General features: G+C 40.8%; 1 long non-coding RNA gene across 1 annotated transcript; it reads right to left on the bottom strand.

Moving 5' to 3' along the window:
• Nucleotides 1-51,182: 51,182 nt before the first annotated feature.
• Nucleotides 51,183-69,753, bottom strand: LOC310893969. Its single transcript, XR_014579439.1, has 2 exons — nucleotides 68,656-69,753; nucleotides 51,183-51,948 (listed from the first exon to the last, which is right to left on the bottom strand). It is a non-coding gene; the product is annotated as an uncharacterized lncRNA (long non-coding RNA).
• Between the last annotated feature and the right edge of the window lie 2,336 nt (nucleotides 69,754-72,089).

The raw sequence follows: 72,089 nt of genomic DNA, 5'->3' as shown, positions 1-72,089 counted from the left end.
ATTTTTTTTTCTTTTCAGGCTCCTGCTTGTGGTTGGCTAGAAATTGGTACCACAGAGGAAAAGGGAGAATACTACTATGATTTGTGAATCAAACAGAAATGTATGATAATCTATAAAATGGTAAGCCAGTTTCCTGTGGTAAAGATTAAATTGAAGAGTAATGGACATTTGCCTCTGCTGATGTTTAAATTCTTGTCAGTCAAGAGGTTGAGAGCTCAGAATTTATTCTGATTTGAGAAGACACTTTGGAAAGAGTAAAAAAATTGCCAAGAACAGAAAGAACAGTACTCAGCAGCTGCTTATGTAGCAAAGAGCAGATATTTGAAACAGCATGGGAACATAGGGTAGCCAATTAAGTTGCTTGACTTGGCATTTGTCAGGACAAAATAATGATGATCTCTGCCCTTAAGAAACTATGGAGGAACTTCTAATAGCTAAACCCCAAATTTACTTCTAGCAGCCAAGAGTCTCACCCAACAGAACATCTTGTATAATACAAATGCCCTCAGCTATTTACTGTGTCAGAAGCATATTGCTAGCTTAGTCTCACTGTCATCTTCCATGGTACCCTACTATCATGAAGCCATGCACAAAGGAGGACTATGGTTTATTATAAAATAAGGTCAGACATGGATGGGCTTTTCAGCTCTGTTTTTACACAGACTGAGCATGTTGAGCATTAGCAAAAAGGAAATTATACTAAGCAGCCTGAGGAGCTGCGATTGTGGTCTCCAAAACTTTGTGTCTGATCTACAGGAGTCCCTGCACCTTCAGGTTTATGCTGTGGCTCTGGCACCCTGCTCTGAGGACACTGTGCAGTTGCAAGTCTTCCGTTTCTGGGAGACAGGCTGCCAAGACCAGCAGTAAGCAGGTGTGGCACCACAGGAACCCACACATGCAGATCAATGTTGATCCAAATGTATCAAAACATATTGATTCATTGAAAAGGAAACATATTCAGAACTTTATTTTTATCCCAAACAAAATTACAACATCCCAACTTTTTTTTTTTAACTTTTTTTTTTATTCCCTCTCCCTTTTGGCACTGAAAAACAGGTCTTTCTTTCTTTTCTTCCTTCCTTCCTTCCTTCCTTCCTTCCTTCCTTCCTTCCTTCCTTCCTTCCTTCCTTCCTCCCTCCCTCCCTCCCTCCCTCCCTCCCTCCCTTCCTCCCTTCTCTTTCTTTCTTTCTTTCTTTTTCTTTCTTTCTTTCTTTCTCTCTTTCTTTCTCTCTTTCTCTCTTTCTCTTTCTTTCTCTCTTTCTTTCTCTTTCTTTCTTTCTTTCTTTCTTTCTTTCTTTCTTTCTTTCTTTCTTTCTCTCTTTCTCTCTTTCTTTCTCTCTTTCTTTCTTTCTTTCTTTCTTTCTTTCTTTCTTTCTCTTTCTTTCTTTCTCTTTCTTTCTTTCTCTTTCTTTCTTTCTTTCTTTCTTTCTTTCTTTTCTTTCTTTTTCTTTCTTTCTCTTTCCTTCCTTCCTTCCTTCCTTCCTTCCTTCCTTCCTTCCTTCCTTCCTCTCTCTCTCTTTCTTTCTTTCTTTCTCTCTCTCTCTCTCTCTCTCTCTTTCTCTCTTTCTCTCTTAAGAAATGTTCAGCTGCAAGTTGTTGGAGTTAAGGCAGGATTTACTTGGTGACATTATTTAACATGTGCTATGTGGGAGGCCAGACCAGATGATCATTAAAGTACTTTCTGGCTTTACAGTCTATGAAATTACTAACATGAGAACTGATCCCTTGAGCTTGACCACATTGCTAGTGGGTGAAATAACTCCTTAAGATGTGGACAGACCCCCTACAATCAGTAGAAGTCCTGCTGTATGGGATTCAGACTAAGTGAGGACATCTACCCTTAAGGAATGCAGGTTGCACTTGCTGCTCCCTAGCTGCACACAGCATCTTTACTAGTATTGAGGGGGTCAGGCACTTCTATGGGATAAAACAGCATCTTCACACACTCACAGGTTATTTATGGCTGCTGACATACAGGCATTAGCACTGAGCTGTGTTTTCACACCTCCAGGACTAGTTACATAACTTCAACTGCCAGATTCCTGTTGGCCATCTCAGCTTAAAAAATAAAGGCTAAAGGCTCTTCTGTGGGACAGAGTTCTTCACCCTTGGAAAGAGGTGGAAAGAATCTTAACCTTTGGATCATTGGACAAGGTAGACCCTTCCTCCTACATCTGCATCATGAACCTTAAGAGAAGTAGCCATTGTCAACTGCTCATTCTTCTCTTGTCTTTGGAGTCCCCTGTCTGAATTTATGTCAGTCTTCTTGGGAGACTTCTCTACCTATAAGAATCTTTTATTCTCCCAACCTTATTTTGAGTCATTCTGGTATGAGATTCCGTCCACCTCAGTCCTGACTAGTCATCTCCAAACTTGCCAAGCAGTGCACAGTGGGCAGCAGGGAGAGCACCTCTTCTAGAGGGGCATCAAGAAAACAGAAGAACTCGTTCTGAACAGGGGTCCCAAACTGCCTCTATGGCTGGGAAGTTGCCTTGACTTTAGAAATAGCTCTAGCTCATTTCTCAATACAGACCATATTTGAAGGGACATTGATTTTTTGCATATCTGTCTTGGGACTTCAGAAGTGTCTGCTACCATCCTAAGCAGTAGTGTTTTTTTTTGTCTGTTGGCATTCACACAGATTTTAGAAATAGTAAAAGGTTAAATAATTGTAAAGCAGAAGAAGGAGTTTGGGTCTGGGGTTAAATGAATAGTTGAAGACTGATACAAAATTTTACTAATTCAACATTTATTTTGAACTCTTTCAATATTTTCATTATTCCCACAGTTGTCTCCAGGACTGTGTGGTCAACTTCTAACTGCATCTACTGTCTCAGCAGGAACTCCTTGCAGTTCACAGAAGGGTCAGCTGAAGGGAGGAAGTGGGCAGTGATTTGGGCAACAAAGGCCCCAGTTTATTAACCGCTACAGGTGGCCAAAAGTATATAGCACACAGTGAAGCAGAGTCCTTCATCATGCAAGTAACAAAGATATTATCTTTTGATTTACATAAAGATTGCACTGTCAATAAAGAAGCACAACCTGAAGTTTACTGTGATTATACATCATGTACATGGACTGATATGAAGACACAGGCAAAAAGTTACTGAGAAATAAAATGAAGTAGTCAAAGATTTGTACGTTCTCCTATTTCTGACCTCTGTACACATGACCTATTTTTTGCCTTGAGACAACCATATCAAAGACATGGGAATTCTCATTGTGAGCATCCTTTGGAAACTGTGAAGTCTGTTTTCTGGCAATAATGCTGTCCAACTGTACTGGGGCTGTTTCTTTCTGAACATATTGAGCTGACTCAGTAAAGTGCAGGGCTTTAAAAATCCCTCCTACAGGGAGATCTGCAGCCACACAGCTTATCTACAGCTACAGGGAAATACTGGGGGAAAGTATCTGAGAACCATGTGCACAATCCAAACGATTCAGCACTGACCTTCTAGTGTAGTGTTTATTAGCTCTTAACTATTAGCATTTGCTCAGTGTGCTTCATTGGGTGAGACTGACATAATCCAACAGTATGGTGTGGCATCTGGATGATGTTATCACACATACTCTTGCATGCACAGTCACATTCATGTGCATATGCATGTACACACACACATGCATATGCATAGAGATATATGAGCACAGCATAAAATGGGCAACTAGAGACTTTTCTTTTCCTACCAGTATGGGTAACAAACTAGACAGGATGAACAGAATCAAAGCTTTTCTTTCCTCTCTTGTTGGAAAGAGCTATTCGCTTCCAGAACTATTAACAGTTTTTGGAAATCCACTGAAAGATGCAGGAGTACATATGAGTATCAAGAAAAATGTTTTCCTGGACCTGGAGGCTAACAACTGTACTGTCTGCTTTCTGAACAGGCTTTACAGGCAGCAACCTATTAACTTCCCAAACTGCTGTGGAAGAAGACCATATATGCTAGTATTTATTCCATAGCGAATAAACTAGTGATTACTGGTGGGCATGACCATATATCTTTGCGTATGGCACTTTGTCTCTCAAGACAGAACAGCATTATAACCTGGCATAGAGATTATAATCTACTGTACTGTCTTGCTTTTCACTTCCCTCATTTCAGGAAATGAAGTCCACATGGGAATATTGCAACTGAAGCTCGAAAGGACACCTACAGTAAATGTTGCTCTGCTCTTCCTATCATATGTTTCAACTCTCTGTTTTAATATACTATGCTGACTTTGAGCCACTGCTGGAAATGTTGAATGAGATGCTGGAGGGGCCGTTCGTATTTTTTTTTTTTAAACAAACAAAACAACAAAAAAAGTTCATCTATTAGCCAGGAAAAAAATATGGCAGAAAAATTCAGTTTTATCCTTAGCATAACTTTATGGCAGGATTTTCATCAAGAAGCTGGTGCCAGGATCACCAGCAGCAAGTGCTCGATGGAGAGGTAGAGACGTGTTGTGGCAGAACATCATGTGGAGAGGTTGAAAGAGAGGACTAGAAATAGAAAGAGAAGCTGGGACCGAAGGAAGCAGCTGGTGACTGTCTGGAAACTGAGATGAGGGAGAGACGAGGTGGAGATGAGGGAGCTGAAGTGTAGGGGGAAGTAGGAACAGGACAAGGTCAGGCTTGGAGGGTCATGGGTAAACTGGGAGGGGAGAAGAACATAAGTGCCTGAAATTGTTTGAGCCAATGCTTCCACGTCAGAAAAATGGTATTTGCTGCAGAGGCAGAAGTACAGCTGCACAGTGCTTGCCGCAAGTTGGATGTAGAGTCCTGAGCCCTGGCAGCCCCAGGTTGTTTTTGCACAGGGATGGGCAGCTCTGCACCACCATTCTGGAAATGAACAACACAGCCCTGAAGTAGGAGGGGTGATGGTGGCACCTCAGGGCAGAGCAGGACAAGGCAGGGAGACTCTGACCACTCTGAGCAGGGGGACCCTCCAACTGTCTCAGATGAGGTCCGGGCAAGATTTGTGGATCTTCTCCAGGACTCTGAAAATGTGGGCCTTGCTGAGCAGAAACCACCACCACAGACTTCAGTGTATGCTGACCAATCTAAAAATGACCAATCTAAATGTTTCACTCGAACACTCTGAAAAGGGGAAATTTTGATGTTTCCATATGGATTTACATTTTATATAAAGATTCAATTATTTTTGAATCAAAATCATTAATATATTGCATGAACAACAAAAACAAACAAACAAAACTAAAAACAAACAACCCCAACTTTTTTGACCCCTGTGATCCTTCTATATTTTCAGACCTGCCTTTGAAAGACAGAATCAGCCCTCCTGATGGTCCATGGAGGAGCTGTTACTGCTTCTTGCAAAGGAATTTCTGGGTTTTCAGTTTACTGTTTTAATAAACGAGGAAATTTATTTAAAAAGAATACATTAAAAGATCATTAACATTGTAAAACCAAATATTAAAGACAGACATGAAACTTAATTTCAGTCTTCTTGTGCATGTACACAATTATGATTAATTATAAACAGGACCATACAACATTTTTGTCAAGGATCTCCATCTCATGCAATACGCAGACTGATGCTGTTTTGGTGATGAAAGGGGGTTGTGTGATGAAAAAGACTGTTGTCTATCAGACCTTGCACAACCGTTGAAGACAAAACCTGCAAAATAAATAGGAAACTGTGTTAAAAAGAGAGAGAGGATGAGAGAGGATCATGCTATTGCTCAAGTGACTGAAAGCCATCCTGAGAGAACTGGAGTCCAGCAAGACTTCTGCCACACTTCTCCATGCATTTCTGCCACCTCCTCTGGTCTGCAGAGTGGTGAGCTGAGCCAGCAGGAGCTGTGCTTTGCAGATGGGAGGTGCCGTAAAAGCAAGCAAGAACTTATTTATTCCACTTCCACTTATTTATTGCCACTTGGCACTCGTGTTCATGGGGCATGTTCCACACAAAACCTACATGTAGACTCAGAGTTTTGCCTTTGTACGCAGGGCTGAGCGGCAATCAGTAATGCAGGGACCACACACTGAACAATGAGGATTAAATGCAAACACCAAAAACTTGTCAGTAACTGAACACCATGCTCTGAGTGGGGGGTATCTCTGGAGAGAATGTGATGTGATCTCATGACAAAGGACTGCAACATGTGCATATTATGCTGGTCACCTTAATTGGGGTATTTCCTAACTTTTGGTGCTGGTGTCCACAACATTTTAACATTTTCTATAATCAATTTAGCTTACAGTGGCAAATCAATGTAACTCATTTCTAAAGCATGTTAAGAATGTCCACATGTTCAGCTGAATCAGTGACAAATCATATGCCTTCATGTAGGGAGAGACCTGTGGATTAAATTCCGTATGGCTATGCACTTTGGTGAACAGTGAAATAGTAACGCAAGAGTTTATAATAGTTTCAATTCATTATTGTTTTAAACCAGTTTACTCTAAGCTGATGCAAATTTCTCGCAAACATGCCTCCTGGGAGGCTTTGTGGGAGATTTCCAAAGGCACAAATAGAAGCTCAAGCACTTAACTCTGTGCGAACCAGCAACACACAAGTTTCATAAATAGGCTGACCTTTTCTTGCTTCCTCTGCTCACAGCAGACTCAGCTGTAATTGCTCAGCTGTTCCCAGACTACTTCAGATCTACTCATTTCATCACATTATCTTCAGGATGAAAGAATGTGGGGGGGCATTTATTAATACAAAATTGGCTTTACAGTAGAAAAGCCTCACCTTACACACATTTCTCAAACATGAAGGAATCTCTGCCATCATGAACCTATTTTAGCTGTCTCTTTTCTAATTGCTGCTCTGTATATCTTACTTTTCCTCTCTTTCATTTCCCTAACATTCTCTTTATTTTTAATTGGCAATCCCAGCCCGGCCATCTGGAAAGAGAGACAGAGGTAGAGTTTATAGAGAAACAAACTTCAGCACTTCTCCCTGCAGTGTTCAGAAGTCCCTAAAAAAGTGCACTGCCACTATCCCTCATCATCCACTAATATTGTTCATCCTAGGCTCTGAAAGCACTTCAGTGGATACCCTCAGTTTGCAGATGGGAATCCAAGGAAGAGAAAGTCAGTGCAGGCTGTATAGTGGACTAGTGGTGAGACACAAACAAAACTCAGATACCTTAATGGCAGAATGGTTTGCAAACACAGGGGAATGGAAATATTCTCAGACTGTCCTCTCCAAGGAGTTTTTAAAAACAGAATTTGAAATTGCTAAATTATTGTGCTCTTCAAAGGCAACAACATTCTCTGAAGCTAGCAAAAAAGATTCAGTCGTGCTGTGGACAGTGTACTGGGTATCCAGACATAAGGATGAAATTTGCTAATGACAGGGAAATGGCTCTCCTGAGTCCATAGTCCCCCTTTCCTATTACACCGCAGGGGATGATTTAGTTTCAATGTATGACAGGTCCCACAAAGGGAATTATGCTATTAACTTCTGAACCAAAATTAACACACTCATATAAATAAAATGCACTATTTCCTGTCTGCGCTGTGTATAAAGCTGGAAATTAAAAGTCTCACTCATCTTCTCTTTTACATTGAACAGACTCAGCAGTCTAGCTGCTTTTGTCTTTTCTCTTTTTATAGCTATCTCTGCACACAGAGGTCATACAGATTCAGCAGATCAGCTTGGAAACTTCTATATCTAAACGTGTGGAGCCCTTGAATAGTGTTAGTGTAATCAGTGAAGAATCAAGGCAAATTAAACACAAAAAAAGTTACTTTTCAGCCTTTTTCAGTTTTTCTCTAACTTAGATTAACTGATGAAACTTCTGAGTGTAGAGGTGGTCCATGCACCAGCATTTCATTTGTCCTTCTGTGCCAGAACAGAGAAGTCTTTTTCAGTCTCCCAAGTAGATAAGCCTGCACATATACTGAAAGAGATCTTCCAGAGTCCTTATTCCTATTACAGATGAATTTAAAAAGCAAGGTCAAAAAAAGTTGCTTCACACTGAACTGGCCTCTTGAAAAAGTTATTTACTCAGAACTTGTACTCCTTACTTTGAATTAAAACAACCCAAACTTATTTTTCTTCTTCATTGAATCTATTTTTTTAGAAAAGTATATGCTAATTGCATGCCTCCCTGCTGCACAATATATTTGAAATATTTTAACTTTCTGTTTAAAACTTTTCTGACATATCCTGGAACAAAATGTGGGCTCATGTATGGGTGACATTCTTCAAGATGTGTTATCTACACAAATGTGCACCTTCTGGCTGCACATATGTATCTGTTACATGAGGATGAAGAACTTATTCTTCAAGTATCATTAAAGGACACCATTACCTTGCCCTTCCTCATGTTCTGCAAAGTAACACACAAAGGAACTAATTCCCACTTATCTTTCATAGTGACCAGTGAAGTTATAGACAGAGCTCCTAATGGTAGCTGTTAATCAGTAAGTATTGTACTCAATGAGTGTGCAGATGCAGGTTGAGTCATGGCTGGGATTGCTCTGATGACCTGAAGGCCTCCACTTTGAAAGTCTCAAAGCAGCAATATAGCAAGTATAGCTTTCCATCTGTTTTGATGAATTATTGATGAAGGCAACTCTTCCTTTGGACAGAGTTATGACTGACAGTTTGGGGAGTCATTCACAGGCTCCAGTGCTATCAACAGAGAGAGCTATCTAGGTGTCCAAGGCAGGAAGCAGTTTGACCCTATGGGAAGGAACTTCAGGGTAAAAGAGAGAAAGGTCATTTTCTTAAATAAGGTGAAACCCAGGATCTGGACTGTCAGAACTTCATCAGCCTTAACTCCTTCAGTAACTATGAAATTATCACTGCTTGACAGAGCCACTACCTTCAGTTCTAGTCCTAGAGAATGAATCTCAACAGCCTCCTAAGCCTCAGCCCCAGGGCCCTGAAGGTCCTAGTATGCCTCAGCTGGAGAGAAGCACAATGGCATGATCTTGGATCAAGAACATACTCGTCCACCTCCTGTGCCCCATGCAACGCAATGACTTCGTGCTGGTGCAGAAGGAGTGGTGCACTCTAGGAAGAACCACATGCCATGTACAGAGATCCAATGCTGAGTTAATATCCTTCTCAACAAGATGCTTCAAAACACATCTTTGGTGTGTGTCTGTCAAGAAGACAGTAGAGGCAACTGACGTATGGACAGCTAGGGAAAACATGGTCATTGCAAAGTGGGCAATGCCAGAAGTTAACAATGAGAGTCTGTCACCATGGGAGTAGATGTGGTACAAAAGGGATCTCATTCAAGGTAAACATGGTACATTTCTTGCATCTCTGTCCTACACTCACAGCCTCTATGGAAAACCTCTGTAGTGGGTTATGTGCCATCAACATCTAGGAGCTGCCAGATCTGATAGTGGCAAGACAACTGCACCTCCATAGCCCCAGGTCCTGTCACTACTGACGCTGAGCATATATGTCCACCAGGCATGCATGCATATTATACGTATAAACCTATGTATGGATTAACACAGGCATAAAGCACAACACCCACACAAATGAAAAATGGCACTAAAATCTTCATCTTGTTCCCCTTTAGGACTGGTCAGGATAAAAGCCAGTTAGTGAAAAATATATAACATATATATAATATGGATCCCATCAGCAGCTGGTCTTCGATATTCTTAGACACAATCCAGTTGCTGAACTCTGCATCCTAGATTTTCCAGTTGGCTTCTGCACAGATGAACACACAAGTCCTGTATTGCCTCTGCAGATACTGGTACTTAGACCCCGTCTCTTTCTCTCTCTCTCTCTCACACACACCCACACCCTCCAGTATGTGAAGCCGTTCAGTAACTGGCATTAGATGTTCTGTCTACCCAGTAGCTGGCTCTGGACCCCCTGGTGTCCCAGTTGCCTCATATAGAGACACAAATATGTGAACAAGTGTCTCTGGTAGCTGGTCTATACCATGCCCGTATAGGCCATGACACCTTCAGTCTAAAAGGTGCCCCAGACAGCTTTTCATAATGACTCATCTGGAAGTGTTCAAGGCCAAGCTGGGGCTTTGGGCAACCTGATCCAGTGGAAGATGTCCCGGCCAATGGGAGGGGGATTGGAACTAGATGCACTTAAAGGTCCTTTCCAACTCTAATCATTCTGTGATTCTACGAATCTATAACCTTGATGGATTTCAGCACCAGGTAATAGGGCTGATCCTTCTCCTGTGACAGCCATGTCAGGAACCAGGCCAGGGTACTCCTTTCCCTGATCAGGCTGTTGGGGTTCTCCTGCTGTGTGCCTCTGTGTTTTTGAATATAAGCCTTTAATCATGTAACCTACAGTCACCATCTCCTGAAGCTACACATTGAACATGCTCAGGAAAGCTGAAGTTCCAACAAGAGAAGAAAAATGATTAAGATGGGTTTCAAAGGTTCTTCTTTGTTCAGTTTTGTTAGAACGGAAGAGGCTGAGCTGGAGATGAGGCCTGAAGAGGCTAGAACTTCCCTTCCCCCCCCCATCTGCAGCATCTGCTGCTTCACATACTTGCACATCAAGTGGCAAGGTCTAGCACTACATAGTACATACTTTCCATTGTGGCAGAGACAACCCATGCTACAAGTCATAATATACTTTTGAGGAGAGGAGAAACAAAAGACCTCATAAAAGATTGAATAGCTTTCCCTCTTTAGCCCAGATAGTGTCAATGTAATGAATACGTACTCATATTTTTCTTTACGGCTTAAAAATCTTATACTGAACTGTGAGCCTTGAGTGTCATTTTTCTGGAAAATGTGCATGTGGAGGCGTGCATATGGCTGACTGTGGGTGAGTTTGTTTTTGAACTTTGGAGCATATGGTTCATTCAATGTGAGTTTCGTGTCTGCAATCTGTGCAGCTCTTCTGCCTGGCTATGCAGCCTCATGTAAAACATACTGTTATGTCTACTACGTTGTTGCAGCCACTACCTCTTTTCGATTTATGACTCCCCTCCTCTCTATACATTCTGTTTTTTATTGTTCCTTTTACTGAGCCTTGTTTACGTCACTTACTGTATCTTCACATTTCTCCTTTTATTCATTTTCTTATTTCTTGACTAATATCCCTTGAATGACTTGGAAGCAATGGCCAGCAAGTTTCTGACATGCAGAAGGAGGCGGTGGAAGAGGAGAAGGAGGAAGCGGCATTGCAGATGGAGGAGGCTTTGAAACAGTAGGAGGTGGTAGAAGAGGAAGAGGTGGTGGAGGAGGAAGAGGGGGTGGAAGAATAGATGTCCTTTTAATCTCCCTCACTCTTTTTGGTTTTGGGTGACAAAGAAGACTTTTGAGGCAGTAGAGGAGGAGGAGGTGCTGGAAGAGGAGAAGGATGAGGCGGCAGAGGAGGAGGAGAAGTCAGCAGAGGTGGAGGAGGAGGAGGCAGTGTAGGAGTAGTAGTTGGTTGTGGACTAGTTGGTGGAGACATCCTAGAATCATCAGTTTTGGAGGAGACCTTCAAGTTTGTGCCATGAGTGAAGGCACAGAAATCTTCAAATGCCTCCGCTGCCCCTCAGGGCATTGCCTCAGTGCAGCTTCAGTCTTGGGGACAGCATTTGGAATTGAGGCAGGGGTTGGCAGGAGCATCCTGTGTGAGGGACCTAAGACCCAGCAAGGCTGTTGGGGCATCAATTGCCAATTCCTTTTCACTGAAGATGAGCACGGAAAACTGGTGTTTTAGAAAGAATGGTGACAAACATGGGAAGTTGCGGAATTTCCACCCTCAAGTCTACAGCCATAATTCTCCTTCTGTCACCAGCATTGCACACCAGTGTCTGCTGTGTTCTCACCTCGGCGCTTGAACAGCAGATACCCTCATTCCTTTCAGTGCGTACAGGGAGGATTATATAGATCTAACAGCATAACATTGCACTTGAAATTCCCCTTTTCCAAAAATAAATAAATAAATAAATAAATAAATAAATAAATAAATAAAATCAGAGTCAGGGAGATTGCAAGTTCCTTTTTGCACTTTTCAGAAGGCAGTGCTTAAATCATGGTGGGGAAGCAGTACTTCCAGACCAGGGAACCCAAATTTAAGTCTCTTTAATGTAATTGATACTCACCTTTGGCAGTGTTTTCTTTATATTTGCTGTATTTAGTGCAGATGTATTGACACTGCTTTACTTTGCAAGTGATCTATGGAGTGCCTGGAGCCCATCAGGTGTCTGTGGAGTAGAACTGTGCAGGGCTAATGTGGTTTGACTTGTGTTGTTTTTTTCATGGGATTAGCAACAAATGCATAAACATTCCTAAACAATCTTCTGTCTCCTTGGGTACTGTTTTAATGAAATTACTTCTGATTTACAGCTGAATGAGCAGGGAATCAGGGTACTGTGCCTAATTAGTGCTCAAATGGATGCTCTTGGACAAACATTGCTCTGCTTTTGTCTGGCTCATCTGCCAGTGTGAATGCCCCAGCACAACTCCCAGTGTCCTTAGCAGCAAATACAGATAGATTGACAGAGGGGAGAATTTTCCTTTCTGGCTCAGGGAATATTCATAGGAGCCTGATGACAAGGTGTAAGTCCCATCAGTTTCAGTGACAGGTTTCTGCTTATCACCATCTCAGATTTCTGTCCTGGAAGTGTACCAATCCAGGCACAAAAGCCCTCTACCACCCCATACAATGAGAACAGAACCATGACCACGTGGCACTTTACTTGTCTACAGGAAGAGGGTGAAGCACTGATCTCAGCAAATCTTCATTATCTGTATCTTCATCCATGCAAGGAGTGGGAGAAAGATACTAAAGAACTCATCAGTGGACTTGTAAGTCTAAGTGTATCCTCCTTTTGTCTTTTTGTTGTTGTTTGTTTGTTTGTTGTTTTGTTTTTGTTTTCACCCAGTGCATCTTCTGTGTAATTTCCATTAGCAAGTATTTAAAGCTAAAATGCAAGACACAGGTGAAGAGACTCACTTTCTTTTTTTTTCTCTTTTTTTTTTCTGTCCTAGCTCTACCTTCACTATTCATCAGCAAAATACCCTGAAAGTGAAAAAAGGCCAAATTAGTTTTTTCCTCACCTAGTCTGGCTATGCTACTCAGCAGTTACTTAGCAGAGCCAGGCTGCTTTAAGCTAAACTGCACTAAATTAGGAGCTGTTTTAAGAACCCACTTTGGCTTATTTTCCATTATATTAACACTTAAAAATACTCCATCTGCTTACAAGATGGGTATGAGAGAAGAAGAGAAACACAGCTGGCCCAGAGTGGGAAGAATGTAAGTTTAAACAGCCTCACCCCTTCCCAAATGTCTTTTTGGCGGTAGTTTGTAACTTTCTGGATATTTTCAGTTCTCGCTTTCTTTTACAAAAGCTCATCATACCCAATTTAATTTTTACAATAAAAAATGAACTGAGAATTGCTGCCAGCTCACTTTTCTGCTGCTGAAAATGTGATGGTATTCAGAATGAAAATTAAGAGAATGAAAGTTCATGTAAGAAATCATGAATATGGGAATTTCATCCACTATACTTAAGTGAAAGGATGTTAGAAGTAGCAAAGAAAAGCTATTGTCCTCTGCCCCCTGCTTCAGTATGTTCTCCTGACCCTTTTTCTTACAACTGTTTATTCATAAAGCAGTGTTTTATTACCTAAAACCCTGAACTTTATCCTTCATAAAGCATGTAAAAAGCCAAATTAAGGGATATATTCCAGAAATGATTGCAACAGTTTGCACAATTTCTTGCCATGTGGTCTTCAATTACATGCCCCAAAAAACATATCCTTCCACGGCTCATTGCTAATTTCTTCCTTGACCTGAGACAGACAAGCTTGCAGTTTCTTATGATATTTTAATCCACCCTATCCATGAACCTGAAGGCACAGTGGATGTCACATTCAGCCAGGTTCAGCCTTGGTAGCTGGTAGCCAGATTATATCTTTTATTTGCCACACAACTTAGATCATTCCTGTTGGTGTTCCAAGAACCAAGTAGAGAAGAGGATGTGGTGTTCTTCCAAACTCCACCTATTGAAATAAATCCCAAGCGTTCACCTAAACAAGAGCAGCTCATAGCAGATTTTATAGAGATTTAGAGTATGATATGTGCTCTCTATGATCCCATCAGCTCAGCTTTCACAGACTGTGCCCAAGGGATCTTGACCTTGGCTCCTTTTTGACTAAGGGGAGAAACCTAAGATGCAGCATCTCCCAAAGGTCACCAATTAATGGCACAGTAAACTGTGCCATCCTCTGACTCTCCATCTTTGTCAAATGAATAATGATCCCACTGACTATTATGAAGTTTAAATAATCATATTTAATGTAAGGTATCATTTTGCTGGACTAAGAGTAGTAGTTTACCTTTCCAAGCATGATGGCTGCTGACCTCTATGGGCATATCCTACTCAGACATGGTCAGATCCTTTCTGTGAGTTTTTCTTGGCAATTATGAAAATGGGAGAGTTTTGCTTCCCTATTTTTTCAGTGTGTGTGTGTGTAGAGCTGAACAAGACAGGTGTAGGTGCACTGCAGCATGCTGCTTGCAAAAGGTTACAGCACCCTTCCCTCACCTTTGTTTCTGCCTTCATTGCCTGACTTTGTACATCCTGTATGCAGCAAAAGCAGTGCAGTCTGCAATCACATGTTGCAACCTGGACTCCCATGTCTTAGCAGATAGTTCTGCCTCTACTCTCCAGTTCTGCCTCTGCTCTCCAGTTCTGCCTTCTCTCCATGCCAGCCATCAGTCTGACCCTGCCTCAACTCAAGAAATAGTAAGTGGCTGGAGAACTGAAAGGGTCTGGATAGAGCCAAATCCTGTCAGGCATCAAAGCTCAAACTTGAGATCATTTTTACCTTAGTATGTGCAATGTGACACACAATATAGGATATGAGAGGGAAACTTATTTTTGCTAAAGCTGGAAAACAAGGTCAAAACCTGTCTTAGAAGGTTTCTGTCAGTAGGAGAAAGGAAAGGGGAAGGGGAAGGGGAAGGGGAAGGGGAAGGGGAAGGGGAAGGGGAAGGGGAAGGGGAAGGGGAGGGGGAAGGGGAAGGGGAGGGGGGGGGAGAGGGAGAGGGGAGGGGGAGAGAGAGAGGGAAGGGCAGGGAGAGGAAGGGAAAGGGCAGGGCAGGGCAGGGCAGGAAAGGAAAGGAAAGGAAAGGAAAGGAAAGGAAAGGAAAGGAAAGGAAAGGAAAGGAAAGGAAAGGAAAGGAAAGGAAAGGAAAGGAAAGGAAAGGAAAGGAAAGGAAAGGAAAGGAAAGGAAAGGAAAGGAAAGGAAAGGAAAGGAAAGGAAAGGAAAGGAAAGGAAAGGAAAGGAAAGGAAAGGAAAGGAAAGGAAAGGAAAGGAAAGGAAAGGAAAGGAAAGGAAAGGAAAGGAAAGGAAAGGAAAGGAAAGGAAAGGAAAGGAAAGGAAAATAAAAAAGGAAAATAAAAAAGGAAAATAAAATAATAATAAAATAAAATAAAAATAAAATAAAATAAGTTTCCTAAAATAATAGGAAACAGGATTTACTGGCCTGAATGATTCTTTCACCATCCTGGTAAAGCCACGGGCAAAGTAACTTCTGTATGCTCAGCTTGGAAGTAGAAGTTAGTTCAGGCTTACTTTAAGGTTTGTTCAACCAAGGAGATTATAAAACGAACACAAAACATTTTTCATAGAACCCAAAATAAAACCTTCATTTCACCAGGCTCACTTGCAGTTTAAAACAAAGACCGCCTCTTTAGCTGGGCACAGGTCCAGCCCAGAGGCATCCCCCTTTTGAAGGTGCAATGAGTACAAAAGGTCTGGCATGCACCTGAAAACTGGTACTTTCTTTCAGGCTTGGATTTCAGGAAATAACTATGGAGAGCATTTCTTGCCCTTAGTAATTCCCTATGATCATCACAGGGTTTCATGTTTGGGTGAAGGCTACGAAGGATTATGGACAACTTAAAGCACTGAAGTCAGAAATGCCTCAGGCACCAATTTTCCCTTCCAACTAATCCATCATTCCTGCTGTGATTTGAGGGAAGTGATATAGTAACTTATCTCCCTAGAAGAAAAGATGGTCTACTGCTGTCTTTTATATTATTTTGAATTATAACACTTTCCTTTTTCATCTGGCCTTTCATCAGTCTTAAGTGTTTTTCTTTCTGTATATACAACCATGCAGGTTTCTCATTCATTATCTACACAGCGATGACCGCACTGAGTCCATCTGCAATTCTTCCTTTCCACTCCTATAGGACCTCCTGAGGAGCAAAGTTCTCTAATTTGAAACAGACTCTCATTTGAGCAATTCCTTATCAGCACCGCACCACCAACTGCATCCAAACTTATGATAGAACGGGATTTTAGGTGCTGTTTTTTCCTTCTTTTCCAGCCACCCATAGCAGAAAACATCACACTGTCTTTGAATAGTGTATTCTGGTGTTAGAAACATTGTCAGAGAGCAGTGAAGTGGTCCTTCACTTTGCATGAGTTCAAAACAAACCAAAAATTCTCAGTATTGGTGCAGTATCGATGTATTTCATACATGTTTTGTGCTTACACTTTTACCTTGATTTAAAGACAAATTTTGTCTTTATAATATAAGAAATAGAACATCTTACATTCTGAGACCACATTAAAGATTATATCAAAGATGTCTGTTAAGATTTTAAGGATGATGCATTAAAGATTTCATATAAATGGTCAAGCATTTATTGAATATACTGCTCAAGCAGAATCACATTGCATAGTATTAAGAAGAAAATAAATGAACAAGGAGTGCAACATTTTTTGTTCAATGTACAAAACAAATTCACCTGTGAGGCAAAAAGTTGCATGATTATCTTGTACTTGGTTTTGCAGGTATGTCAGATGGATTTTCTTAGCCATGGAAATCATTGGCAAAATGCCAAGAGTCAGATGGCTTTTTTTCTGTCATGAAGTCCTTGATGAAGTGCTGTTGATACTTCAAGGTTCTTTTAAACTGGAATTTAAAGAGGAATGCCTGCCCCAGCTCCTGTGTGAAACTGTTCAGTGAGGATTTTTGAGCAGTGTGAAACATAGCAGTTAAAGTCATAATCATGAAAAACTTCACAGCAGAAAGCAGCTCCAAGAACTTCCTTCTCAATTGATGCTCCACTGCAGTGTGTCTTGGATGACACTGACTCCAGTCAGTCTTTTAAAGCACCTATAGAAATGTACCAGGAAGGATAACAATGTGGAGGAACAGGAGCACAGATGTTTATGTGATATTACCATACCTGCCCAGAGTTGTGAATCTATTCCATGGACCCGTCCAGCAGTTTCCTTATAAGCTTGTTTAAGCAACCCTATCAATGAATAGGTCTAATGAGGTCACCATTCCTAAATTTTATTTCTTTATTTGAGGAACAGGCATCAGTAAAAGATCTTGGGCTTGGTTTGGAAGTGTCTCTCTGCTCTTCTTAGTTTCAGTCTCTTAGGAGTAGAAAGCTGGAATAGGATTCATTTCACCAAACTTTATCCATCTCAAATAATACAATACAGTTCTCTCCACATGAGCTGGTTACAAGCAACTCCCTTCAGAGTCTACGCCAAGAAAAAGGCATCTCTCTGGAGAAGTTCATGACTTATTTTGGACAAGATAAATGAGATGAACAGAAGAATATTTTTCTTGCTTGGACTAAGAAGGGAGTCCAGACAACTATCACAGTTGAAGAAACCTATATTCTTCGCTTAGAGGACAATATTCTAAACTTAGGGGATGACAGACCTGAGCCCTGAAGCCTGAAGTCCTGATTTTCCCTGCCCAAAACAAAAATAAGATTTGTGAATTCTCTGATATTCTGGAGTCTCCTGTAGAGAACAGTGGAATGTCTTATGCCTAGTACTTTCTGAAGACAAATACTTTGAAGGCAAATATTGTGACTATATCACTGAAGAATTCTGCATTAACAGGCACAGGCAATGGTCCTTTTGATTCAGCATCTTCAGATACTGGATAATCCTTCCTTCTAATACTGACATTCATTTCTTTTGATTCTATATAAAGAAATTTTCTTCCAGACAGTCCTTCTCTTTGCAACTGTTGATACATAACACTGCAGTAACTTCTGTTCACTTCTCACTGTCTCATTCCCACATGCTTATATCATGTGTTGAACCTGTTTTATTAAATGCCATCTTATGCAATTCCATTTATTTATATTCCAAAGTTCTGTTGTACAAATAATGATAATAATAATAACGAGAAGAAGAAGAAGAAAAAGAAGAAGAAGAAGAAGAAGAAGAAGAAGAAGAAGAAGAAGAAGAAGAAGGAGGAGGAGGAGGAGGAGGAGGAGGAGGAGGAGGAGGAGGGGGAGGAGGAGGAGGAGTTTTGCACCGTTTTGGGTACTTTTTTTTTCTTCTTTTCACTGAAAAGTCTTGTCACATTTTTTTGTTTGTTTGACAGCTTTGTTTATTACTTTGGGAGTTTATAAATTTAACTCCCATGCTCCCAGTAAAGCCTCACATATCTTGTCCAGAACTGCATGTCTGTAGCATATTCTTTAATGCTTTCTTGCACCTGTTAGATTGTCATGAGAAAATGATTTTTTTATTCTTCTCGTGGACACAATAGTTTTCAGTTTGTGCAATAATCCTATCAATTTCTGTGCAGCTGTGAGTAAAATCTAGATTGTAACTGAAGATATGTAGGACATTTGCATCATCAACAGTAAAAACAAGAGTTACTTTTCAATTAAAAATATTTTCAAGCAAAACTTAATTGGCACAAATCAGTGCCTCTGTTCCTGTTCCAAACATACATAGCAAAAAATCCTATTGAAAATTGTACCAGGATTTCACAAAACTCAAACCTCAGTTCAGGATACAGTTTCAGTCTACCTAGGCTCATTAGCTGTGCTGAGTGTGTTGTCCTCATAGATAATGGGCAGGTTTCATGGGAAAACATAAGTCCCTTGTATCTGCACGCTAAATTATTTTATTTTTCAGATGACTTTAAGGAACAAAAATGAGACCCTGCTGATAAAATGTATAATCCAGATCTCTGTCCAACACCCCTGGCGTTTCTGTGCTATGAAGGGTATATGGCAGTCACCAGGCTGACAGGAAGCTGCAAAGGTTCTCCTCAGACTCCTTACTGCCCAAGTGGATGTGAAGAGCAAGGAGAGAAGCAAGGCAGGATGAGTATTTACTGCATCCTGGTGTACTTCCTGCGAGCATTGCTTGTTCCAGAAGCAGCGGGTTCAGCTCTATGGGGTGGGTTTGGAGTCAGAGCCCCACATGATGGAGGTTTCTCTTCATCCATGGTACAGGAATATCAGATACTGCCAAGGTTTCTCCCATTGCTCTACAAACAGCTGATAGATGTCCCACTTTTCCCTCTTCTAGGAGACTGTCTTAAAGAAAGCCTGTTCCTTCAGCTCATGCAGAAGCACAGGAGCACTCTGCTAGCTGTTTTACTCTTCCAGATGAGTTGTCCAGCCTGTTTCCAGGAACAGGTGCCATATCTGCCATATCTTTCACTGGCTGTATCTACTGTTTACAGATAGAGCTCACCTCTGTGGGATGATGAGCAGAGAACTACAAACCTGTTAAGGCCCCTTCTTCTCTCCTTGAGCAGTAGGACTATGTGCACTCCTGACATCCTCCAGGTGCAAACCACATTGTCCCAAGTGACACACTTCATCTTCAGTGGTTCTGGTCCCATGTTCATTAAGAAATGTGACTAATCTCAAAAACAAAAGAGAGGATTCCTTCTTTGGAACTGGTCCAATAGTAGTCAGCCACTAGATAGAAATTTTAAGAATCATGATACAGATAAGCTAATTGTGCTTACCATGCAGAAAGTATTCGTCCCTGCCTTACCAATTCAGGGATGTGAATAGCCTCATCTTTGTCCCTTTCTGTCACCTTCCATTTGCTCTACTGTCTCCTTGGTCTCTTACATTTATGCAAAGACCATTTTAAAACTTGCTTGAGGGCCATGAAATGATTTTCCTCATGAAACAAATTTCAAGATCTTTAGCAATGACATCACAGGCCATCTGGAAAGGAAGGCAGCAGCTACATATCATTTGAGAACACACACATACCCAACACCTCCTTCCTATGTGGAAAAATGCAATCAAGTCCTTCTGGCTCAATGGAGTTGTAAATGTCCTTTAAATCTGTCACTTTAATGTCCTCCTTGGAAGAGACAGAATGAGGAGGTAGTTTTTTCCTTATGGTTCTGTATATTATAAACTAAAGGAATTCAAAGTACTCTATGGATTTGTTACAGGAGTTCTTTGAAAATACTGTATCGTCTTCTGGCAGCAGCAATAAAGTTTTGAACTGAGTTTCCTTCTGACATTCAGGAGAGTCAGAAGTCAACCTGGCTGTGAGCAGCTGAGACAAATTTTTCATGGCAGTAGACTACCAAAGTCAAGCATTCTCTCTAGGGAAGGCCTCATTGTTTCAGTGTGCATTTAGGAAAGTTGTAAAAATAAAGTTTCCCATCCTAGGGAAAACATCTTGCTTGGAGGACAGGACTGCAGTGCCTGCTGCCTAAAGATTGTTAGCAAATCTGTAAAAAAAATTAGTGCACAATGTGGAGAGCAGTTAGTAATCCTCACAAGCACATAACACCTCTCAAAAATAACGTCAGAAAAAAGGGGGTAGTCAAATACTACACTGTTGTACCCCATCAATATTTTATTCACCTTTCCTGACCATTGGAACTGCAATGGCTTGTTACATCAAACCGCATAGAAAGCTACATGCAGTGAGGAGAGCACAACAGGACAAACATCAGGCTAACAGACAGAACAACCAGCAAGCATGGAAATCACCAGATAAGAAAAGTTGTTGTAATGGAAAGCTAGGTATTTTCAAGCTGAAAATGCTGGGCAACCTTTTATTTTATTTTAAATTCAGTTAATGCTCCCCTGTATAAGAAAGCTATATTGCCTCACTTTTAGTGTATTTTTTTTTTCATTTTATTCCTTTAAACTTTTTTCCACTTGATATTTATTTTTAAGTTCAATATTTCCTTTCTTTTTTTCCTTTAATTATCTTTTCACTCTACAGTTCATTTGAGCATAGTGGTGTGTTTGACTGGCCAGCCTGGCAGGCACTGAACATTCCAATACTGTGTTTATGAAAGTAATGGATGAACTGGTCTCCCTGCTTACTTTTTTTTTTTTTTTGGGGGGGGGGGAGGTTGTTGTTGAGGATACACTAAAGGACATAACCAGTTTTTGCATTTCAATTTTCGTGAGTTGTTTTTTTGTTGTTGTTGGTGGTGGTTTTTGTTTTTATTTTTATTTTTTTTCCTTACTCCAGATATTTTTGGTTTGATCTGTAGTCAGCATCACAGTCTTCTCTGCTAAGTCTTTGGTACGTGTCACATGATTTATAATGGCCCTGAACAGAATGTCTCCATTTGAAATACACCCCACAGCAAATGCTTGGAAGATGTGGTACCAACCATACATGTGGTGCTTTCTGCACATGAGTAAGTACTGCATTGAGTAAGTACTGCACCCAAGTTTTTTTTGATTGCTTACGACAGCCTTGGTTTGTTTTTGATTACTGTACTAATTTTTCTTAAAATAGTTTTGAATCCCAGTTGCTGTACCTCCCTCCCACATCTATCAGAATTCTCTTACTCTGTTTTATCCTCAATTATTGCAATTTTCTCCTTTTTTGTGGCCAGTTGCTGTTTCACTTTTGTGTGGGCAGGGAAAGAGGTTTTGTAATGACAGTGTTGATTAATCAGTAGGGCCACGTGTTGGGATATTTTTAGAAGGGAAAAAAAAAAAGTTTTGAAACATTTTTTCTATGGAAAAGTGAACAAATGAAAACGTTGCAATGAGAATTATTACTCTGGTAACCATTCTCAAAATCAAATAATTATTTGCTGCATAGAACAGATGAAATTAAAATAATTTTGAAAATTTCCCCAGTGCCTATAAAACTTCTTTGGTTCCGGGTGTTTTAAGACAGTTCTGGTAATACAGACTGGAAAGTGAAGGAATGCATACAGACCACGTAATTCTCTGTGAAAACAGAGAACAGTGAGACTGATATTTCCATAGCCTGATTTCTTAAGAAACCTTCTCTAGAAGGAATTGGAAATGAGTTTGCAGGACTCAGCCAAAGTAAAAATTAAAAGTAACCACAACAAAGATCCCAGAATGCAAAACCTATTTCAGTACATAACATCCCCATGAATACTAGACAGAAAGGGCAAGTGAGACCTTCTTAATTAAAATGACAGTATCTGAATTATTCTGCATGGAGAACTCTAACTACACTCTGTATTGTGACCATTAGCAAAAAGCATGTAGTTTGCTACGACACTTCAGTTTATGTAGCCCTTAAGGTCCCTGAAATTTAACAAAGCCTTCTCATGTGGGTGAGGGTCAAAGTGTACCAGCCAGATCTTACACATCTAACTCCCATCTGCATATTTTCCTGATGCTCTGCTCTGAGCCAGCTCCCTGGCAAGACAAGTCCTCATCACCTGGTGGCCATTCTCCAGAGTACTGTGTCACTGGAGTGCTCTACAAGATCAATGACCCAAAACTGGCCAATGGTGTCTGTGCATGAGCTTCTGCCAGCCAGCTCCTCCCTTCAGGGACACAGCATTTCAGGTTTGGCTATTGCAGGCAGATTAGCAAAACTTTGAACTGCTTTATTTTGCACGTGTTACTGGGGCTTCTGGCACTGTTAGAGTGCTGCATTGAGAAAGATGTTTTTTTGGGGCAGCTAGAGAATTACAGCTCCTCCAGATAGACCTTTTGCACAACAAAGGCATACAGTCCTTTTCTTATAATAGCTGTCACCTTGTTAACCAGAAAGCCACAATTAGAGTTTGTGTTTCAGCATCAGATGCAGAGTACCTTTCAGTCTTTCACACAACATCCAAGAAGGGGTCAGAAGATTCCCAGCAGAGCAAGTGTGTTGGCACCCTTTTTCTTCTTTTTCTGTTGTGCATTTTCATTGTGCAGGACTTAGAAAGCTCTTTCTCCCTGCAGTTAGAAAATTCACACAGATACTAATAAAATAAGAAGCAAGTATAAAAGTTTTTTATATGCAATTTTGTATCATTATTTCACTAACTAGCAAACTTAGAACTTTTGATAAACCCTTTAAACTTTACCAATGGGGCTACCAGAGCTTTGTCTGAGTGACTGTTTTACACAGTCTACATTGCTCCACATGTTCAGTGGTAGTAGTAACACAGTCATCAGCATTAGTTACTTGGGACACTGCAAAAATGACCAAGAGATATTTTTCAACACATCCTGAAAGAATAGGGCTATCTATCTACATTTCTTAGAAAAGAAATACAGGGTACAGCTGTCTTCTCTCTCAGAACACAAACCAGTCACCAAACTGACACAGCTGCTTCACACATCCTTTCTTTCCTGAGCACAGAGAAGGTCTCTGCAAAAACTGATTCCTGTTCCTGGAAATAGGTGACTTGACAATTTTTCTGCTCTAACACATTGTGGAAGCACAGGAAAAGCCTTAACCTCAAAACCTGGAATAACAGTAAGATGCTCAAGTGAATAAAATTAAGAATTTCAACAAACAGGAGTGTAAGTGGTTTTATTCTAGCTTTGGGGGTATCCCTGAACACTCTGATCAGTAGAGTTGACCTCTGTTTTCTGGTGTCTGCACACAGAAAAAAAAATGAATGATGAAAAAAAAAAAGACATTCTTGAAAAAATTAACTCCTTTGCAACTTAATAGGACTCTGATCACCCATGTAAAATGAGTCGTGTTTTATTACACTCTTCTCTAACCCTGACCTCCTCTACTCAGACACACCTCATGGAAAGAGAGGTGGAAGCACAATTTCAAGGGCAAGGAGCAGGTAATAATATTAAATGGCCACGGTGGGACTGCAGCAATGGATTGAGCAGACTGGATTTGCCCAATGCACCAAAATGCCCATTCAGCCCTCACCTCTTTACAGGCTGCCTTCCCAGTCCCTCTGTGCCATATTTCATGGTCAAATTCAGGTGATGACATGGACAATTTAGTGTCTGAGTTCTTTCTAACCCAGGACATGGTGTTGTAATTACACGCTCCAGTGCAGGCCTGCATTCCGAGATAACAAACAACCTTGTAAAAGAGAGAAAAAAAAATCCTTTAATAGAGTGCAGTTCCCTTCTCCCTGGGCTGAGAAAGCAGAATGGCAAATGAAATCTCACAGCATTGCTGCATACCTGGAAGGACCAGTCAGAATCCAAATAACACCAGAAATTATTCTCTGAGAGCTAATGACCATTACAAGTACAGTTTATTCCTTCATCCTAAGTGTCTTGCTATAGGTTTAATGCAAATGCTATTTTCATAAGCAGCTCTTTTCCAGATACATCAGCTCTGACAATATTGCTTCAGTCTCTGGTCTTGCTCGAAACACTCCTCATTGAGTACCAAAGAATCATTCCATAAAGCAGTTTTCGTGCACTCAAATTATCTCCCAGCACACACTCAATAAATCTACACCAAAATCATCTGCTTTTCTGTGCTTTGGCTTCAACACACTAGTAAAAGACTACAGGTTGGGACTGCAAAGGTTGGGACGCAAATCACAGGAAAAAATAGCTATCAGAAGGCAGAAGAAACAGGAGAGGAGTAGATCACACAAACTTTACCTGATATATATATAAATAAAGAAAACAAGTTGGGGCAAGATGAGACTTGTAGGTAGCAGTAGTATGGCATATCTCTCTGAAAAAGGTACCACTTTTTTGCCAGAATCAGCTTTAACTTTCATTAAAAAAAAAAAAAAAAAATAAGAGTTATGGCTTGATCCGTTTGTTGGAAACAGTATAGCTATAACTGTCCAATTCATGGGGTTGGTCTCCTTTTGGGTCCTTCAGCTCTCAGTCTTTCATCCAAGTATGAAACATCAAAATACTTATTTTTCTAGGCAGGGTTCTCACCTATCACTATAGATATCATTAGAAGACTGTTTTTCAAACATAGTGAGGCCACAGCCATGTTAAAACCAACTTTAAACAGTTTACTTTAAGAAATGAGACTTTTAAAGGATGAGGTTTTTAAAGCAGAGGTGTCACACCTGTCTGTTGCACCATCTTCTTCTGTTCGTCTTGCAGATACTGCAGAGGAAGTCCATCTTTCCACATTTTTTTACTTGATTCCACCTCATTAACAGAGTTTCTCTGTCCACTACCACCCCATATCTTTTCAGCCTTCCTGCATGATATCAGTTTTGGCTGTGGCCTGGAAGTGAGGCTGTTGAAAGTTTATCGTTCTGCCATTTACCTTTAACAACCCTTGGGCATTTTTGTTCTTTAAATTGAGCCATTCTCTTTCCTGCTTGTTTTGTTTGTTTGTTTGCTTGTTTTCTTGAAGTCTGTTTATCTACAAGAGAACATTCACAACATTCATGTATCAGTACAGAGAAGACCCCCTTTTCATTTACAGTTTTTCAAGCTCTGCAATGAACAGATGTAATTTTATCTGCATGCTTACTGGAACAATAGCTATAAGAGGCATGAACCATACCACTCATCTCAGCAAGTGTTAATTCAGTGTTCATCTATACATAGACTGGAACTAAAAAAAGACTAGCCCTATAAATCATACCTGTAGCCCAATTGTATACCTGAATATTTTGGGGGCTCATCTACACACTAGTCTGATTTGGTTAAATCAATGCCAGGAGAGAGGATAGACAAAACACTGTATCAGCTCCAGAGTACAAATTTAGTGGAGGCTGTCCACATGCTGAGCAGGAAAAGGCCACTGAAGGTAAAAGCACAGCATTGTCACACCAAGATTTACTGGTAAGTTCAGATTTAAACCCAAGTTGCTATTTTGGTTTCAGTTTGGGTACACATAAGCCCTCCAATGCCTGTAGATAACAGCTTAAATATCACTAGCATTAACCTTTTCAATCCTGCTCACAGGTTTCTGTAACTTGGTTGGATGGGGCCCTGGGCAACTTGATCTAGCGGGTGGCATCCACGCCCATGGCAGGCAGATTGGAATTAGATAATCTTTAAGGTTCTTTCCAATTCCTGCCATGATTCTATGATCTATGAACTTATTACGTACAGCACATCACTCCACTGCCACATATGGGCAGGCAGAGGACATGACTCCTCATATTTCTCATTTCTCAATAAAGAACTGAACTCAGCAGAGCCTTGGGCTCTCCTGGGATATGTGAAACTTGAGCAACCCAGGAAAGCCCAGAAACCCTTTGCATCATATACAAACCTCTGCATAACAGAAGAGATGGAAGGGAAATCATTTTCCAGCAACTGTCCCTTCCTGCCTCCTCACCATCATGTCTTTTCCATATGCTTTTGGCTCTGTTGTGACCCCACGAAAGGGTTCACACACAGATGCACACAGATCACAGAATCTCAGAAACACACAGTGGTTGACTGAGGTTGGCAGGGACCTCTGCAAGTCATCTGGTCCAACCCCCCTGTTTAAGGAGAGCCACCCAGAGCAGGTTGCTCAGGATCATGTCCAGGTGGCTTCTGAAGATCTCTAAGGAGAGAGACTCCACAACCTCTCTGGGCAACCTGTGCCAGTGCTCAACCTCCTGCAGCACTGGGATACAGGTGGGAGATACAGAGGGCTGTCAGGGATCAGCTCCTGGTTTCAAGCAGCAGCACTTAAAGCTCTCTTATTCCTTTTTGTTCCCTGGGGCTTTGGGCATTTTCCACATGCTGAGGACACATCCAAGCTGACTTTCAGCTACCTAAGACAGGTAAAAGTACCAATCAAACTGCGACAACAAGTATTTAATATCAGGTGTAAAACACAAGCTAGGATTTTGAAAACTTGTCTACTCCACAGGCTGCCTTGTCTAAAAGCAGCCAAGTACATCAACTGAAAGCTGGCCAGTCAGTATCTGTTGCCCCCAGAGTAGTTGTGATGCACTGAAGAGACATGCAGCTGCCCAGGCTGCAAGGTAGTTGTGGGCAGAGACTGGGGAAGGAAAATTAGCAGAATGAACATTCACTGATGGACCTGAAACAGGGTGACAGAGAAGCTGGAGGGCAGGGCAAAGAGACCAGGCAAGTAAGAAAGGATCACTAGGGACTTGGGGACGCATAGTCTGTAGGGAGGTGAGACGAGTAAGGTGGGGAGGAAAACAGATTTCTAGGTGGGGGTAGAGCAAAGAAGAATAAAGGTGAAGAAGGAAAAGAATGAAACTGTTGATGGCAAACCACTGGAACCAGCAGATGTTTGGCATCACACTGGGGGTGATCAATTGCAGAGCATTTTTTTTTTATCAGAGGTTTATCCCTGTTGTAATACAAAAATGCATACCTTCATCATATACAGGCTCTGAGAATAGAAACCATAAATGTTCCTCATCTACATTACTGCAAACATGGCTTTACAACTCTATGCAATACTGTCTCTGTGTTTTATGGGCAGTGATCCTCAAAACCAAGCTTGATACATATAGTGGGATGTTATTTAAAGGCTGAAAGAGTAAAACTGCAAGGGATGTATGCAGAAATGTTTACAGTACTTATTATGTGATCTAACATGTTGCATAAACATACCCAAGCCCTTCTGCATGCACAAGCAGTCACTGACATATTTACACTGTGGCTCTGGAGAAGAAATGCAAAAATGTACAACGAAGCAGTAGATAGAGACTTTCAGGCTCAAGGAAACAATCAAGTAGAGTATGATGAAGCAAAACTGGAAACCATTACATCTTCTAAATTCTGAAATTAGATTTTTTTTGAATATTTAATGTTAAATGACTTTTTAAAAGGCATTGTAAAAATTTGCTGTCAAATGAAAGAGTGGGAAAAAAAGGATCCTTTCCTTTTGAAATGACCTGCATTCCTGGGAACTTCATTACAGGAGTTTCCAATGACAACAAATCATACTGTATTGGTAAGCAGACTGTATTGCACAACATCAAAAACTGTTACCTGATGGTGACTTCACAGGAGGAACAAGCATCTCTTATGCCAAGCCATAATTTTAAGCCTATGAAAACAAAGCTAAAATGATTGAATAAAAAATGCTTGCTAAACAGCAGGGACAAAGTTAAAGAATTAAATTGGATGATGACCTTAAAATTCAACTAGCGGATCATTTAGATAAATGTGATTGGTTTTCTATTTATGTCAATGAACTCCATGATATGAAGTCTGTAATACAGCTACACACACACATAAGCAAAGGAAAGATGGTGTACTATAGTTATATCCATATATCTGTCAGATGCTGAGATAAAAAACAAACCAATAAAGTTGCATAACTTCAAGGGCAATGGAAGGTTAAGATGTGTATACACAGCAGGAGTGATTAATGTCTAATATATTATGATTTATCAAAAATTTTTAGCATCACTGCATAAGCTCATGACATATGATAGCCACAAAAGCCATATTTGAGAATTAGTTTGATATCGACTTGTGGCATCACATCTTTTTATGTATAAAGAAGCACTGTGGCTGAACAAGAAAATAAGAGAAAAGAACAAAAAGAATGAAAAGGAAGAGAAAGAAATGAAGGAAGGAAGGAAGGAAGGAAGGAAGGAAGGAAGGAAGGAAGGAAGGAAGGAAGGAAGGAAGGAAGGAAGAGAAAGAAAGAAAAAGAAATTATCAAAGCTCTGCCTTATCTTCCATCTTCTGTAGCCACTTTCTGTTTCTTTTCAGGCCTCTGTCCCTTGTAATATATCTGTATAAATAGTTGGGGAGAGGGGGAGGGAGTAGGGGGGAAATGGATATCCCAAATGTCTTCTTTTTCCATACCACATTCTCATCTTGAATTGCAACCACAGCAATCTCCTTTTTTTCGGGCCTAGTCTCCCACAAACTTCTTCTTACTAAAAACAATGTCATTAAAGATAAGTTTTAAGTCCGTAGTTTTGGCTCCTAACTAATGACATGCTGCCTAAGTCTTATGAACAGCCCCCCCCACTCATGCCAAGTGTTCTCCATTTCAGATGGGGATATGCGACATACTGGATAATCCCAACTCATGAGCCTCACTCCACTAAGCAAGTCATTTCTAATCCCTTGTGACTCTCACAGAAACTGCAAATCTCCCACTCCCAGCATCTATTTCTTGTCTGTAAGAAAAGCCAGCACCAGCATATTTGTAGTATGCCCATGCTGAGGGACAAGCACAGCCAATGCAAATGCTTAAGGGCCTGTGTGCTCAACTTACAGGACAAAAAGTCAAATACAAAAAGCCTGTTACAAGAAGTAATTACACAGCCTTCTTTTCCTGTAACGTTGTGGCCACCCAGAGACAAGAGTCCCCACTCCTCTTGTACCTCAGTATGTTCCCACATTTCCCCAGTGTCTGCTCATCCCTAAAATGCAAGATAGAAACAAAAGCTTGGAAAGGACCTACAAGATCATCTAGCCCTCCAATACTATCCACTCTACTATTAAATCATATCTCTTAGAAGATGCCCTCCTCAATGCACTCAGACTTTCCTTCCCTCATTTTATAATTTTTTGCTAATCTTAAAGTAAATGGTCTTGGCATTCCTGCCTAGATTTACAGATGTTTATTACCCCTTATGAAAGTCTGTCAGATTGAGCCTCAAAGAATCAAAGCCTAGTGTAAAACCAAACTGGGGGGGGGAGAAAAAGAAAGTTTAATTTCTCTCTCATGCAACCTTTCTTCAGTGAATACTTTGTGGTCCTAGGAAGCAGGTAGAGAATAGCCCTTGAGCAGTGTCAGCCCTTCAGCAGTTTTACAGGGACATTGTCTTTAACAACATGCTTCCTTCTGCCATAAACATATCACTTCTCTCTTCCTTACGTTTTCCTACAGTCACTACGTGGTGACAAGAGAGACATATGCCTGTAGAGATAGGCATTTGCCCCTGCAAATTCACATTAAGGTCACATAAAGAAGTGACATTGTTAGGAAGCAGCAAGAGTGTGGCTGTCCCACAAGACAAGACAAGAGGGGAGCCAAGTGCTGTTACCTGTGGGATCTAGAGAAGAAAGGCAGCACCAGAGAGCTGATAGCCATTTCTAATGACAGCCACAACCAAGGCAAAGTGATGGATCATGTCTAGGGTCAATCTGGGGAGTTCAGTGAGGAATGGCTGGAGAAGGGGGGCAGAGACAGGACTGGAAAGGAGACTACAACATAGGTCCGTAGGTTCCTGAGCTGAAATGAAGTCCAGGGCCCATAGGCAGTGCGTGTGGTTAGAGGTCCCAAGTGACCCTGGACAAATCGGCCTTTAAGGCCTATAAGTGCATTAAGGGCCCTGGCAGATATATCTTGGTAATTTGTGGAAAAGAGAATAACTTTTGAAAAGAAGTCTCTGGAGAAGTTTACCAGAAGTGGACTCTAGGCTACAGTTTTTGTACCTCCCACACAAAGCATCCATGAATTATTGGAGACTCAGCACACCACGTCAGTAATAATGAGGATGATGTGAACAAAGACGATGTAGAGTCTCTGTGTGCTGGACTGAAAGAGGCGGTCATGGCTCGGGACTTCTCAGCAGGGCGTGCTGACCAATGGAGAGGAGAGTGGTGCCAGAGGATGGGAGGGACAATCCTGTGCAATAGTGGGGCACCACAAAGAAATCTTTTCTGTATATTTTTTGTTTGTTTGTTTGTTTTTTAATTGTTACTATATCTCTGAGCTGAACTCTTCCTTTCCCTGCAATTAGCTCTGTCAATTTACCGTAATTTTCTGAGCCTTTAATGCACCTGATACTTTGCAGATATATTAACCTGTGGCATTTTCTACCTCTTGAGTATGGTATTCTACAGAGCTCTAGCGCAGCATCTTTATTTTGACATGCAATCACTGCAAAACATCTGGACTCTAAAGGACCAGTCTCTTCTCTCACCAAACAGGGAATTGTTCTACAGTAAGAGGAATGTTTATTCTTTCATTTACTCTCTCACTGGGTTCTCTAAGAAATTTCCCTGACCCTTTTTTCTGCCTCTCTTCCTCTCTACAGTTAAAGTAAAATTTAAAGAGAAAGGCAGGGTATTCTTACACTCCTGCTTTTCTAACTCCAACTTACTTTCACTCCTGCCCTAGATGAACCTCTCTGTGGTCTCATACAGCCCTTAATCTGCGTTCCCACTCACATGGGATTCCTGTTCACCCTTAGTCTGAAGAAGACACAAATCTTTCACCTGAATGTCACACTGAAGGGGCTGCAGGCCAAGGCATCACCCTGCACAAGGCAGGCTGGTGGCACTGCATGTTGACATTACTTTTTTGCACAGAAATCCTAGGAAACATATATTTGATTGGTTTCTCTCCTGCTGATTTTGCTCAGACACATACCTTTGCTGTATCTTTTTATCTTCCATACAGTCCTCATCAGTCCAACACTGTCTCTTTTGCAAAACCTGATGAAAATGTCCCTAGGAAAGCCAGTGTTCTTAAGAAGCATTTATTACGTTTTGTCTTTCCTCTAAGGAACTTACTGATATAGGTTGCATTTTTTCTTTCTTTTTCTTTTTCTTTTTCTTTTTCTTTTTCTTTTTCTTTTTCTTTTTCTTTTTCTTTTTCTTTTTCTTTTTCTACTTCATCATTGTAATTTATCTTTTCATTTTGTACCTTTGCAACTTGCTTTACTTCTCCAAGGATGAGTTCATTTTAAGTGAAATTCTTATTGCCCTTTCTTTAGATGCCTTGCTTATAGCATTGTGTTTCTCATGAAAACCTGAACTGTCAGAGCTTTGTTAAGCTTGATTTGAGCTGGTTTATGTAGTCTAGAAAAGGGGACAATAAAGGTGAAGAATGGGATCTGCGGCAAGAGAAGCATTTTCCCACTATCTTCACTGTGGTGTACTCCTTTCTTGTGACATCCTGACAAACTGCTGTTCAGACTTGTCACTTTGACAAACCTGCTAGGGACAGACAGAAAAGCAGAGGTGTGATGGGGAGAGCCAACCTCTCATTGGTTTCTGCCATGGGTCAAGCAAGAGGAAAGACCCTGGGGGTTAGGACACATGGGTGTATGGGTAGAGGATGACTGAAATTCAAGCAGAGGCAGCCCAGGTCTGCCTACTGGAAACAGAAAATGGGTTTCAAATAATATTAATTACTAGATATCCCTCTTTCACCTGTGTACTCCTTCCATTTGAACTCCACTCACTTTAGGACAGGCCAGTGTAATCTGTCTTCCATATGTTGCAAAGGGAAACTGTCTCTTCAGTGGCAAAGCCCGATCAATTTTTCCCTGCCAGACCCCTCCCCGTGGCTGGTGATGAATGGCCCCAGCAGGCAGCCTGCTCTGGGAGATGCACATGCTGCTCATTGGAGATCGCAGCCTTTCTCAAAACCTTTCAGCAAGGTTTAACAAGTTCATATTTCTTCACCAGGCTCCGTTCACAGAACTCTGTCAGGAGTGGATAAATCAGGCTGGAGAGCTACAAAGAGACATTATCTTGTCACTTGGACTAACTTTCTGATAGGAACTCAGTAATCCGACTCCTGCTCCCACTGCAATCAATAGCAGTATACAGTAAGTTCTTTGGAACTCTGGGTCTTAGTAGCCAAAGTACATTTTCTGCCTATTAAGATTTTTATATTGCATTTTTTATGCTGCCTGTTAACTTCAATAGTAATTCAGTGTTTGTGGAGCAGTGGTCCCACACTTTTGTGTGGGTGTGGGGGTTTGAAATCACTATGTGTCTTTATTGTATTTTAATTGAGAACATTATACAGTTTTCTACTTTAAAAATCGGGTTTACAGACTAATGATTTGAGTTACAGTAGCCTGGGCCCTACAAAACAATCAAAAAGATATGACATCCTGTAGCAATACACAGCCTCTTGCATAAAGATATTTTAAATATATAAAATCATACTTTTTTTGCCGTTGCCTTGTGAATCCATAAACACCAGTTGCCACAATAGCAGGAACATGTTAAGTAACTCAGGGCAAAGTTCCTGAGCAGTTGCAGCATCCTTGTAGGAGACAAATCAGCCTGCACCATGTTTGTTGTCTGGGTGTCTGCAGCACAACCTCTCCCATAGATGCTGAGACTGACACAAGTTGACAGTGAAGATAATATTTGTGTGAGTAAGAGTGAGCACAAGGGGTACTCTTGAACACAAGCATGGCATGGAGGAAGACAGAAAGAACACAAACACTTACAAGACAAGTGCTCCTCTGTCACGGGAGCGTTACAATCTTGCCTGTCATTCCTCAGCATCCTTTCCCTCCTTTACCTGGTTTACTTTCTCTTGTGATTCCCTGCCTTGCTGAAACCTTTGTTTCTTCTGCTACACTTTTTAAAATTTATTTGTTTTTCCATGCTCACTCACTACATCTAAGAGTTTTGCACCCATTGCTGTCTGCCTATGTACTGAGAAAAAATGCTGCCTGCTCCCATCAGAGCCCCTCTCCTGGGACCTGAGTCTTCAGTCAAACCAGGTAAAGCTGATGCAAAAGCTAAGACTTCCAGAACGTCATTGTCCATGGCTTTCTCCTCTGACAACAGGACATTCAGGAGGATATGCTTGTGTGCCCCTTGCCAGGGGGTAAGCCTCTCAATATGACTCACAATGTGACTCACAGGAACAGAAACAAGACAGGAAGAGCCACCAGGCAACAACAGGACCAGGAACAGAAGTGGGGCTTGCTTACCTACCCGCGATCCTGTGGGCAACAGCAGCAGGAAAGAGGGTGTGCAATCATCATCTCTGTGGAGCTGCCAAAAAGACAGCGTGAGGTTTCCAGGCAAGGCCCACTGTGGGGCCCACAACCTTTGAAGAAGATGTTTATGGGATGACTTCCCTTCCGACAGCTATAAGCCACATGAGTAGAAGGGACACTCGGTCTGGCTGACTGCAGCAGCTCCAGTACAAAGCCAACCCCTGGAACATGTACAGCACTGATGCAGCAGCCTTAGCACAAGATTTTTTGATCTACTGATGTGCTCCTCTTGTTCCACACTTCTTGCTAATGTCAACATAAAGATTTATAGGGGAAATACTGCATTGGTATGCATGGAGCATGAATGATATTATGCCTGTACATGGGCATCAAAAGACGGGGCAGAGCAGGAGATAAATAGTGCTTGTTGAGGATCATGTGAAGAGAGAAGAAGCTGCATGAGACCAACAAAGACTACTGGTAACACAAAGGAGCTGGAAGGCACAGGCAGGAGTGCTGGCTGAACTGAGTCCATCACAGATGTGGAGCAACGGCAGTGTGATACAGCTCTGTTTTGCCTGGAGCCTTTCTTACCCAGAAGGATACAGCCAAAATGAGAAAGATCACATAATTATTTTTAATCTCTTTTGTCCTTTTTTATCTTCACTGAATGAAATACAACAGATAAGGCAACATACAAGAGTGCAAGCTTGTAATGACCCCTAATTCACAGGGCCCTTCCAGCGCCTGAATTACAGAATAGATACGTTTGATTCAGACGTAATTCTGAAGTGTAACACCAGCGAATTCAGCCACTATCTGCATGCACATCAAGAAGCCGTGATACTGGCATCTTCCCCTTTTCCCTCTTGAAGAGGGCCAGCATAAAGCAGGAAAAACTGCAGTGTCTGCTCTGTCTGCAGCACCAGTCACTCTGACACAAAGATGTAGCTGCCAGTGGAAGCACCTAAAGGTCTCTGTTCTCAGCATTTATGTGGCCAGGTGCAAATTTCCTAAAGGAAGGCAGTGGGGGGCAAAAAAAGGAGGGCTGCTGCTGCTGCAGGCCATTAACACCTCCTGAGGCTGCATACCTATTCAAGGTCATGTAGCGTAGGTCCAGCCAGGCTGCAGACCTCCCTCTCCTCCCAGTCCCGCTCCCTCCCATGTAATGTGTGTAACACATCCCATAAATTTGACATGCCCATCTACCCTCTCCCTAGGGAACCTTCTCCCAGTGGGTATGTCCACTGACTACACACAAAAGATTATTAGTTTAAAACTGAGGAAGTGGAGGGTTGAAAGTCAGGAGTTACTTGGTTTTCTTTCTTTTTTTTTCTTTTTTTTTTTTTAAGCACAAATTTGGAACCTGTGGGATTCACTGTATTACTGAGGTCAACAGTTTGTTGCTGTTCAGAAAGGGATTAGGGATTTATATGGATAATGGGAACATACACAGTTTTATTAGACAGACTTGGAAAAAATGCTTTGAGAAGAGATCTAAGTCCTTCTCATGTTTCAGAGCATAAGCCAAACATTAAGTAATAGAGGCTGGACAGAAAAATGCCATACACAGTAATCATCTGCTTCATCATTTCTTTCTGCCTGCTCTGGTACACCAGGCACTGAGAGGAGGCTGTGGGCTTCAGACCTCTGGTCCTTCCTAGGTCATTTCAGGGCTACTCCTAAGGCAGGACAAATGCAAGTGACCAGACCTTTCCAGCACAGAGGCATGTATGCATCTACCCATGTAAACGTGGGTGACAAATATCCATCCCTACCCAGGCACAAATGCAGCTCTCTTAAAAATAGGCACAGCATTTCCCTATTTTTTACAGCAGGATGTTGTTTGGTTTGTGGCACGTTAATTACTATTTACGGGGCTGCTATAAAAATTAGTTACCTTTTTATAACAAAAGGCCCACAGCCAATATTTTATAGACGACACACAAAGAGGTTTGGAATTGATGATTTACAGATCAGGAAATAACACTTAATCAGCTGCCCTACCTTCCCAAGCGGGGCTGTGCAGTTTTATGCCACCTTGCTGTTTTCAACTCGTTATTTATTGACGTTGATTGCTCAACATTTCGCGACAGGATACGCTTGTCCTGAGAGGTGCACCCTGGGATTTATCCCAACGTGGCAGAGAGGTGTGGGATATATTATTTTGCCCACAAGTCAGCTGTATTGAGCATCCCAATACACGTAGAGCAGTCTCCAGCATTTATGTCACGCAACACAAAGCCTGCTTTCAGGGGGTTCCCACGCTCTCCACACACTGAGCAGGGGAGAGCCTGTGAAAGAAATGCCTCACTTGCACCCTCAACACAGTGCAAGGTGAGTGTGGCCGCCCTGCCACACTGCCACTGCCATTTCCTGCCACTTGCTTCGGTAGCATCTTTCAGTGCACGATCTCAGGGTTCTCTAGTGACGTGAATCAATTAACTGCACATCGTCACCGTGATGCAGAAAGACAGGGAATAGCCATGGGTAATTTATAGATAAGTAAATGGGAGCATTTGTTATGGCCATAGTCCATCTTAAGTGCTACAAATCACGGTCAGATGATTAATGCCTGCAAAACACTTTGACTATGCTTGCACTTAGTCCATCACTGAAACATTGCTAAACCGATTCGGGCAGTTTTGGAGGGAACAGCCTCATGTGCCATGGGTGGCAGCAAGTGAAGGTGGACAGCCTGCTCAGCCTTGTGCAATATTGCACAGCGCAGCTGGCAATAGCACCGTGGTGGAGGTGCTCTACCAGCATTCTGCTTTAACTATACTGTATCCCTCCTGTGCTGGAGAAGGTACAGCAGAAAAAGAACTGAAGCCTATGCTCTGCAACCCTGCAGGCTCGTGCCTGTGCCAAGCCTGAGGTCACAGCATGGTACTTACAGCTAAGCACTCCCAGCACAGGCAGCTTTATGCAGGGAGCTTCCAGACCACAGCTGTTGGCATCTTTTGGGAAGGTGGGAAAATAGTCACAGTAAAAGAATGTCTGTAGCTCGAGTTCACTCCCCCCTAAAAATTGTAAAATGCATCTGCTAGATTTACCCTCACATCTACGCTCCATCCTCTGTGAAGTGTGATTATTCTCAGAGTCAACACAGCTTCACATTCATCTCTGTCACATAAGCTGACAAAAAAAAAGCATGGGATCATTGCTCATTCCCTTACCTGGGTTTAGTTTTTAAAGTAGCGCTATTTTATGTCCAACCAAAAGGCAAAGATCACAAGGATAGCTTACTGAAGTATATTTGCTACCTGTGTTTTTGTGGAGAAAGCTGTTTTTCAAAATTAACTTCAGTGACTTCTCTTTTTTCTAACTAGGTAAGAGTGTTATTTAGTATTTGTTTTCTGCTTTTATTTTTTTTTTTTATTTCAAATGATTTAGAAAATTATTTCATATTTGTTCACAAGTATAGCTCTAAGACAAACATCAACACTAAAAAAATCATGAAACAGTATGAAACATAATTCAGCAGTTTATATGTTACAGCTGGCTGAATTGGAAAAAAAAAATCTGCAAACATGCTAGTGACCCCACCCCTTCCCACCCATGATCCAGTCCCATGGTCTGTCCAACCTTTCCACTCGTTTTCCATCATCTAGTATTATGCCAGCTTTTCCTTTCTTCAACTGCTTAACCCAGGGCACACAGGCACGCAGGCATTTGTTACAGATTTTGTTTGAAAGTACTTAGCACCTACTTAAACTCTGCTTCATATGCTTGCACAAAGAAATTAATCACAGTTCATCTCATCATGAAAAGGAGACAATACAGAGATGGCAAAGGAAATAAACAGGAATCCACAATCTGTAACTTTGGGGAAAAAATAAAACCATGAATATGCCTGAGCATGAAACAAATAAGAGAAAATCTTTAGGAGCTGTAAGTCATGAGGAGAAAATACACAGCCCAATAATTTCAGATTTTTGAGAGCTTCCCAGTGAGTGAAATTTTGATTTTTAAAGGATGACATTGATTTCAGTAGGAAAAACAAAAACAAACAAACAAAAAAAAACAATGACATTGAGGTAAGAGTCCAAAACACTAGTGAACCTGCATAACTGGACAGAAAATTAAAGTCGATGAGTATGTTAAATCAGCACCTAATGTATCTGCAGGAAGTATTTATTTGACAAAAGGAGCTGGGCTGCAAGACTTGATGCAACTAAAATAAACTACTGCATTATGCAGGAGAGAGTGCAGTTCCTGGTGCCCCCACTTCAGAAGGACTGATTGAAAACCTAAGAGCATCTACATCGTTTCTGTACTAATATAACCAATCTGACTGGACTCATTAATGTTATAGAACTCAAGAAAGGAGTAGCAACAGTAATTAGAGGTCTGGACAGTATGTCTTACTGTAAATGTATTTTCTCCAAAATCAATGTATTTTATCCAAAATAAAGTTAAGAGATGACTCAATTCACAACCACAGAGAGCTAAAGAATACTCAGACATCTAATCAGACCTCTTGGTTATCACAAGGCTTTGTAATTCACCCCCACGTACTGCTCATTAGTATGGCTAAAGACAAGAAGAGACAGAGACTCACAACTTTGTTCCTAGTAACTGGTAACTGATAATGACTATCTTTATTATCTTCATTATCAAAATGCATGTATTTTCAATTGGGATTTGTCTGGCTTTAGCTAGTGTCATCAGTATTTATCATGGCTTCCTGAAACCCCTACACCTTTTAGTGCTTGCTTACCATGCAAGTGTTTTACACAGAGTAATAGTCAACTCTGAATATTCTATTTAAGGGAAAAGAGCAATGAAGTTTCAAAATTTCTGTTTTCTCTAAGTGAAGTTTTTAGAGCACCCAAACAATAGTTATGTCTCTCCTCTATTCCCTTGTCAATTAGGAAAATATTTAAAAATAGAAAACCTAGAATTGAATGAATTATCACCATTCTGTTTCCACCAGTACTCTACAAGGATGTAAAGCCTCCTCTCCTCCAGATAGTTTCACACCTACCTAATGATGGTTTTAGTTCTCTATGCTGGTGGCACCAGATGGGGAAGTCATGCTGAATGTTTGCTAAAACTTCTTAACCTGCTCAGTGTGTTAGGATACAGTCTTTCTTTCAAAGCATGGCTTATTTTTCTAACTGTAACACTGAATTTGGTTGTATATTGATTTTAAAAGAATGGTCCCGATTTGACATATTACCTCAGCTTCCCACTGATTCATTTCCACTCTCATCATTTCCAGTCTGTATCGTTTCTTCTTCTGTGATCACTAGACTTCAGAGAACTTCTGGCACAGACATAGACTAATTTCTGTCTTGAAGATGTAACTTCATATTTGTACTGGGTCTCACTGGGATAGGCTTAACTTTCTTTATCGCAGCTTCTATGGTGCTTTGTTTTCAAGTTGTACCTAAAACTGTTGATAACACACAAATACTCTGGCTATTGCTCAACCTCGTTAAGTCTTTCTCTGTATCTCACCCTGCACCACCCCAGCAAGTAGGGGGGGGCAGAGCCAGGACAGCTGACCAGAATAGATATTCCTTATCATATAACATCATGTTCAGGCAAATAAAAACTGGGATAAATGAAGAAGTGTTGGAGGGTTGTTATATTCTGATGTAGTTGGTGCTTGTAGACTGGCAGGTGGTGAGTGACTGCCTTTGCATCACATGGATTTTTTCTTCTTTCTTTCATGTATTACACTGTCTGTAATCTCAACTCACGGATTTTCCCATTTTTGTTCTTCCTATTCCCTTCCCTGTCCCTCTGAGGTGTGGGGAACGAGAGAGCAGCTGTGTGGGTGCTGATGTTGGATGTGTGGTCAACCCATAACAATATTAGATATAATACATTTGTGATTAAAAAAATATTAGCCTCCACATACTTTTTAAATGCTATTTATAAACAACTGCTGGCTGTAAGAAACTTTAAGAACATGTCCCAAACTGAGGTCTCCATAACAACATTCTGATAAACTCCATTATATCATCCCTATTAATTGCATCTACTGGACCACTCGAGAGTTTACTGTAGAACTGATCCATACACTTAAAAACCTGTTAACCTCTGCTAAACTCTACCCATCTCCCTGACAGGGAGGAATAAATCATTCAAGGGCTTCAAACACAATGTGTGCGTAGGAGATATCTGATATTATTTAGTCCAGCAAGCAAAACAAAATCCAGTGACTGCAATTTCAGTTTAAGCTGGGGGGAACGTGCAATATTTAACCTTTGGAACAAGCATGGGATGCACAAAATTGTCAGCTCCCAAAGTTTTTAAGTTAATGCTACATTTCTTAGCACAGTTAGAGGTGATAGATCACCAAAACGGTTCAACCTGCTCATGGACTGCCTTGCATGGTCCCCTCTCCTGAGTATGAAGTGAACTGGTGGTAGCTGCCTACTCCAGGTGGCCCCTCCATCTCATGGCAGGCAGACCTGTGTTCTGCCCACCGTGAACCTCGTGATGAAAACTTCTGTCTCACTGAGAGGTTGATGTGGAAAAATCCAATGATCCTCAGGAAAGAAGTCACCAAGGAAAAGCCTGAGTCATTTCCTCCTGTGGCATGTTCCCAGCCTGCACCTTTGCCAGGGGCTCTTTAAACTCAGGGAACAGGTAAGGAATGCATAAGCTGGACAGCTGAACTATAGGAAATCCCATACCTACAGACCTGCCCAGCCCAGATCTGTGTGATTCCCTGCTCCTGGAAGAAGCTTTGTGGCCTCTTGCTTCAGAAAAGGATAGCACAGTACAAGAGTTACTGCTGAAATTCTGTGGCCAGTGTTATGCAGCATCATGTCCACGGTTGGCACCCTCTAGATTTAATGCTAATGAAACAAAAGAAGAAAGATTAAAAGAAACAAGTCTGGCTTGATTCAGCTGCAGTAATGACGTGCCACTGTTAGTCCCTCTAAGCCTTCCAAAACCATAGGGAGAAAGTAGCTTTGATAAAGATGGCTTAAATGGATACGTGTGAAATAAAAGGATATACTGAAGCAAATTAAAGTAGATATTTCCCATCCCACCACGAAGATATATCAAGTAGTGATCTGGTCTTCTCTGGAGAGAGTAGGAACTCCACTGCTGTGGACTTAATAACTGGGCAAAACACAAGCTGAGAATGTGCCCCTCAGAGCGAGTACTGCAAGGACGACTCTCACTCCATCCAAAGCCTTGCCAGCTTCTTATCAAAGATCCTAGAACAAGCGTGCGTAGGGTCCTCCCCACTGCCTGCCACGGTGGCAGGAGCTGAGAGACAGGTTTGTTTGCTCCCAGCCGGTGAGTTGGGTCCCTCTTCAGTCACCCTTGCACATATGCACTTCATTGTACTAAAGCTATGTAACAGTGCCGTCTTGATTTATGAAGGCTGCATTTCTTCCAGTGATCCCTGCTGGTACAGGGCTCACTACTTCCCTTTTATGTGTCTGTGTCAGAGGGCAACTGGCAACCAGCTGTTGGAAACTGATTTAAAAAAAACACCAAAACTTTATTATCGTTGTGATATTATTTCAAGTCACAGTACCTGCCTGCAGTCTCTGCAAGGAAGGCAATGGGGACTGTCTGCAGGCTAACTTCTTCACAGGTTTGAGAAAAAAAATCAAATGAAATTATCACATTTCTCAGTGGGACAAATCACTGGAGTTAGCAAAGCAAAACATAACCCCTGGGAATCCCACGGCAAAGCAACAGTGAATCAGACTGGGGATGCATTTGCAAAGTAGGGTTTTATAATCAGGGACCACACAACACATATTTCCCCCTTTGGAGTAGCTGCTAATAAGGGAATATCAAAAGCTCAGGAACAACAGTTATACTAACAGCATCTTTTTGTTGAAAGCAGATCTCCCCTCATACATCCAAACCAGCTGACCTATTGTGCTGTTTTATGACATACAGAGCATGATAGTGCTGCGAAGAGCCACCACTCAGCATCAGGGCTTCCCAGGTTCTCTGCCCTCCCTTCTTGCCAGGCAAACACGAGGCTCCAGAAACCAGGCTTCATCATTCCAATGGCTTATTGATCCTACCAGAACTCTGCAAAATCCATTTGCTAAAAAAGTCTGCCTCACCTGCCCCTCCTTACCTCTCAGAGAAGTAAAACCAACTCTCAGTACACACAGGGCCATTTTTGAAATGCGCCCAGTCACTGTAGCACAAGGGAGGAAAAACGAGCAGGAAAACCCCAGAGGGAGGAGGTGGAGTTCGGGCTGGCTGGGATCACCCACGTTCCCATTGGACACAGACACAGGGGTTGATGATTGGCATGCAGGAAAAGCCAGGGTTTCTTTTCCCACTTCCAACTACTCTGTGGAAGGCAGGCGTGCAAATCCAAACAGCAAAAATAGCTACGAGTGACCATTTTATTTCATGCTGTCCTACAACCTCACCAGCCTCCTGCACCTCCCAGGCTGTCCTCCCCTCCTGCTGCCTCTGCTCATGCCAGGTGACAGGCTATCTCAGGAAGGTATTTATTTTGCATTATTGCTTAGCTTTGTTTTACCTCCTAAGTAAACCTTCCAGTATTTATAGCCTTTCCTCCACACTTGTAGTATATATTAGCCTTTTATGCCTTCTCTGTCACCTGTTGAAATGAGAACTCAGGGTCTTCGGGCCTCTGCGGCCCTTCCCTTACATTAACTTAAACCACACCAGATGTGGGCCCTTACTGCAGAGGAAGACTAATTGATTTCGCCAGTCACAATATGCCTATTGTTTTTTAACACAAATAAACACTGTGGTGTGTGGGTTTGTTTTTTTCTTTCTTTTTTTTTTTTTTCCTTTGCCACAGAAGCCAAAGGTTATTCAATTAAAGGAGTCCAGAAAGTGTGACTAATAATCCACGGGCAGCGTATTTCTACAGTAAAAAGGCATGGGATTAAAAAAAAAAAAAAAAAATCTCCATGCTACCCTGAGAACAGCGGCCTCACCGGGGCTGGCCGTAACTGTGATAGATGGCTGGTGTGTGTAAGACGTTATTATTTGTTATGTGAGTGGGGGGAGATGGCAGGCACATTGGGTAGTACACCTGCTGGGCTCCGAGAAGCAAGAACAGCTGTGTGCATTGATTTAGACGCTTGCTACTTGGGGCTCCAGGAACGAATCAAGCGACAGCTCATAAAAAAAGAGGGTTTTATGATTTTTTCCCCCTTCTTTCTGCAAACAAACGGCCACATCATATGTTTTCCTAACGCTGCCATAACTCAAAATTAAATCCCAGCCCAAGGTGTCAGGCTGGTACCATGTCAGGATTGTAACGGCTTATTTTAGAGGTCGTTATGGATGTACAGGGGAAACACTGGGGGTTTCTGCACAAAGGTGCCATTTCGTTTTGCTGGAGCTCAGGCACTTAAGGGCAATTAGCTCCACTGTTAAAAAATGAGCTGAGAGTGTTTTAACTGGTGATTTTATGCTAATAGCAACTACTAATTCATATTGTTAAAAGAGAAAGTGAGGGCTGCCAAAGCCCTCCAAGCAGCATACTGTACAGCCCCAAAGCCTCCCCCTGCCCTTGTCCTTTCCATGCACAGAAGGTGCGTATTAGTAACTTTCTTACCAATGCAAAAGATCCTGGCCTTGAAATCATGGATTTTACTCAGTGCATTATGCTGGGGTTGAAGAACTAACATTTAGACTGTTGAGCAAAAGGGTGTGCAGCACATAGGCACAAACACTTAAGAAGAGCCTTATAGAAACACTAGACCCCATGGTTGGGTTATCCAAGAAAATATAATTGGTTTTGATTATCTTAAAGAGGAAGGGAGATAATCACATTTCAGAATTGCAGGAAAGTTGATCTATTCCCACTAACTGCCAAACAAAAAGGTGCAAGGCCATAAAAAAAGACAAAAATTATTTTAATCTCAGGTTTGTAATATTATCCAGTCTGTTAGACTTTCAGCCTTGGCTTTCAGTTATGAGAATGATAACAGTGAAAAAGAGCAAATGTCTCCATGAACATAAAAAGGCAGTATGAAGCTATTTATGATCCTTCTTCTCTGGCCTACCTCACAGCTTTGACATGCCAGATAGCAAATAGAAAATTTGAAATAGACTAGAAATAGAAGAGAAAATAACAAATCACATTCGAAATTTAATTCTGAACAAAATAAAATGAAATCCAAAATGAATAGATTCCTCCATTACAAAGACAAAGATATGTATACCAACACAACCAATGCCTCAGAGAACTCTGCAAGCAGCAGCTGAGCCTGTGCTGCTCCTCTTTGCTTGTGTCTGACATATTCTTGACTGTCTTGACATATTCTTGACATATCCTTGACTGCACTGCTTGGACTAACTGCCCTCCCCTGGCAGAAGGTAATGCTGCTATACCTTCTCTCAGGATCCTGCTGCAGGGCCCAACACTTCCCATCTGAGCAATTTGCCATTTCTATGCTAGCCAGCAACACGCTGGCTGTTTCTCAGAAATGATCAAGTCTGTTGGTGCACCTGAACCTGGGTCTGCAGAGGCTGTGACTAGCTGCTGGTGCAGCTGCTTCTCCCTGCTGCCAGAAGCTGCTCAGGTAACATCTGCTAGACCAGGAATGGAAGATGCTGTCTGCTTTCTCTCTCTGCATTTCTTTTGCTGAAGCCCAGCAGGTTTAGACGAAGAATGGGAGAACTTCTTCAATCAAAAGTAGAAGAATATGGCAAGCTGTGATTTGAACATACAAAGTGAGCAGAAATGTTAGAGCATTCTGAAAAACATGCATCCATGCATCCAAAGCTGAACTTCCACAGCCAGTGGGCATCTTTGGAAGCCCTGTATCTGACTTCTTTATGCCTTCTCCATCCCCAAGAGAAGGTGGTTGGGACAGGAAGGATCCCCTCACTTTTCAATGGAAACACAAAATATTGAACTATTCACAGTAACACCAAAGAAAAGCCAAGAAGAAATGTAAGTTTTTCTTGTTAAAGGTTGGACGAAATAAATCCAGACCACAGACTGGATGGAGAGAATTCTTGTAAACATAATAAATGCCATTCATGGTCAGAGCAGTGGTCCATCTCACCCTGTATCTGTCTCCAGCAGTGGCAACAAGAAATGTAGTTTTGAGGTAGCACACAAACCTGTGGTACTCAAGATCCACAACCATTGCATTAAGGATGCTAGACAGTACATCCCTTAGTAACCATTTTGGTCCATTTGATGGACCTGCTATCCACAGATTTGCCTAAATCCTGACTTCTCTCTGTGTCTGCAACTGCCTGTGGCAACAAATGCCAGAAGTTTACATCCATCATGTAAAAAAGTACTTTATCTGTTTTAAGCCTGTCTGCTATTTGTTTCATCTAATGCCTTTGCAGTTTTTAGTGTAACAGTTCTCAGTTCAACTTATCTACGATGTTCATGATTTTATGGAGTGCTGAGCAAGGGAAAATAACACGAAATAATAATAATAAAAATACATCAGGTTGCTATTCAGATACAGATTTCAATCATGAATTAATTCCCTAAGGGTAAGAATGGTGTCATTTGGAGAACAAATGCAACTCAATGTAATGAACCCGTATATTAAACTGTAAGTTAAACCTTGGAGTTTCTTCATAGAAACAGACAAATAGTCATAATAACCAGGTACAATGCATCGCATCACCTGCCCTGGAGTTAAATAACCAAAAACACTGTGAAGCAAAATCTCAACTGTTTTAAATTGTCATAATGTCACTGCTTTTGCTAGAATAATGACAATTTCCATACCTTTTTGTGTTTGGGGGAAAGAAGAGAGGGGGGGAGGTGGAGGGATGGAGGAAAGGGGGGGGGGAGGGGGGTAAAGGAGGGAGGAAGGAAAGGAGGGAGGGAGATATTTAAGGCTCAAAGTCCACCATTGTCCTGTGAATCTCAAAGTGCTTTCTCACAAACTCAAAGAGTTTTCTAATTTCTTTAAAAAATGGTATTAGAATAAAACATGAGAATATTACCTCACCCTCTTTAAAATAGACATTTTTTAATGTGTGTAACTCTACAGAAATGCTAAGATCTCTGTATTTTTTCCTGAGAATTTCCTCCAGATACAGAGTATCTGTGAACTGTATTTGGCTCATAGGGTCCTAATTTATTCTGATGTTCTTGTGCTTTTACCATTCTCCTATCCAATTCAACAGCAGGCTCATATATCCCTCCCTAGCTTTTTTCTCTGCTGTGCAGGACTAATGGAAGCCAAGACCTAGGGTGAAAAGACTGAATGGCACATTTAGGAACACTGTTGATACTATTTTTCATTATTTTTAACAGGTTTCCAAGGGAGCTGGTGGAGTCACTATGCCTGGGGGTGTTCAAGGAAAGGTTGGACATGGTGCTTAGGGGCATGGTTTAGTGGGTAGCATTGGTGGTAGAGGGATGGTTGGACTGGATGATCTTGAAGGTCTTTTCTAACGTTAATGATTCTATGATTCTATGACAGTATAAAAACATAAATAAAATGTTAGCATTTAAAAACACTGAAATATGATAACTTTCAAACGTGTAAAACAGAAAATTTCAAGGAAAGCAGAAGTTACAGAACATATGCACTATAATGAATATAATGAACACACAGCAGCAACCACCTACATTTTATTCTATGCACAAATAGAATGACAATATACACATCAGAACAGTTGTTACCTGCATCTTCTGAAGGACATGCTTCTCTATTGTATTTTATGAAACACTGTATCTCTTTACAATAGTATAGGGAAAAGAGTGAAAAATTCCCAATCCAGGATTAAAATTAGAAGATGATGTGAAATTATCAGAGGTAAAATTTGACTAAGAATTTAGCTTAGTATTTTAATTTTAGATAATACCCATGTAAAATCTTCCATGGTCTCACTTGTTTAGGACCAGACATTTTCAAATAATGGGAACAAAATTCTTCATAATTTCTTTAATTGTCTGTGAAAAAACTGACATCATTCATGAAAACTATTTGCCAAGAATTAGGCAGGAGATTTGGTTTATGTCTGAATTGAGAGAGGATGTCTCCAGTAGCCCTACTGCATTGATTCATCACTTTAAGAGGAGCATGTTATCTTCTCAGCTTGTGATACTCATGTTCTAATACCTTATGGTTTCTTGGAAATTTCCTATATATGGGGTGACCCTAGCCTATCTCTTTTTAGGATGCAAAATCAGACAGGATCATATTGCACGAGATAATTTATTTGTTTTAAAAATACATACTGGTTACCTCTTTCCCCTGTCAGAGTTTTGCATAGGGGCAGCCTGCCAACATTTGACATAATCCAGATGGATATAGAGAACGGCAGTGTGGGTCAGTGGTGCCTTGTTCTGTGGTTAGACCTCAACACAGGAGGATAGAAAACAATGGGGGAAAAAAAAAAGTAGAATATTTCAGGCGAAGTGTCCTAGTTTTGGAAAGGGCCACGGGCTTTTTGTACATTTACAAGCACTTTCTCACATTACGAGCTGACAGGTTTCTACTGAAGCCCGTGTCAGTCAGTCTCTCTCTGTATTTCTCCCTGGTATTCTGTTAAAGCCAAATAAAATCTATTTGCCTCTGCTTTTCCCCCCTTGTTGATGTATGTAAAGTTATCAACTTCTTGCAGGTGTCTGCTTCTTGCATTTGTAATGACAGTTTAACAAAAAAAAAATGAACCAAACCTGAGGCCACAGAAAAGCTTTCACAAGAGGGGTCAAAAGGGTTTCCTCTTCTGCTAAAGGTCTGCTACATTATTAGCAGTGCCGTGCTAGAGATATTTACCTGTTGGTTGCTTTCCAATTGATTCAACATGTGGCTACAGGGAGGCTGGAATCTTGAGATTAAACCCACTTCAAGTTAAAATCTTGGGCTAATTCTGGGAAGAAAACAACTGTTTGTCCTGCTTTGGCTCCCTCATGATTTTTCCCTCTGTTTTTAAGTTTAGCCTCAATTAAAAGAAAACAACAAATAGAGAAAAACAATCCCAAACAATTAGGGTTTTGACATCTAAAAAAGCCAATGTTGGATGAGGTCATCTCATCACAGCCCATAAAGCTACCTCTTCCTCCCTTTGTAATACATATGTTCCAGTCCAAGTTCCTCCTTAGCCTTTTTGTGGCTAAAGTGAACTAAACATCCCAAACAAAATATGTGTCTGATTTATTGGTTGTCTGGGAGAATTAATGCTACAAATGCAATATTGTCTAATTTCAATTCAAAAGGAAAAACAAACCCCAAAAGCATAGACCTCCCCATAAAAGAATTAAGGAACTGATTCATGACTTATAAAGCCAGAGGGGAGCAGCTTGCATATCTGTCCTGACCTCCAGGATAGCATAGGCCAGAGTATTTCTTCCCTGAATTACTTCCTTTTGGAAAGAAGGCACATCTTTAAGAGAAACAGTCAATCTTAATTTTCAGATTAAGTGATAGAGAGCCCTGCATAGATGCACCAGATCTGTTCTTTGATGATTAGCTGTCCTCTGGTAAAAACATATGTGTCTTATTTTTGGTCTGAAGGTACCATGTTTTTATTTCCAGCCACTGGATCTTGGGATGCCTTCGTCTACTAGACTAAAAAATAAATAAATAAATAAATAATACCAGTGTAGGTAGATGTGGACATTCATTTTTTCAGCCTTCTGAGATCTTTCTGCGTCTTTGCTCTAGTATAAGTTTTCCAGCCTTTTATTTACCCTCTGGATTCTTGTATGAGCCTTTTCCTGCTGTTAACCATCCAGCTTGTGTTGTGGACGCCAGTGAATATAGCACTTATGGCCTCATCATCACCAAACACCATACCGGTATTCACTATTCACTATTCTCCTGTCTATTCAACCCTAAAAACCCTTCTGGAGTTCCTTGGGGAACTCCTGTTTGACAGCATACTCACTTTGGTTCCACACTCTCTCCAGAGCCATTACACAATATACAATCGAGTTATATATTCTCTAAGTATGACCCGGGTTCTTTTTTCCAAATAAATGCCATTACTTCCTAATGGGTTGCTTGTATCTGTTTTACCAGGCAATCTGGTTTGCTTCACTGTTTTATCTTCTTTTTTTTTCTTTTTTTCACATTATAATCTTTCCGTCATATTCACTTTTGTCTACGTCAGTGATAACTGCATATCTTTATCCTGCTCATTGATGCTAATACTGAGTTTTTAATTCTGAAAACTGACCCATGCAGGGCCTCACATAAAACACACTTTTTTAATAGAGATTCCAAATTTATAGTATTACTTTCCAATTTATCAACTGATTTTTAAAACATTTAACTTATGCCACGTTAATTTTTATTATGCCAGATTTGGAATGAAAATACATAGTGACATCTATTAGAATTCCATACTGAAGGCTATTTTATGGACATACACTTTATGAATTGCATTTAGGACTTGAGCTCCCAAATATCTGAAGCTACTTGGTCAAGACTGATTTTACATAAATCCACTTTGAACATACTAATTGTTGATGATGATTCAGCCACCACTATTTTGCCTACCAGTTTCAGAGAGGCATCCGATTATTTCAGTCACCCTACTTTCATTTTATAACCAGTGCTGGCAGAAAGCTTTTACATGTATATGTATGCATTCTATATTTTAAGGACTGCCAGAGTTCACAGCCCTATTCTTGAAGTCCAAAATTCTCCCTTTTGTCTATAAGGCTCTTTACTGTGGTCACTTGGCCAAGGACGGCTTTTTGCATAATTTCCATTTTCTGTACAGAGCAAAAAGCTTCAGTAATCTGGAACATCTGCACTGGCATTTAACTAACAGCATTTTGAGGGAGTGCGGTGACCAGACAGACAACCCTTCCTCTGTATGTATCTCTGATGTGCACATATGTGAATGAATGGGGAGCTAAAACAGCAAAGGCAGAGGCTAGAAAATAACTTAATGGGTGGAAATATGAGCACACAGCAACCCACACAGTGTTCAAGTACATCTTTAGCAGTCCTTCTTTCCTCAGATGTGCAACAGCAAGGGAGCTAGATAGAACCAACAGGTCTGTGAATGAAATGAAGATCTTCATTTTGGTTAAGTGGTTAACTTATGTTTCTTCTACCATTGATACAGGATAGTTAGACTCTGAGCTGCAAACACTACTTTTGTGCCATCTCTCACCTCCAATAAATAAGCTTTGTTCTTAGGATACAAAAGAACAAATATCCATTGCAGCCAAGAGTTTTAAAAGAATTGGCTAAGGAGTTTTCTGAGCCACTGACGCAGCTTTTAAATAAATCTCAGATTCCTGAGGATGTTCTGCAGAACTGGAGGGGGAAAAAATATAATAAGCCAATCTCATGCCAGTAATTATAAATGATCAACAGGAAGCCTCAGGAAACTATAATCCCCTAGAAACTTGACTTAGAAGGCCAGGGTCTTGGGAAGGTGGAGAGGAAAGATTGTAAGAGATACATGTAGAGAGAGATAAGAAGATGTACATTTCCCAGTGGTACATCTAACATCTCCCTGTTGTATTTCCTCTTCTCTTCTCTTTGACTGAAAAGTGGAAAATATCCTTAGCTAATCATTTCTGGAAGAAATGGGAGACTCAGAGTTCAACATATGGAGAAACCCTTTGGTTCCAACAGTCTACTTTTCATGTGTATGTCTAAAGCTGCCAGACACATGCTTCCTTCATATCTAAAGTATTTATTTCTGACCGCTGGTCTTCCTTTTCTTTTTCTTCCCTTGAGGCTGGCTGTGGAGGGAATACTTCATTACAGAGTGTTGAGGTTTTGTTTGTCTCACATTTTTTATTTACTCCAATCTGTTGTGTATAACAGCATTTCTTATTCAACTTGCCCTGGATAATATTTACCAGATATCAAATATCACAGTTAATTTGATGTGGGACCTTAATCTTAAACCACCTGCTTTGACCTTGTTTTGGCTGAAATGTATTGGCTGAACTGTAACGGGCATTAGTCTCGGTGCAGAAGTGGATATTTTTGGAAGCCACAAGAAAAATGTCAGTTTTCAAGTTACACAATGTATAACTTTTCTGAACTTTTTTTTAATGCATTTGTTCTAAGAAGATGCTATTTTTGTGCTTCGTAACTGAAGAACATCTGAACTTTGACACTTGAAACTTCCCAGGTGTTTACTTTATGCTGTTTTCACATTGCAAATAAGCAAGTTAAAATTATGGAAGAATAATCCATTTAATATACTTCTGTGCACATTTAAGAAGAAAAGAGAAGACTTTAGATTCAAAGGGTTACTATACACCTCCATGTTATCAATGGCAATTCATTCCAACATTCAGACCTTGCACAGGGGGAATAAAAATAGGGGGAGATATGTTATAAAATCAGCATTGTGCAGGAGTTTTTTTAGCTGCTGCTACCATTTGGTTGAGGTTGGCCCCACTGCTGTTCTAAGCAGACTGTGACACTTCTTGGCATGGAATTTCAGACTGGTTAATGGAAAGCTGATAGCTAATAGGTCTCACGGATCTAATCATGAATCATATATTTGGTTTTGTTCAGTAACTTCTCTCTAGCATGTCTGAATTGTGGGGAAATTTAAGCATTAATAGTTCAAATCAAAAAGGATTTTGATTCCCTTTGTGTTTGCATGACAGTTTTCAATAAAAATTTCAACTATATCTACATAATCATTTGAATCCTATCTCCATCTGTTCATCTGTTTTACTTTTTCATCTGTAGTAGCAGTCAATATACGGGTTTATTAGGCAAAATATGCCAAATAGATAAACAACAACATAAGGAAAACTTTTTCCTATCTTTGTTTGGTTAGGAGATGAGCTTACATTTAAAAAACAACAACAAAACAACCAATGTACACACCTGTTATCAGTTTAAATTTATTTGTATATCACTGAGAATAAAATATTATTTTTGGCACACTGTTTTTCCTAACTATCCTGGCATCATGGTGGTTATGCACTAAGCAGTGCTAAAGACAGAACTACCTACACGGATACCCGCATATTTTTCATGTGGTTAAGATGGATTTACAGCTATAAGAATGGCAGCTGATTTCTACTGTCATGCACAGCATTCATCCAGTATCGAATGTTTTTCATTCACTGAGAGTTTAGTGGCTGTGAATGTTGCCAAACTTTGATGCCCATTCTTCAGAAGTTTCATTCTTCCAACCCCTTCTTGCAAGAAATCATGCTCACCCCAGGGAATGCACAGGTTTCAATCCACTGCGTCCTCAGAGTGGTCGTTCCCCTGGGAGGTGTAGCTGGATGTGACGACACAGATGCTGGAAGCTTCTTGGGTGGTGGGAGGTGCCATGATGCTGTAGGCAGTCTGAGGTTGTAGCTTTTACCAGGGATAGGTTCCCTCTGTGGCAGGCTGGAACAACCACACCTTCACAGGCACAGCCTTTCATCCCAGCAGAAGATGAACTTGTTGAAAATCTGCCAGAAATTACCTATGTGAACATTATAAATAATTGGAAAAAGAGATGTGGAAATGGCAGGCTTGCAGAAACCTGGTGTTTCCCTCCATGATTTGCAAAGCAACACCCATAGGGCAGCTGACAACATGAAGAAGAAGAAGATCCAGGAACCAGCAACTTGAATTATGTGAAGTTCAGCAGGTGCTGGCATCCGTAAAAAGAAGGGAAATATTATATAAATAAGGTGAAGTGGGCAGGCTTCCTTAAAACACATGTACAAAATTTCATTATCATTAAATGAGGGAGCCAAGCACAGCTTTTCATTTTCAGCTCCCTGCAAGATTGATTTGACCTGTATTTAGTGAGAAACTTCAGACTTTTGTAGCCACCTGGAGCAGGGGACAGGCAAAGGCCAAGGTATTTCCCTGTCCAGGTGGCCCTCATAAATATCTCATTGGAATTTATTTTCTTTCATTTACTTTGGCATTGCTTGGGCACTGCTTGATTAAGGGGTGGTGTGCAGAAACAGACATGCCCAGAGATAGACAGCCACATCTGCTAACCATTTGGATTAATTATTACACCTGTACCATAAAACACATGTTAATAAAAGGCTGGTGAACAGGTTCAGGTTGCAGTTTTAAAAGGGCCCAAAGAAAGCAAAATGCTAGCAATATATAAGAATCCAAACTGTTTGCTGATAAGATGCTGCAGGCTCCAAACGTGTACAAGGAAGAGGCAATGTCAGACACGTAAATAAAACAAATCACACAAGCAAACAGAATAGGAAAGTGCATATTCTGGCAAACTATGCCTTTGTAGTCTATTGACTAGAAGGTGAACAACAGTACATGTTCTTTCTTTCCTTCTTTCTTTGCTGTTAGATGTAAAAGGAAAAAAATCATTAATCACTCTGCAGGATACAGCACTTAAATGGGTAAAGTTGCTGAAGGGGTCTGGTTAACATCAGCCGATTTTTCATTTCCTTTCAGTGGGGACAGTGTGGTGCTCTGGAATCCCTGGAGACCAGGAGCATGAATGCAGGTATTGAATTTTCAGGAGGAGACAATTAAGACCAAGCATGTGAGATACAATCATATTTAAATTAATTCAGGTACCTCAACAGAAGACTTAAACCCTCTGCCTTCTTATTAGGGATGCGTATTTGGGATGGTTTTACTGGAGTGGCATTAATCATACTAGTCTTGTGTCAGGTCTGATACAACACACTGGATCTCTGTATTTATTACTTCTTTCATTGAAAATGTTTACGATATTCTTTCTGCCTATGCGAAATCATTTTGATGAACAAGCTCTTCAAACAAGTCTTTACCAAGTTTTCACAGTCCTTAATTCTGAGATTCTCAGCAGTTGAAATGGAGTGAAAGTGGGCCCTGAACCCGGTGCCAATTCTCTGTTGCTTGTTAGATAACTCCTGACCAAAACTAGCTTCCATCATGATCTGCAGATGGGCTGAAAAAGAATAGATATCATAGGACAACTGTAGACCTCCTCACTTTGGATTGCATCTGTAGTTGATCTTGACATTTATCTGCTATTCTGGGGGGCTCTTTTGGCATAATAATAGTCATCACTGTGAATATCACCAAGGAAGAGGTGCATCAGGCTGCTCTGATGCCCAGCACTACCAGGCAACAATGGATGGTTAATGAAATCTTTCCAGAAGGAGGAAGCCAGAGAATGCACCTGTCCCTCAAGTCTTCTCAAATTATGCTTCACCAATAAACCCAATACTTCAATACATTTGTTCCTGACCTTTACAGTTAGAAATCACATGATACAGAAGGCTGAGGTCTCAGCTCTACCACCAAACCCTGCAGAAGCCATGGGATCAGCTGGAGAGCCGCTGCATGCTTGGTGGATTGACCATAGGTTATGAATACCACTGCCAGGTGAGACTTTCCATTTACCAGTCTGTTTCTAGCCCTGGCCTTCCCTGAGAGGATGGATTCACAAACAGTATGGCGGCTAGGTTACTTGTAATCCTTTGCTTTTAGACATTGTTGTATTGGGAAGATAGCAAAGGTTTCTGTGTCAGATGTGCCAGCTGACCACTACCAGGCTGAGTATGATACCAAAAAATTGCAAAAGACTGGAAGGTCAGGCAGGCAGAAGAAGCTTTCTGTCAAGGACTTTCAACTTCATAAAGAATCTGGGGTTTTGACATCACCTCAGTCTCAGCTTCAGACTCTGCTAAATGGGCTGCAGTCAAGGACAGTTTATAAGACTTAATGAAGTCTTGGACCAGCTCAGGCAGTCTGCCCTGCCACAAAGTGAAGGGTGTTCTTTCAAGGGGATTTTGCATGAATCAGAACAAAAAAAAAAAAAAAAAGAAAAAGAGATGAAGTTAAATGTCTGCCTCATCTGCCCAAAGAAATATTTGTATGGAAACATGACAACCTCCAAGGAGTGGGGATATGGCTATATGGAATATACTGTGATATAATTTTAGAGGTATCCCATGGTCACTCTAAGAGGGCTATTGATATTTATCTATGTGGTTTACTGTCTGAAGGTTACTTTCCCCTTCAACTTTAGTTGTACTCTCTACTTGTATATGTTCAATTTGTACCGTTCACAAGACAGAAATGCAAAGAATTTCCAAAACTAAGGTTATAGTTAATGCCAGGACATATGTACTAAAACCTTAACAGAGAATAACACTGCCTTTGCTCTACTAGTTTTTTTCAATGCTCCGATTTTTCCCAGTTAATACTAGAATATGCAGAGGTTTACGGGGGGGGGGGGGGGGGAGATGATTTTATATATTTCCATTGTAATCTAGAAAAAAATAATGGCTCGCAGAAGAGTGATACTAATTAAATGTACCCTTCTAATAGATAAAAAACTTCTGGGTTTGATTTTGGTTGCAAGTTCAGTTGCTGGATTGTTTTTTGTTTGTCTTTTGTTTGTTTGTTTGCTTGTTTGTTTTTAGTAACCCTTGCATTCAGTGCAGGTTAAAGGTTAAAGATTCCTGAAGAAGGGTAACTTCCATGCACATGGCAGAATAACTCTGTTACAGGTCCAAAGACATGCATATGCTTAAACTGTTTGGACTAATGGAGCTAAAATTAGCATTTCATTTTCTTTATTTTCAAACTATACTTTTGCAGTCTTCTTTGTATTACTACTATATTATGCAAGAACATTTTTGTGGTTACTCTGATCATTATAGTACCGTCTAGGTTACAGATGCCAGCTGTAGCATAGCTGTAGTATCTGAATTGCAGCGGACAGAAACTACTGGCACATCAACCACATTCATTCTTTGGTACTGCAATAATCCCTGGAATGTATTAATTGCAAGTTATTGTTTAGATTTACTATCCAGCTCCACCTTCTGGTAAACTTGTATTAAATCTAACTTTTTAAGTTTCTTTCTACTTGCAAACGCTGAAAGCGAATTCTTTGCTATGGTACTGCTCAACATATAAGAATGAATTTACTGACCTGTATTAACCATGTCAATCACTGAATCTGTACTCCATTGTCTGTTTCGGGGATATGTGGAATAAATGCAGGACTTTTAGAGTAAGCAGTAAGGGAGATCATATGCATACTCAAGACACTGAAGTTTCTGATTCTTGACATCTCTTAATGAATAACTCCTGGGCTCCAAAATTGTGGAATGGCTTTCTCAGACCTGTACTTCCACAGACCTTTTAATCTTAGCTGTTCCAGAACAAAAATGTGCAAATGAGGTACTTGAAGTGTCTCTTAGAGATCCCACTGCTCCCACTGCACAAACTGTACAACTTCCATTCATCCTTCCACAGGTTCTTAACAAAGATAAGCATGAATCATTACTCCAAGCTCTTATATATGTGGGGTTTTTTTATGCACACTGCTACCTGTGAATTTGAAGTTTTCTTTTACATCCTCCCTTTTTATATTTATGTATATATATATAGCTAAATCTCTACTCATAAACTAAACAGGGCTGTAACACAGGCTCAAGAACTACTCAACAATCATCTGTAATGTTGACTTCTAGCACGCCCCCTGACACAGTTTCTCCAAGCCAATTAGACCCTCATGGAGAAAGCCAAGGCACTAAACTAAGGGATGGTGCAGGCTAGTGAGTATTTCCCATAGGTATTGCGAACAATTGTAGGTATCTCACTCTCCTACACTGCTCCAAATGAACTCATTTTATTTTTTTAGCATAGAGATAATATATAACTACCATTTCCTATTCCTAAGAACAGAGAATTGGTATAAGCAGGTCCACCAAGTGGCCGCATGGGAGATGCATTAGGACATGTAGCCCTAGTATACCTCTTGCACAAAACATGACTGAAATTATAGTTTCTTTCCCAATTACTCCCTATAAGCTGATCACCTTTTTGCGTAACTGCTGCTTACAAAGTGCTAGGAATAGTCTCTTTCTTATGCCATTATGAAGATAGCACATTTTCTATTACACTGAACACTGAGAATAGTGTGTATTTTCTATATTTTCTCTTGAACCAAGTTCTTAGCTTCTTTCTGTGTTTCTACTCCAGGAGTGTTTAGCTGCACTATAGATAATGAGATGTTGCCTGAGCAAGAACTTAGCATTTGTCCTCCTACTGAAGCAACACATCTTATTGTTCTTTCTTATTTTACTGTAGGGCATAAGATGCCTGGTCTTAAACCAAAGTCCCATAGGTCTAAAGACAAAAGGAAAACATAGATCTGCCCCTCAAAGTGATTATAAGACAAAACACATTGGGCAGCTACAGATGGATGAATGAGCACACAGACACAGAGAGACAACACTGGTCAGTGCAATGGGCTGTGACCTAACCATTGTCACTGTAGGCATCACTGGAAAGAAAACAATTGGAAAGAGAAAAGAGCCAAGAGAGGCATTTTATTTGTGGAGGAATTTGCGTCTCAGCACTTGATGACACTCCAGCCAGAACAAAAACCGGAAATGTTGCAACTTTTGGTGAGAGAGGATGGAGCCCCCACTGGGGCCGCTCTGCTGGCAGGCTGGCCCCTCATGGGACTTGCACAACCTTCCATGTGCAGCAAACCGGCACATGCCAGCAACCACGAACACTTCCATCATAATTTTTCCAGCCAGCCAAGCCTGAAAGAGGCCAGTGGAGCAGCTTATGTGTATGTTTACAGGGAATTGCTCCAGGAATGAGGGGCAGAAAAGGAGAAAGCATGGTCCCCAGGTCTGAAAATGTAGCAAGCAGTCACTACGGTATGGCATCATAGGCAGGCCAAAGTATCTTCCAGGTGAATGAGAGATGATAAAAAATAGAAGAAATGACCCCAGACTGCTAAAAAAAGAAAAACAAACTCCTTGCATTTGATGCAGGAGGTACAGAAGAACCAAGGAAATGTTGCAAATGGAAGGTAACAACCACAGTGGAAAGCTACAAACACAAAATGCAAACAGAGAACTTGGACAAGAGATTTAGCTGTGCACATGGAAGCTCATGTCCCAGTCACACTGTGCAAACTCTATATGGTCTGGATGGGATTCATGAGTCTCTGAGCTCCCAGGCTATGACCACACAGACTGTGAATGATGAGCAGAATGGTGATCCTCAAGAACAGAGAAAGGGAGCTTTCATCAACCTGAATTTAAATTGTTGATTAGCTGTGCATAAAGAAATGCAGCTACCACAAATGAAATTTTAAATTGGAAGAGAAAGGGATTCTTCTATAGCAGTGATGTGAATTGCCGACGTGGAGTAGTCTGTGTGACGAGACTGGATGGATGTGCCTGGGCCTGAGTAGAAGCTTGAGGGATTTTACATTGAAAGAGGTGTCAGAAAGGATCAAGTTCACAAGAAAGCTTAAGTCTGATTGGGTTCTGGACAGATGAAAGAGAAGTTACCTCTGAATTCAGTCATCTGCAGGATATCTTCATCCTAGAATGTTAAAAATATCACAGAAGAATGGTTGGCCACCACCACCACACTAAAACGGCTAGGACACTTTCTCTTCTCTGAAAGCTCCTCTTTCCCTTGGGTGAAAGGAGGCTGACCCCAAAACACCCTGACAGATGATGAGACTGCTTGGCTCCGCAACATTTGCTGTTATTCAATGTCCTTTCCTCTGAGATATCTGTCCTCTTTTATAAATTTCAGTCCTGAAAAGCAGTACTAAGAGGCTCTATACCCTAACATGGGCAGGCAGGTTTGCGTCAGATGTACAAATGAATCAGAAAGTCAGGCTCATATCTCTTCTAGTGACAGACAGATGTTTACCTGAGAAATCAAGGCAGTGATCACAGTTTGTATGTTGTTTTTTTTTTCTAAGCCCCTAATCCTGTTCTTTTTTTATCAAGCAAATCAGATATTCTCTGTGAAGGTGTTGTCTATTGGTATCATTTTAACCTATGTGACTTTGGAGGTCAGTAGGAGAGCTATTTTACTCACCCAGATTTTTATTCTTGTTAGCAATTCAGTGTCTCATTTGTTTTTTGGCCCATAATGACAATAGTTACCACACTAAAAAAGTACTTCATCTTAATTTTTCTTGCCAGTTGACATCAAATGTGGAGACCCATTACATTTATTCATTTTTAACTCTTTTCTTCAAAGCTTAAATGGAAGTTTCCACGCCTCTAATGAATAATGGGATATAAAAGTTATAACTGTGATTAAAAAAGCACAACTCATAGTCTGTCACAGTATTTTAAATTTCTTTGTGTTTAGATACGCAGTTCAAAATTGTACGTGCTAGACCTCTTAGTGGTTAGGGAAAACAGTGGGGAGTTACTAGTCTGGAGCCAGAGGGTGTCTGATTTTCGTTGGAAGCTGGAATATCCAAAGCAGGACTTGGAGGAGCCAAAAGTCCTTCAGAATAATTTTTCTGTTTTGCAAAATAAACAAAGGAGGGCTCAAATGAAAGCAATGCTGGGACAGATTCCCATAGGAACATGCAGCATATTCTAGTGGAGTCCTGGGGATCTTTTCTATTTTGATTTATATCAGCAGCATACATTCTCTTGATCATTTACCAGCTGCCAAGTACCAGCAGAATCTACAGGAATAATATAATTCAGTAACCTACAGGATGGCTATTCCTCAGTTACCTTGTAGTTTCCCCATCTCTGTGCCCTCATATAACTGACCTGTGCATGTGGGCTGGCTGATTTCTCTAGCAGGAACAATAAGGTCCAGCACAGCATCCTGCCTCCTGCCAGTCTCCTCTCCTCCAACAAGCAGATTCTATCGCAACCAAGCTATAGTCCGTAATGAGTGCAGAGGCTCACCAATGCCTTACACCACTGATAGTCTGTATATCTCATACAAGGACAATAAGTAGCAGTATGATTTGTTTGTACTGGAATATTTGTATTCACAGCTGGGGAGTGCTCTACCAATTTAACCATGCTGAAATCATTAAATGAATACCAACATCACACTCCGATGTGTCCCTAGAAATCCTAGCCATAAGCAGGGATTTGCCTGTTTCCTTCAACCCTGAAGCAGCTTCAGAGGAAGGCCTTGCCTCCAGTTCCATGTCTACCTTGATATCCATTATAAATGGCCATCTTAGACCAGCAGGACAGTCAACATGCAGGAATTATTGCTATTCAGGATATTTTGCTGGTTACAGAGCAGGCTTGGGTCAGCACCAAGTCTGACACTTGCTGCCTTGATTGCCTCCTCCAACCCCTCCACCTGTGTGCTATAACCATAGCAAGCAATTAGAAACAGTCAAACAGACTTTGTTCATCTGGTATGGCAGCAAGACTGTTCTGCACTGGAGCAACTGGATGATCTCTTAACAACAGAGAAGACATACTGCCACCAACTTGGAAGGTACACTGTACAATGCAACAATGTGTACTATCATGTGTGTCATTTAAGAAAAAAATACATAAAGGAACAATTTTCTTTAAAAGGAGAACTATTTTTTTTCCACTTACGTGTTACTTCAGCTACTTTTAATTGTTTTTCAGGATTAGAATATACCTTTTTTGGTTGTTTAAAGCAATACTTGAAGTAGGATGTTTGTTTAAATTCTTTCTGCCATATGCTTTAGGTTAAACAATGCACCAAAGTCAGTAAGTCACTTCCCACAAATGAAAACTAATTGTAGAATCACAGATATCAAATGCCAGGATAGAATAAAGGTCTTCTGTTCTCAGATCATCATTTTACCAACCCACCTAGAGAACTCCAGAAAAGTTAATGCTGAAAAAGATGTCAGGAATCATCTTCTCTGTTCCTCCTACTCAAAACAGCAACTCCACCTAAGGCATCCTCAGCAGCCATTTTTGTCTGCACAAACATAGCACTGAAAAGGAATACTGCATTCAATTCTTCTAGAGCCAACAGAATTGGAGATAGGCAATACAACAAGCTGCAAAAAACAGTGAGCAGAAAAAGTGCTTATTCAAAAGAAAGATTTCCCGTGCAAAACACAGGAGATTAGAGGTTTAGTCAACAAATTCATGCTATGGACAAGTTGGTCTATATAGCTGCTATGGAAAGGCAGCTCTTGGGTTGTGGTTCAGTTCACCAGTTGCACTAGTACTGACATTTTGTCTCCTACCCCAATCCTTGTATATACCTGATCCTATTGGAGTCTGATTCACCTAACTCAGCCAGCAATAAAGTTGGTATTACTCTGTTTAAACTCCCTACACCCCTGTGGCATCAGACCATCACACGAATGGGAAGATGTTTATAGTGTGGAGGAGGAAGCAGACCCCACAAATACCTTCCTCACCTGCTGTGGCTTAGGGTTAGCATGATCTACCTGCTGCTGACACTTTGGGAGGACGTACATTACCCCTATCACTAGAAACAAAACTATTCCTCTGTCCTGCACCCCTCCTTGTGCTACCTCATATAATTGTGCACCCACACAGGAACCAGGCAAATAAATATATAAATAAAAATAACAGAGCAAAGGGGGTGAGAAAAAGGGCAAGGCAGAACCTGTACTGCCAGGATGGAGCAGGGCTGGCTCATTGCCTGCTTGTAAAGACAGTGTGGAAACTGTGCCCCAAGCTGGGATAGACTTGCTTAAAGGACGCCCACATCAGGGTCATGTGCACCTGTTGCACCTCCCAGTGCAACCATAGTCCCTCATGGGAGCACTGATAATTAGATAGCTTCCTTTCCAACCAACAGCAATTGTGCCTTATTAACCTGACCATTCATATGTCTCTTTAAGCATCTCTAATATGAGATTTTAATGAGGAGCCACAGGAAAATGATTTGTTAGCCAGCACCAGGGAAAACACCCATCTATTTTATCTTCACTATGGAACTGAGTGCTCTCGTCACCTGTGGTATTAATACAGATGGCTGATGGCCTAGCTAAACCACCCCCTTGTTCCGGCTAAAGTCTCACACTGTGATTTTTATTTTTATTTTTTAATTCATTTAAAATGAGGCAAAGAATGTAGGGAGAAGACCTAGAAGCTGATATGCTAAAGCCATCATTGCCTGACAGGCCTGGGCTTTCATGGGAAGGATTTCTGGAGGCAAACTGACCAGGGACAAGGTACTTCGTGGTAATTTGTCTCTGATACTTCCATGTTAAGAGCATTGAGAAATAACCCCAGCTCCACATTGCCCACTGGTCTCAGAGGTCCTGCACTGCAAAGACACCAGCTGTGGATTCACTGTTTTCTTATCATATAGTATTGCTTTTCCCTGTGATAAGGCACCACAGCATCCTACAGTTACAGCACGACAGCATTTTTCTGACGTTACCTCTCACAACAGCAGCTGCTGTTGTTACTATTGTCATCACAACTGGCTGTGCAGACTTCAGTATTGCAACACTGACAAGAGTGGAGCTATCACCCGTGGCAGCTCCAGCTCGCATCATCTGCTCTAGCACTCTTGCTTGCTTCTCTGCATTAGCAGGGACAGTTTTATGACTTATACCTCTGACAGAAACTTGTTACCTTTGGTGGCTTTTCATTTATTGCTATATCATCTGCACTGCACAGAGCCCTGAAGAGACTCCAGGCAGTAGGGTGGGCCAGCTGCAGGCCTTTACCAGTGGCAAGCTGAACTACCCAGCCATTTCAGTTCACAACCTGAGAAATGAAAAAGCTCAGTGCAAACAAAACACATGGGGGAGAAATGCAGCTCTCACTGCCTGTAAACGATCACAGAAAAACACTGGAGGATGAAGACCGCCCCGCCGCCCGGCCGTCTGCACCACTGTCTGACCGAGCACTCCGGCTGGACCTGGATTTTCCTTGAACCACAAGGCTGCATCAATCCCAAATTACCCGGAGAATGAAAAGGCACAAATGAGGTGTTTGTGGTGAGACAGTCTCCACTGAACTGAACCCGAAGCGGCGAGGAGCTTTCCGCGGGCCTGGCGAAGAGAAAGCTTGTGGGGCAAGGACAGGGAGATTGGGGTGACTGGGGGCAGGTCGCACAGCACAGGATGCTGAGGGAGCAGGAGCGGTAGCTGAAAAATGTCCAGTGCTGCGGCCAGCATCATAGAGATGAGGAGAATAGCCATGGAGCAGAGCTTGGGCTGACCATTGCACCTCCCAGCCCGTGGTCAGAGCCAGGGAGCGGGTCCCTGGTGCTGCCACAGGAGACAACCCCACGCTCCCCACGACCTGTGGGCAGGAGCTCTGCCAGATGAGAGAAAACAAAACCTCTCCAGCTAAGTACATAGAAACCATACTAGAACAGCTGGAATCTGCTTTCTGCAGTCCCGGGGCCCCTCTCGAAAGCCAAGTCAGCACTTTGTGATGGTCTGGGTACCAGAACTATGGTCAAATTGCACTGTTGCTTGTTGGAGACGTCTAGCAGAGCTGCTTGTCATCAGGGAATCAATTTCATTGAAGAAGAGTTGGTTCACAGGTCTGCAATGGTTTCACAGAGGTTTTATTTCAGAGGTAAAGCTGGAAGAGATGGTCTGACACTGTCAAAAGGCTCGGGTCTCTTCAAATGAAGCTGTGGGCTGTGACCTTGAAATTACTTGTTGTAATGTTTATCTTTGTCATGCATATTTTGATTTGACATTTTAAAAAGATATCAAAATGAGATGTTTGATCCATCTGGAATGTACACTTTCCCAAATATTATTTCACAATGATCATCTATTGATTAAATTTAAGCATAAAATTTGTAAAAGATATTCCGTCTTCTACAACTCTCAAAGCCACGATAAGTCTGAGCTAAAAATATTGATTTTTTCTTTCTTCTCCACAAGCATAGCACTCTGGCAAATAAGAAATCCTCCTGGGGAATACATTTTGTGGCACCAGGGATATAGGGGTGCCATATCTTCATAAGGAACGCACCTGAACCTCACCAAATGCCTGACCTCCCCCTGAAAGCCTGCACAGGTGAAAACGGCATTAATGATTCCCTGCCCTGTGCCTAACAACAAGGACTCCTGTTGCCAATTAGATGAGGTTAGGGGAGAGCTGTCTTGTGCATACTGTACATGACAACCTATTCCTAGATCCATATATTGCCTCTAAATTGGCTAATGCTGAATTCAGGATGGAAATGGAAAGCTATTTGCGGGAGGCTTGTCCTGAGTCCCCAGCAGGGTGTAAGAATTTGTGCTTAGTGTTCATGTGGGGTTGTGCTGCCTTGCTGATGGATGTAGCAGAGGGCTGCCAAGAAGAGGCTCCGGAACCATTTCCTAAATAGCAGCAATAAAAATTACTGTTAGAGCCTAAATCGGCACTGTTTTCCTATATTCCAGGCAACTCCGAGCTGCCTAGGGGAGCAAGGACATAATTTGCCCTCAGAGTGTTATTATGGAAGTTTGTGTTCACTGAGCTTTTTATACCCGCCTCACAAGAAGAAAGACCAAAGGGAAAAACTCAGCATGGAGAGTGAGAAAGAACAACGTGAAGAAAGAAGAAAAACACCCGAGCAGGCTCAGAGGGACCAGAGACTGTACGAGAGCACCGTCACGTCAGACAACATTGCACTGCTGCGTGGTCAGAGGTGCCGTGTGGCCCTGTGAAAAAACCTTTACCAAGCAATCAAAATACATTTTCATGCATTCCATCTGCTTTGCGGAGTCTAAGCAGGGATCGGTTTTAAAAAGCAAATTTTGGAATAAAATAGTCTTTGCCTTTAAACCTTCACATTGAAATGTTTGTAAACAGGACAACAAATCCTTGCTGATAAAAAAATCCATTGGAAATTTGCATTGCTTAAAAAAATCTTTCATAAAAGCAGAACTTCAAAAATGTCTTTTAAAAACAGGTTTTTGTCTCCATCAAGGCAAATATTTCAAAATCTTGGAATGTGAATTACAATAGACTGGATGATATTTAGAGCTTGGTTGATGTTTATTTCATTCTTTTTTTTCTCTCTCTTATATAGTTATTTCTTTTGAAATTGTTCACAGCACTGGAAAAGTTACAGGGGAAAAACTCCTACAACTCTGCCGCTCTTTTTAAAAGCTCTTGAAGTTTCGTGTTAGCAGTTTCAGTTTCAATTTTTTTCTTCAGACACACACTTTTCTAAGTTGAAATATAAACACTAACATTCTCAATAGTATTTGCTCTCGGTGACCAAAATAAAACAAAAATAATAAAAAGTAAAATAGTAAAAATAAAATTGTATCTGGAAAATATATAAAAAGGTCTACAAACAAACGCTGAAAAATATTCTACCCTTATTCATAGGAAGGAGAAACAATTCTGAATTTGGTGCTTTTGTGTGAAATAGTTCTGATGTTTTTCTTACAGCTTCAGTCCACACATACATTTGTGCAGTGAAAAAAAAAAAAAAAGAAAAGGAAAAAAGGGTGCATTCAGAACTACTCTGTTTTTCTGCAGTGTGAAAGTGGAAATTGTCCGTTCCAGTGCCTATAGCATATATATTTTTTTATTGTACAAACAGAAAACATATCTATTTTCCCCCAACCTCCCCCCCCACACACACACGCACTTTAAATTTGGAGGAATTTTAAAATGAGGAATATCCATAGTAATGTTAGGAGTATATAAGAATTAATTCCCCTTCAGTTTTGTTTTCACATACGCTGAGAGGCAAAGCCGTGCAACCGACAAGTTATATAAAAAAAAGAATATATATCTGCTAGCACATTCTCATTTGTATTTTTTTATTTACACAGTCTCTTGCAGAGTTTTGTGTTTGGCAATTGGATCTAGTTTTAACTTTCACCCTCCTGAAACTATATTTGTCTACGGTCTGTACCTCTTGCTGGTCACAAGGAAGAATTGCTTTTCAGGCAATTTTTAGATCCCCTCTATCCTCCTGCTGCAATTTAGTTATATCTTAACAGGAGCTCCTGTCTGACATCTCTGGGACTGGGCTCCTCTAGCAGGGGAAATGTCAGGATTTGATCTTCCCTTCCCTTTATAATCAGCCAGAGGAAAAAATAACATGATTTTTAAGAAATACTGCAAGACATGTTTTCTTCTACGTTACCTTGTTACGTTAAGATCAAGAATGCGTGGATTAGGATCTCAAGTTTATAAAGAGCCTGATAACATATAGAAAAAATATTAATACCTTCTTCCTTTATCTGCTTGCCACCTTCACTACATTTCACATTTATCATTCTGCAACATGAAATCATTTTACCAAAATTTATTTCTTTTTCCTGATGCTATTTTCACTGTGTACAGATTCCACTCTTTTCCATCACTTTTTTACCATTTTTCCTCTTTCCCTCTATTAAGCTGAAAATGTTGTACAAGTACCTTCACCCAGAGACTGTTGTTTTTTTGGTATGTTTTCTTTTGTTTTGGGTGTGGGGGCAATCTCTAAATGCTTCCTTATTCAGTTTTATTGATATATCTGCTTAAAGAATAGTGTTAGCCAGTTGATCTTGCTGTTTGTGTAGACTAGCAATTTAATTCATAACCGTTGTTACAACCTCCACCTACTAGTTGATTACACTTTATCACAGAACCTCCCAGGAGTGTTTCCTGTGGTGTGTAATGTTGAGGTTTGTTTCCTGTAGCATACTGAGCTGCGTTCAAGGAATAAGCATGACCTAACATCTCCAGACTATCTCCTATGCTGTGATTTATGGAGACCTGTGATAGGAAGATTGCAGACATCAAAACTTCTTTTGGAGCCCTCCTTTGCCACTACCTCTCCACCCCACAGCTGTGAAATCCTGGGCAGTCACACAGCAGATCAGATGCTAGTTCATTTGCAGCCAGCAGCAGAATATTTTGGGCAAGTGTATATCCCACCAAGTCAGCTGCTAATATTTTGCTCTTGCTTTTCAGTGAAGCAGGGAGGCATGAGATACTCTGATTAAGGCCCAGCTTGCACATTCCCACTACAGCTTAATTTGGCTGCATTGCAACATCTGTGTTGTGCTGTGTCCAGTATCTCTCTGTGCCTTCAGGGCCAAACTCATCTATCATCACAGGCAGCAGTTTGGAGCATGGCACTGCTGCTGCTGGTCCTAACTTACTGACAAAAAGAAGAGAAAAAAAAAATCTCTTCACATTTTAAAAGCTGACCAATAACTGAGGCTACCACTCTAGGCAAAAGTGGACAGAGTTAGTTACACTTATCACACAAGAGGTGCATACCCTTGAAATTTAATAAAAAGAGTGAATGACACTCCATAATTTTCACTCCAAGCACCAAATGAAAGGTGACATTACACAATAAGAGTAAATCTCCCACTCTGCTTATACCAGGCCAGTATCCAAAGACATTTCTGCCATAACTTTGAAACCAAAATAGCAATTGGTGAAATACAACCTGCGTGCTGTTGTCAAAAACAAGTGCAAGTATTGTAGTTAATGCTTGGCTGCAGGCCTAGGAGCCAAAGTTCACCAGAGGGGCCCTGTGGGGGATTCCCACACGCGCTATATAAATCTCTGCTTCCCTCCTCCCGTCAGCTGAGGCTCACAACATGGATGGGAGTAGCCTGAGAAGTATCCCCCAGGCTGCCAGCAGCAAGTGCACATCACAATCCAAAATAAAATAAAAAATCATTACAGGCATCATATGTGTGTGCACGCACGGAGGAGCAATGGACAGTTCTTCATTTGATGTAATCTGATGATCTAGATCTGATAATCTTTGACCAACCATTGAGACCACTTGGTTCTTACTATACTCTTGCATCTGATAATCTTGGCCTGATCTTTTTGGCTCTCACTGGCCTGGCACATGCTATGAATCCTCCTCCCAGTGATACTGTTCCTGACACCACAGTTCAAAGCCAATCCACAGCACATGCTCTAGGGAACTATACAGTCTTATTTTAAATGGTCAGAGTGATGCAGGATTTACCTTATCTACTACTTATGTGTCCCAAAGGTCAAGTATTAAAAATTAAAAAAATAATAATAATAATTAAATTTGTCTTATATTAGATTTGAATTGTTCAGCTCTCAAACCTTGTTATATACCTTTGTCTGCTAGACCAAATAACCCTGTAATATCAGCCACCTTCTCCTCACAACAGTAATTATAGAACATGATTGAATCATTTCTTAAGCTCTTTTACAAGTGAAACAAATTGATCCCTTCTAATCTCTCATAGTAAGCATGTTTTCCAGGCCACAAACCATCATGGCAGGAGTCAAGAGTCAACTGAAGTCAGTGGAGCTACAGCAGTACTCACCCACTTGGGATCTGACCCCTCAAAAACCAACATTAATATTTACAAACTAGAATGTGTCTAGGTATGTAACTAGAGTGTGTACTAGAGTTACATACCTTTTATTCTGGTCACAGAAAGTATTCATAGTGTTGACTGCCTGCACTCTCATTAAATATAGCATATTCATATACCTACTCAAACTCACAGGATACCTGTAAATGCAAAATTAAGCAAAACTCAATATAGTTATCTAATAGAAAATTCTGACATTTGAGCTTCTTATTTTATACCAGCTCAATAGATGAGATACATTTTTTTTAAGAAAAAAATATATTTTTATCTTAAAAATGACAGAATGTTGAATAAACATGACAATACAAAGGTTTCACAAGTATCTACATACATATTGCGTGTACAAACAAAACTGACATATGGACCCCTACATATATAAATCACAAGTAAAAACACACATATTCTGAATGCGTGCAGTCAGAAAACCTAAATTTTAGATGGCTATTCTAAATAGATGTCTTGTTCAAAGAGCCTCCTCATCTAGAGGAGATGAATCTTAGGACAGTATGAGTTGCTTGCTTTGAAGTTTCTCTCTACTTTCTATGACATGCTTAAATAGTTGATTTAGACTAGAAACTAAAGTTTTGTGTGGCTAAAATATACATTCTGCACAACAGCATTGTAGAAGCACATAAGCATTTAGTTATTCTACTACAGATGAATGCAAGTACAAAATATGAGTAGAAAATATTGCTAATAGAAACACATACCCTGATACCTAACCTGCAAACAGAAACAGGGACCCTTTAAAGCAGCTCCCAAAATTTAATGCAAGTCCTGCTGTTTTCTCCATGTCTTTATTCAAACCTCAGCTCTTATAGCCAAATGATCACTCTAGAATCAGAAATCTACTTTTACAATGAAAATGTTGCTCTTCTGTCATCAAAGTTCTAAAGATCAGATTGAAAACATGAATCTGACAAGCTAAGGGAAAAAAAAAAAAGAGAGAGAGAGAGAATGAGAAAAAAGAAATAAAAATCTATTATTTTCCCCAATCTTATGACTTACTTTGTCTTGCTCCGTTATTTTTAATACTGTTGGCAACACTGCAACAAGCTCATACACACTAAAAACATATTCAGAAGCAAAACCTAAAAACGTAAATACATGTAGATATTACTGGCATAAACTCAATATATGTGTGCATATCTTACTGCTACTGTGCAAATGTGGATATCCAAACTATACAGATGAGGGTACATTCTGCAAAATGTATATAACACCTGCAAATACTCAACACGCATCCTGCACAATACGGTCACACTACCACAATTATGCACACACAAATATTGCAAACCCACATACCTGCAGTTTTGGAAGCATGGAATAGTCTGACTTTCTGAGGAGATGAAATGAAAATATTTTCATTTGTAATTGATACTTTGAAAGTAAATGAAAAATTTTGTTTTAGTTCAAATTAAAATGTCAATTTTTGGTTAGAAAAATAAATGAAATGCTTTTATGTCAAAATAGCAATTTTAAATGACAGATTTCCTTGGGTTTCAATCTAAATTGTTGTTTTGTTTTGAAAAGAAGAAAAAACATTTAACACAGAAGGAAAACAAAAACGAGCATTGTGTTTCAACAGGCCAACCCAAGACAAAAATACTACTTGGAGAAAATGAAAACCGACTGGAGAAATTGCAATGAAAAATCTTCATTCAAGATTTCTCTTGGGAACCTTTACTTTCTAGACAGTGGTAAAGCATACACACAACTCCCTTCTTCTTCCAGGTACGTGCATCATCTGCAAAAGTATGTAGTCCAGGCACTCTCCAGGCACTTCACACGCACGCTCGTGGGCACTTTGTGTTTGTGCTTTCTACATGTGTACAAGCATCAAACACACATTGGCAGGCAGCAGGCACACACATGTGGACTCTGTTAAGCAACCGACGAAGTAAAGCCAATTTTAGATCAAGTGAGCTGTGGTCCCCTGGCTCGGCTTCTACTGCAGGTGATTCTATAAACAAAGTTTAGTGCCAATGTGAAAGAACAAATACACTATAAATAGTTCATGGCTTCCAAACCCCCTTGTCTCGTTCCAGCCCTTGTTCTAACCCAAGCCAGCAGATGGGCTGAGAGCACTTCAAACTGACTCCTTGAAATAAAATACTGGAAATAAAGGGGAACAGCATGAAGGCAGTAAAACAAAATAGGAAAAGGAGGAGTGGGGGAAGGTTTTAATTTATTGGGGAGAGCGCTGGGAATGTAAAAAAAGCAGGAGTGGAAGGAAGAAAGGGGACATCATCCTGCCTGATTGCAATTGTCATTAACTTGCAGCATGGGTATTAAACTGCAGCATGGGTGCAAGTGCATGCGGCCCACCTCCAACCCAAACCTCCTCGGCATTTGATTCTTCCCCGAGCCAAGCAATTTAATGCCCTGGTCCGTGCGGTTTATTTACTGCCTCTTGTTCCTTTTAATTGAACCCAGGGGCCTTCACACCCGTACAGGTCAGTGGCAAAGCATTTGTTACCTGTGCCGGGCAGCACACCAGAGGCATGGAGAGGGAGGGGATTGGCCATTAAAACACAAAAAGCAACAGTTGGGGTCTGTGCAGTGGGACGTGGCTTGCTGTAGGCTCTGATTAGTTTTATGGAGCAGGAGGCTGCGCTGACATCTGGAGGGAGTTTGCGAGGAGCTGAGACAACACGGGGCTGATGCAGTAGGCTTTGCCTGTAATGGGCATTTGCACACACACAGAGGTGTTAGAAGAACTTGAGAAAATCCCCAAATTCTCCAGTGGAGATTAAGTGCCCTAAACACAGTTAAGCAGGCAATTGGTTTAACTACAGCCTTTATAGCTGCTGAATGTCAAGTAATGACAATTGCCATGCACTTATGAGTAAGAAAACAAGACTATTTAAGTATTTACCCACAAAATAAACCAAGGATGGTGGCAGCTAAACACAAGGTGAGCCAACATTACCATCAGATTATCAAAATTGAGACCTACTAATATTAAGTAAAACTGGAGTTCTACGTAATTCAGTATTTCTGTGTGCTGAATTATAAGTCTAATCTCCACAGGAGAAATGAAGTGGCCACAGTAGTGTGGCAGTTGGTGGGTCTCCAGGAGGGGTCACTACAATATGAAAACATACAGAATTTTAGGGTATGCACACAGCAGACGGTGCAATGAGGAGGTAGCAAACCAGTTTCTGTATGAGCACAGTGCTGGACACAGAGGCATCCACTATGTGGAAAGACATGGTCTGGGACAGATATTGCTTTGGAAATCTCTTTTTTTGGGAAGTGTGCTATGGAAAGAGCAGCATGGCTGAGAGCAAAGCATTCAGGAACAGAAGCAAGTTGATCACAAATGCAGTACCACTGTTCAGTACCATTGGATGAATACTACTGAAGCTACCAGAGATCTGTTGAGGAACTGCAGTCAGCTTAAGGAAACATATGTGAACTGGAAAAAAAAATGCTCCTGAGCACTGGGCTAAAGCAGAAATTGATTTTTTTATTTTATTTTCCCGGGGGGGATCCATATAAAATACATCGCTACTTCTAATCACTATTGAGACTTGTGACAGCTAAATTGACTGCCAGGCATTGCAACAGTAGCTATTAGAGACCAAACAGAGATGTATTTCAGCAGGCATGGCCTACTTAAAAAGTATAAGACTTCCATTTTCTTTCAGAAAGTTTGTGGCAACTATCCATGAAAAGGAAGACATCATTTCCATCACACAACCAACTAAATGGTGACACTGACCCAGCAGTTAAAATTGTTAAAACTCTGTCAAAGTCATAGAAGTTACTCACTGCACCATTCCTGGCCAGACAAATGCCCCAAATGCCCTGGAAAGGCACAAGTGAGATTTTTTGTTGTTTAGAGCTTCAGCAGTAACAAAGCCAGGTGCAGTGAGAAGAGTAATAGGAAAAAGAAAAAAAAAAAGAAAAGAAAAAAAAAAGGGAACGAAGAGACAAGTAAAATGATGGCTAGAATGCAGTCCCAGAGGTATAATATCTGAACAAGAACTGTCTCAGATTAAACTTTTTTCTTGGAAGAAATCTGTTCCTGACAGAAAAGTCACAGGTGTCAAATAGATAAAACTTTATTCATAAGTATGATAGTGTATGGACCTTTTCTCTGGGAGCACAGATAAACCTGTCTACCTCTAACACACAAGCAAGACACAAAAGCAGAAGAAAAAAGACCATTTCACTTACCAGTGAGAAACAAGAGGAATTTAGCCTGGCCAACTGGCTGGATGAAAACACACTGTCCAAACTCCCACACCACCAAAACAACTGAGGGCAAGGTGGTACACTTCAGTTACAAGAGTTATATTTGCACCTTATCAAAGCACTCACAAACTAGACACAAAATTCCACACATTTTAAAGGCATGAAAAAATGAGCCTTCTTAGCCAAACAAAAAATTCCTTGTCAAGCAATTTTACAGGTTTCTGACTTTAAAAAATCTACATTATGCCATAAGTCTGCCAATGAAATCTTTATGGGAGCATTACACAATGCTAAATATGCAAACAGATTATCCTTCTTGTGTTTCATTTTATTCTAAATAAAGACAAAAGAGACAGGACAATAAATAATTCCATATTGGGACCATTTATATAAAAATTTTCACTCCAATTCCAGGTGGCAATACTGAAAGTTATGCAGGCGTGACAAAAAAAATACTGAACACTGCAGTATCAATGATATTACACAGAGTCACAACACGTACCAGAAGTGCAGGCAGTGCCAGTCAAATGCCTTGA

This window comes from Anser anser, assembly GCF_964211835.1.
Source record: "Anser anser genome assembly, chromosome: 1".
Taxonomy (NCBI): domain Eukaryota; kingdom Metazoa; phylum Chordata; class Aves; order Anseriformes; family Anatidae; genus Anser; species Anser anser.
Note: the sequence above shows the minus strand (reverse complement) of the source record. Positions and strands in the feature narration are given on the sequence as shown.